Raw genomic sequence first — 72089 nt, forward strand, 5'->3', positions numbered from 1 at the left:
GTTAATCAAAGCGTTATCTTGCTGAAAGATAAACCCAAGCCTGACACCTTCTGTATCAGTAACAAAAGGGTTTTGGGGTTTTAAATCCTTAGCAAAGTGTTTCTTCTGGTATGTGAACCAACTTCCACTTTTGAGCAGTAGCTTCCCACATCATTAATGCTTCTGAGGTGTTGACCCTGTAGCTTTCTTCACTTCTCATCAGCCTGCTGTTGAGTAATGTGGCCAATTCTGAGAAGTCGCTACCACTTTTCATCCCAGGTATTGCTTACCCAACATATTTGGTCAGTCTTTTTGTCGCAAATTGAGCAGGGGTTGTCGTCAGGGAGTACTTAATCAGGAACTAGGAGGGTGGGAGGGGATCCTATGAAAAAAAGGTATGAGGGAAAGAGGCAGATAGGTTGACTCAGCCAAAGAGATGGGATGGTGTAACAGCAAAAGGGAAGATTAATGCTTCTCTTCTTTTTCTGTTAGAAATCAGACAGGATGCAATAAGATGATGGTGAGAACAGAGTAGAATTTAGAAGCTGGGGTGAACGTCTGCCCAAAATATTTGTGGAAAGACTAGAAATCTAGCTTTCTAGCCATATAATGAGGAATATCTCTGGTGTCCGTGCTCTGTAAACTCTATGATGGCACCAGTGGCATTTTACCAAAGGATATCATCAGAGCAGGACCATTACATATATTGAGCACAATTTGATGTTATTTCATTGTTATTTGTTGTTGAGACATGGTCTCTGCTAGCTGAATTTAGTTATAGTGGCTGGCTTCTCTTTGTAATGTGATACTTCATTTTTTGTCCTATCTCAAATGGGACCAATATTAACAGTAGACCCACATGAGTGGAATAGAACCAAAGTGAAAGATTTCAAAAATATAAATCTGCACTGTGCTCTTGAGCACATAGATAGAGGAGAATGGACCCAAGTATTCTGAATCTCATATGAATTTGGGAACCCTCCTTAAGAAAAATAATTACAAGTGTAAAGTTTTCCCATGGGGCCCTAAAGTTTAATCTTCATTAAACAACTTCTCATCCACTTTTAACACTGGATCACAAATAGGCCCTATTTATGTTACCTAAGGGGAAAGTATAAAAAAAACAAACAAACCCCAATGCCTGCATTCTATGTGATGGAGTATCTCCAACTATGCACAAATCTATTTTTAGAATGGAGAAAGCTTTATCATAAAGATGTATAAACTTTACAGTTGCTACATAAAATATGTTGAGACAAGCAGCAGCAGTTAAAGACTGAGAAACTTCTGGAATTAGTTCTGTGACATTAGCAAGAAGTTAATGGTAACATCTGAACTTGACCCCGTGCTAGAGAGACACGGTTGACTTTGTGGAATAAAAATTGCTATTTTGGTCCACAGCTACATCTGATTTTCTGAATTTCAAATGAAAAATGGTGAATATAAAACCATAATATCTCCTGTCTCAGTATCCCTCAGCCAGCATTTCAAACTATGGAAGAGAAGGTGGAGCCTCAGTAAACCTCCAAAAATGTATGGGTGGGAAAACCTGTCATTTGCAAATCAGGAGCTTCTGTTTCCAGGCTTCAACCTAGGAAAGGAATTGATCATATCTGAGTTTTGGCAATAATCCACCAGAAGCTGCCGAAGAGCACAGAGAGGAATGTGCCATAGCATGCTCAGATTTAAGTTCATGCTTACAGGAGTATTTGGTTTTGAAAAGAATTTTTTTCTAAGTTTTAAAAAATGACTTTTGAATTTAAAATACATTTTGTACACTCATCTCCATATGTCACACAGCTGCTTCTTCAGCTATCAATCGCATCAACTTGGTTGAGTACCTATTATATGCTAAGCAATTTGCTTCCAACATTTATTAGATAGATATGTAGAAGGTCCACCATGTGCCAGGGTCCACTGTGAATCCAAAGGCTCAGCCTGTAATGTCTCGATCCTGGGTCTCTGAAGGATGAAGTATCTCCCCCACAGACTGCACCTCATCATGCATTTTGTGTCCCCAGGCAGACTTCAAGGAGACAGGACACTCCTGTTCCTACCTCTGCTTCTTCTTAACCCTTCTGAAACTGAAAAAAAGATCCTTACACTCCACTGCATACTAGAACATCTGATTCTAGTGGCCATCTCCATCAGCTGGAGGAAGCTCAAATTACTTACATTTTATACTGCACAAAATAGACACTGCCGTTGCTGGTACAAGCCCTCCCAGGCTGCCAATGCAAAATGTTGTGAAAATTTCGAGACTGGAAATGTACTCTCTGAGGCTTCAGAGACTCATGGGCTGACTGAGTTTCTAAAATAAAAAGAGAAGGAAAAGCTTTGAACATTGACACCATTGTTGTTAGCAATACTTGGCAGTGTGATCCTTGCATAAGGATTTCCTAAAGCAGTTGCTGTAAGTGCAGTTGGGAGACCTGGAGCCCAGAAGTCAACATTTTGAATCTTGAATGTGAGGATTTTTATGCATGCTAAAGTTCCAGAACAACTGTGTCCCAGACTATAAAAACATGATATTCTCTGAGTCCATTCCCGAGTTCCAGATGGAGTAAGTAGCAGTGAAAAAATATTGTCCTCAGTCCCCCCCAAGATGGTGATGCAATATAATGACCAACATGAAAAGCCCACACCAAGGCCACTTGCCCCCCTTCCTAGGAGCCATTATATTACTGCTACACTGAGGGGAAATTTTGCCTGGGATCAGTTTTGGTCCTAAGACCTCAGCACAGCACTCGGTTTCTCCTTTCTCAGGTTCTTGCTCAACTGCTGGGTGTTGCCTCGTTGGTCCCCAACCTCTCCCAGCAGACCTGGCTTTATTCCTCTGCAGTCCCAGTCCTGGCTGCACTTGTCAGCTTGCATCCTGGCTCCAGGAACTCAAGCAAAATTGCTGAGATGAATCCATCCACGCTATCAAGGGAGACCACCCAAGACGCTGTCGTGTTTCTGAAAAGAATCTCGACACTAATTGTGGCAGGAGAGGGGATCATTGTGTACCGGCAAGGCTTGTGCTTTCTTCCTTTAATCACTGAGTGAGTGAGTGACCTAGTCTGATCTGCATTCAGTCCCCTGGAGGCAAGAGACGTTGACAAAATTTCATTCTAGAGTCTGAAGGAAACCAGAATACGTCACTCCAAAATAGGCCTCTTTGACAGAAAAAATACTGTGAGCTGAAGGCAATGAAGAAGCAACACATACAGGAAAACTCTCAATATCCTCCCCTTTGCCTGCCTGAAGGCAGGATTTAATTCTCCTTTTACTGGAGACAGACTTCTCAGCCCAGGACAGCACCAGAGGAGTCTGCACACAAACCTTCCTCCATCAGTTCCTCCCGTCAGGTCCTTGACCTTACTACCACAGTTTGCCACCCTTGGAGGCCTAAGTGGCCCGTCGGGTCCCTGTAAACATGTTGCTCTGTGTTGAAGCTGAATCCCAAGCACCATGTGAGTGACTCTTCGCTTGTGATGTGTGAGGCACGTGTGACGGAATGATTCTGTTTTCTCTTGTTAATCTGCCTTTTTGTTAATGAGTCCCAGCTGAAAGCCTAAGATGGGCAGGGGTGAAGAAGTTCTGCCTCCCAGCAAGTGTGGGGTTTCTGATCAGGGATAGGAAGTTGGGCAGAAGGAGAGGGCATCAGGAAACATATCCTCATCATTTCCCGACTTCATCTTCTACCCCATGCCCCCTGACTCCAGGGTGGCATCCCTTTCTCCTGCTCCGCCACGCCGGGTGTGCTCCCACCCGAGGGTCCCTGCACCGGTCCTAGCTCTCCCCTGGAATCCCACACGCTTCATTTCTTTACCACCTTCAAGCCTTTGCTCAAAAATCTTTGAGAAGCGAGAACATACTTCTGAGCTCACAATCTCAGTTCTGAACATTCAAGCTTTGTTTTATTCTATTGAAGGGAGCTGTTTGGTTTTTGTTTGCTTTTATTTTTATTTTTTGGAACTCCTTCAGTGCATCAAATGGTGGTGTGTACTTGGAAAGAGTCTACTGCCACCATTGATTTTGCTCACCAAAATCACTACCGGATCTGTCCTATGCAGTACAGAAAAATTCCAGAAGTCTCAGGACGTGATGAACACAATTTCCTGGAGCCTGTGCCACGCCAGAGATGGTCAGCTCAATGTCCTTTATCCTTGTGTCCCTGGATTTCTTCTCTCACTTTTGTAACACCACCACTGTTACCACCAATAAGGGCAGATCACCGGGTACCAGCCACTGAGGGCCTGTACCTGTGTTAACTCACTTAATCTGCCCTACTCTTCTATGAAAAAGGTACTATTGAAGTCTCCCTCTGACAGACAAAATTGGTGAAGCGGATTTTTGTACCAGGCACCTGACTCCAGAGCCTGCCTGTCACCCCTCCACTGCAGAAACCAAGAACAAAGCCTCTGGAGAGACGTGGAAAAAAAAGCAATGAGCGTCTGAGGATATTCTTTCTCCTCCTTTTCATCTCCGCCTCCTCTGGCTGGCACTCACTGATCACTGAGCATATGTGAACATGAAACATGTATCAGGCACTGTGTGGAAAGCTTTACACAGTATCCCATATTCATGACCACCAAATAAGGTAGGAATTTTTATTTTACACATGGGGAAGCTGAGCCTTCAGAACATTGTGGATCTTGCCCAAAGTTCCAGGCCTGTAGCAAGTAGAGCCAGAATCGTTTTGTTAGTGCTTGAATTCCTGCTATATTTTGCTAAACAAATCCTTTCTATTGCCAAGGACCAAAGGTATAGTCCACTCAAATCCACACCTTTCTTTCTTTCTTTCTTTCTTTCTTTCTTTCTTTCTTTCTTTCTTTCTTTCTTTCTTCTTCTTTCTTTCTTTCTTCTTTCTTTCTTTCTTTCTTTTCTTTTTTAAATTTTATTTATTTGTTCACGAGAGACACAGAGAAAGAAGCAGAGACATAGGCAGAGGGAGAAGCAGGCCCCTCGTGGGGAGCCCAATGCGAGATCAATACTAGGACCTTGGGATCATGACCTGAGTTGAAGGCAGATGCTCAACCACTGAGCCAACCTGGTGCTCCACAAATCCACTCATTTTTGAAAGATGAGGGCTTGAATTGTTTTCATGTTATCAGTCTCTGAGCAATTGTATAATCTTGGGAACATTTGTTAAGTCATGCTGACAGGTAGCTATCTTTCACTGGGGGAATGTAATGGCCTTGATCAGAGGTATCTTGGGGTGACAAGATATTCACTGCTCTTGAAAAGTTCTCTGTGAAGACCAACAGCAAATTCTCACATGAAGTTTATGGTCTCCATTCTGTGCCAGGCACTGCTCTAAGCACTGAGTACATATTAACTCGTAATCCTCACGGCGACTTACAATGCCCATTCTACAGACTAGGAAATTAAGGCACAGGGTAGGTAAAGTCAATTTCCCTAAGTTTCCTAGATAGTAAATGGCAGATCTGGGATCCAGGCTCAGGTAGTCAGGCGAGGAGCCTGCTCATAACTACTGTGCTGTAGTTTCCCTTGAAGTTTCCCGAGCGCCTCCTCTTTAGCAGCTCCTTGTGAAGTCCACGTGGAGTTATGCAGGCTGCACATGGAAACTGACCCCATGTCTGTTCTGATCATTTCACAACAGAAGAAAGCTGAAAATTTGACAAAGCCCAGAAAAGCACTGGTGCCATTTCCAACAGCCCCTTGAGCAGACTCAGATGACAAAATCATGAGCAATTAAAAAGAAGTGAAGCACTTACCTACTACAGCAGTCAGGAAGAGACTGAAGAGGAAGCCTAGAAAGCAGTGTTTAGGCATCATGGTTGGGGTGCGACTGTCAGGCAGCCAGTGGTCCCTCCACTGAGAGCACAGCTCTGGACAGAAGAGGAAACTGAAGAATCCTCATGCTGGACATCCCCTCGTGGGTTTAACCATGGTTCCCTGAAGCAACTATAATGTTTTTTATTTTAGGTTTATTATAAAAGTATAAAAAATCCCTTCAAAAATGTTTGCCATAAGTCACTTCAAGGTAGAAGCTTATTTTTGTTGGGACTGGGACTTTGTTAGCCTTGAAAGGGCAAAACACGGGGATCCCTGGGTGGCTCAGCGGTTTAGCGCCTGCCTTCGGCCGGGGCATGATCCTGGAGTCCCAGGATCGAGTCCCACGTCGGGCTCCCTGCGTGGAGCCTGCTTCTCCTTCTGCCTGTGTCTTTGCCTCTCTCTCTCTCTCTGTGTGTGTCTCTCGTGAATAAATAAAATCTTAAAAAAAAAAAAAAGGGCAAAACACTGAGGATTGGCAGATCAGAGGGCAGGGTAGGGCAGGAATTGTGCAAGGCATGAAAAGGTGAGGGAACAAAACAGCTAGTAAGGCCCTCAGGGAATCTAGCCCAGGGAGGCGGAGACACTGCCAGCCACCAACACTTAGCTGGCAGAGCGATTCTGAGAAATTTGCTTGCCAGTGGCAGCTATCTGGACTCCTGGCAGTGGTTCAAGCTGGTAGGATTTCTGGTTGATTCTTCCTTTTCCTCCCTTCTTGGAAGCTCTCTCTGACTAACTTCCTTGGTGTTTACCTCATGGCCTCCACACCCCCCTGGCTCTCCACTGGCCTCCCTGCCCTACTCGTCCATCTGTCTTGCTAATCCTTGGTGGCCCAGGGCCGCAGTCACTAATGCTCTTCCTTTTCCATTTCCACCCTCCATTCCAGCCATCTGAAAGATTTTGAGCTGTCAAACTGAGTCCTTAAAAGGTTGAATGTGGAGAACAATCATTTTGAGCCATATCGTATCTTTTTCATATCTTCTTTGAAATCTGATCGAACTAGGTCATCTGTGCTTCACCTGTGATTCATTATATTCATTTTTTCTTACCAATTTTTAAACCACATGTTTGTAGAGGCACTATAATTGTACATGAAAGCACAAGAAGAAAGTAATATTTTTTTTTCGAATGAGGATTTTTAGGTCAAAAGAGGAAATGCCTCTGTAGTCTCTCTTAAGTTCTTGGTAGACCAGCCTGTGTAGTAAGTACTAGGGAGGGCTGCTAAGCAGTTCTCATTCTCGCCTTCGCTCAACAACATTGAACAAACATTTGCGGCTGATTATTCTCACAGAAAGGGTGCAGCAGCAGTTAAGGTAGACATTGTCTCTACCTTCCAAAGCCTACTTCAAAAGGGAGGTAGACATAACTGCCAGAGCACTATGGACAGGTTTGTGAAGATAACGCCAGGCTTTCCAGCACCTCCATGCTGTGTCCGACTTCTTAACCAGACCCCTCATCTCCTCCAGGTGGGATTTCCATTGCTCAGAGTGAACCAACGCTTTCAAAGAAGAAACATGCAACAGATCTTAGGCTCTCTTTGCACCCTCTTGGTGCTTCCTGTCTTCTAGGCTTTTCAGCAGCATCTACTTACTGATGTTACCCAGTGAACTCTAGACTTTGCATTAACCTTGGCTATTGTGTGGAGCTTGAACTCACAACCCTGAGATCAAGACCTGAGCTGAGATCAGGAGTTGGATACCCAAACAGTGGAGCCACCCCAGTGCCCCACATTAATGTTGGCTTTTAAGTGGGGGGGGGTGATAACCTATGTTTGAACACCTTTGACACCAAAGCTCTTGTTTTGAAGCAACTCCATTGCTCCAAATTCCAATTAAGAAAAAAAAAAAGAAAACTATTTTCATTCAAAGTTTAATAAGCAGTGCAGCAGGCAATAAAATTAGGGTTTGCACTGGGTTAATGACTTTGTAAAACAAATAAGGGACAATTAGAGGAGAAAGAAGAAGAGCACAGAATATACTAAGAATCGAATTCTTGCAAAGATGCATGTGAACTTTTGCACTATGTTAAATTGCAGAAACCAAACCAGTCCTATAACCACTCCATGAGCTCTTTAGTTGTGTAATATCATAATCTGCCTAAAAGCCAGTTCGGCTACAATGCCTCAGGTAGATGAGAAGGTAAATTCTAATTAAATTCTAAAATCCCACCAATTTGGAAGCAGAAGAATTTGTACAGAATTATTTCCAATGAAAACACATTTGCTTTGGAAGTAAGAAAATTACAAATAGCAGATGTCTGGTCTACTCTGCTTTAAGCATGAAATGCTGACTTTCAACTCATTCTCCATCTTCCCCCTCTACTTTCACCCCCTCTAACTCATCAGTAGGAAAAGTCTACCTGGATAGTGACAGGGTGCCTTCATCATGCCAGGTCTGGAAGAGAATTTGCCTAAGCCCCTGCCTTGGATAGACCCGATTCCCTTCTTTTTCACTGTGGCTTCCCACAGACCAACAATTCACCTAATTAAGGACTCATTATTAATTATTTTTAAGTGTGATATGGGATGTATCATTATTATTATTGTTGGAAATACATATTGAAGTATTATTGATAACATGACATGATGCCTGGGATTTGCTTCAAAATAATCCAAGCACTCACAAAGAGTGTGACTGGCCAGCCATAAGCTGATAATTATTGAAACTGGGTATTGGGTACAAGGAGATTCATTATAATTTCTACTTTTATATATTTATATATATTTGAACTGTTTCATAATAAAAGGAAAAATATTTTAAGTTTATCTACAACATACTATCTTCATAAAACTTCTTTTGGTAATTTAAATGCCATTTAATGTTGATGACTGGAACTAGTAACTATGTGGGAGTGTGTTAAATTCTTTCCATGCATTATTTTAGTTAATCTTCACAACAAGCCCTGGCGGTCAGTATTATTATCTTGATATTATAGATGAAGAAAACGAGACACAAGCTCAAGGAACCTAGCCAGCTCTATAGCATGTAGTGACAAAGCAAGGGGTTAAGTCAGGTCTGGCTGACCTAAGGGGTCCATTATAAAATCACTATGTGTTATTCTTCACTTACAATATGTATTCCAAAAAGGGATAGAATGATGCCAATGAAAATTTGGCCATTCATTTCTCTAGTTGTTGATTCACTCAAGTGAATGTTTACTGAGCATATGCTGTATCCCACGCACTGTGTTAGGCATGCAGTGATGAACAAGAGGGCAGAGCCAGTCCTAATGGGGCCTGCATCATTTCTTAGCCAGGTTCTTTCCCTCATTCTATGATTTGGTAAGCAGCAGGTCCTCTTTCTAAAGTTAATAATGAATGTTGATTTGAAATCCACTCTTCTCCTCAGACCTAGAGAGAACTACATATTTGTAGTACCAATAACTGGGAAACTATTTGTTCTTTCTTATCCGCTGGGACCTCAATAACTCTGAATAATACTCATGACCTTTAAGCAGTTCTGCATTCTAGAAATAATTGGCATGCATTTCACAATAGTTTATGGATGTGAATTCAGAAAAAAAAAAGGAACTTCATTGTTCAAATACATGCAATAAACACAATGACCAATCTGATCCAGTTTAATTTTGATTAATTTTTGGGCCATGAACACTAATACATTATTTTAAATCTCCATTCATAAGACTTAGGGCTTCCTTAGGGTAACTTTCTGCTCTTCACTCCTATTGCTCTGGATAAAAGATGATACTGATTTTGTTTCAACTGTTCTTGACCAAGGTCTTTTGCTGACCCTGAAAGCCCTACTGGATATAACCAATCATTATGCCCATCCACTAGCATGTGCTTGAACGTTGTTTCAACTCTGGAAAGATTTTCATGGCAAAACGAGAATCCACCCAGTTGCCACCCCTTCCACTGCAACCACTTGGGTCCTGACCACTACCATGTCTTTCCTGGGTTGTGGCTGGAGCCTCCTGTCCATTCTCCCCACTTCTCCCACTGTCCTCTGCATCAGCAGGAGTGTTTCTTTAAAATGTTAGCCTTTGCACAGAACCTTCTAATGGTCTCAAGTCTCTTTCAAAATAAAAGTCAAAATGTTTATACTCACCCACAAGGCTGTAGGTACTCTGGCCCCATTACCTCTAAATTCACCTCTTACATTTCCCCTAATCCACAGTGCTCTGGCCCTATTGGCCTTTCTTCGCTGTTTTTCAGGCATGCCAGGCTCATCCCCATGCTAAAGTCTTTTACTCACTTGCTTGAATGCTCTTTCTGAGATATCCAGAATCACCCTCACCTCCTTTATCTGTCTACTCGATATTACCTTACCAGTGAATTCTCCCATGACCACCCAACATGGCTGCACTTTGCCCTTCACCATCTGTCTGCATCTTTTTGTCTGCTTAATTCGTCTCCATAACATTTATCATTTGGTAAACTATTTTATTCTTGTTGTCTATCTCCCCCACTAGAATATAAACTCTACGAGTCCCCTCCTGACATTGTATGTGTTGTTCACGGTTACACTATGGAGAGTGCTAGGCACCTGGTAAGCCCTTAATGCATAGCTAGTGAATCGGTGAAAAGGAAGGTGTATGGGCAGCTGGCAGAAGTTTATAAGATTTAAGCTAAAAGGACATGAAGAAGCTTCTCTGCTCTTATGGTCTAGGGTAGGAGTCCTGATGCGACGGGGCTGCGCATCTATGCGGGACGGAGACTGTGGGATCTATGAGGTTACTGTGGTTCATTCAGACACACACAGACAACTCGAGCTTTACAACACCATGTGGTACCACTGCCAACTCTCCAGTTGGACCGGGTAATCTGTGTGACCTGTGATTGTGGCTGTTCCTTGAGGGTTGGAGAGATTTTCCTGATCAATCATCTGAGTACTTCTCTGGGTGGGGAACAGGGCACATGGTGCGGGGGTGGGGTGCATTCCTTTGGCAATTTTCTAATTAGAATTCTCTTAGTCTGTTCAGATATTCTATTTTAGGTTTAGTTTCTACAAACTGTATTTTCTTTAGAAGAATATCCATTTCATTCATGCTTTTAAGTTTATTTGCATATAGTTACACAAATTATTCCCTAATGATATACATATTTTATTTCTTTTGTTTCTGTGATTTTAAAAAATAATTTCCTATTTTGAGTAATGACAGTTTCTCCCTTTTCTAAAATTTTATTAGTTAAGTCAGTTATTTATCTTTAAAATTTTTTTAAGGATCAGATTTTGTAGTGGGTTGTACCTCCTACTTTTTTTAAAAAAAATTCATGTTTCATTTATATCTTCTTTTGCCTTTTAAAATTCCTTCCTACTATCTTCTGTTTAATTTGTTGTTTATTTTTATAAGAATTCCAGGAGTCAGATGTTTATTTCATTTGTTTTAGTCTTTTTTTTTTTTGAAAGAACCAGAAACTTCAGTAACAAAAATCCTAATATTTGAATAAGGTTATAAGGTGTCCGTGGACATTTACGCACATAAAAGTTTTTCCTGCTTAAAAAAAATTATTATTGAAGTACAGTTTTGTTTCATTCTTTGTTTTATACCAGTACAAGTATTTACACTAGGAAATTACTCTGAAATGCATCCCAGAGGCTCCATCTTTTTGCTCTGAAGTGGGATATTTTCCTTATTTTTTTCTTTAAGAATTTTGCAATTTCGAATGTTTTTTTCTGATCCATGGATAAAGCTTTTTAATTTTAATTCTCATTGTTTTTTCATGATTCTCAGAGAAGATGCTGACTTAGGCAATCATGTGCAGTTTGGAAATCCCCTCTTATTGCTTTGCTTTCTAGGAGTTGAAGGGCAGAAAGGAATTAGTATTTATTTATTATCATGAACAAGATAAAATATGGTCGCACAACTGCTTAGGTGTAATATCCATTCAACGAGGGGTACACTGAGTTTCTACGTAAAATTGAAAAATCCTCATGAACCTCAGAGTAAGGAAACTACCGTTTACATTTTAAAGTAATGACTTTTTGGTCTTATCTTACTGTGGCATCACAAGTAACCACCCTAAGTAACTTGTTTGTATGAGAGTGTATCTCCAGCTTCACTGAAGTCTATTTCTGGAGGAAGCTGCCTGGTTATCAAAGTTAAAGCATCATGTATATTCGAAGACAAATGGGAAGAGCCTGCACTTTATTTTATTTTTTAAAAGATTTTTATTTATTCATTCATGAAAGACACAGAGAAGCAGGCTCCGTGCAGGGAGCCCGATGTGGGACTCGATTCCAGGACGCTGGGATCATGCCCTGAGCCAAAGGCAGATGCTCAACCGCTGAGCCACCCAGGTGCCCCAAGCCTGCACTTTAGATAAAGCTTGAGGTCAAATCCCTCAAAGTAGATCTCTCTCCGCTTTATCTACTTGTGATGGGTTTCCCATCTGGGTACTCAAAGGCCCAAAGGATGTCATTTTTTTTCCCCTCCAAATACTTAGGCAAACCTAGAGCACAGGCTAAGTTCATTTGATTTCTGGGATCTCTGGATTCTTACCTGAACCCATTTAAACATCCCATATACAAAATGTACAAACTTCAAGTTATAAGAGAAGTAAGTCCGAGGGATGTAATGGTACAGCACGGTGAGTAGAGTTAATGAGACTGTTCTGTGTAAGTGAACGCTGCTGAGAGAACAGGTCTTAAAAGTTCTCATCACAAGAAAAAAAAAATGTAACTATGTGTGGCGGTGAACATTAACTAGACTTATTGTGGTGTTTATTACATAATATATACAAACAGCAAACTATTCTATTGCATACCTGAGACTAATAGAGTGTTATGTCAATTACATTTCTATTTTCTAAAATCCCATATTCCCTCCCCAGTGTAGGGACTCCACCTTAATCCTGCAGAGGGTGCTTAACTTCTCCCCACCTGTGTCCTTCTGCCAGCCAAATGCGACTCCAGCAGAGGCCCTAGGTTCCCATGTCCCAGCGCTTGGCTGACTCCTTAGCCTATGACGTGCACCTTTTTCCAGGCTCTGGGGCAACCCCATCCACCACCACCACCAACAGCCCTTGCTCCAGAAGGTCCAGCCCTGCTATCCTCCAGCCATGATTTTTTTACATTATTTGAGTTTTGAGAGTGAGAGCACCGGGGGAGGGGCAGAGGGCACAGGGAAGAGAATCCTCAGGCAGGCTCCCTGCTGAGCACCTGCTGAGCACAAAGCCCTACACTTCATCCCAGGACCCTGAGATCGTGACCAGAGCCAAAACCAAGAGCTGGATGCTTAGCCGACTGAGCCACCCAGGCGTTCCTCGTTTTCCATGTTTTAGGTACATTCTGAGTTCCTACTATGTTGCATTCCCAAGATAAAGCCCTGGTTTCTAGTTTACCAAAAAACAACTGCTTTCCTGTGCCCTTGGCTCCTCACTTGGAAAAGATGTATAATAGCTGCCTCACCAGAGAGCAAGGAGGTCCAGTAAGAGACATTTGCCAAACACCTGCCTGTAACAGAGCCATGATAAATGTTAGTCCTCTTTCCAGGTTTGGTGAGTTGGGCAGTGGCCACAATATTTCCCGAACATTCTGGCAGGAGTCAAGCAAGAATCCTGCTGTATAGAAAGAGAGGATTGCTTCAGGCCCTGAGAGGGAGGGAGTCAGACCTTTTTCCATGCTAGTCCTGCATGAGCTCTGTGGAAATGATGGGAACAAACAGTTCTATAGATGACATAACTCGGGTGGAATCATTGAGGTGAAACCAGTTCACTGAATTTGGCAAGCTGTGACAGGACAGGGAGGCTAATATCCTGCCAACATAAAAGAGCTGGGTTTGGGGTTTTTTGGCAGCTTGTCTAATTTTATTATCTGATTATAATCCCACACCTTTATTCCATCTATTCCATGCATTTGGTTGATTCCATCAGTTCTGGTTTGCAAGAATTTCTGCAATTCTGTACACGTTTTCAAATTTTCTGGACTATCAGAAGCAGATATATTCTCTCTTCCTCTATACACATACTTCCCCCCCCCTCCACACACAGTGCTGTAAAAAGAATAATATTGACATGGGCATAATGATAAACCAAATAGGAGTGGTTGCATAGACAATTTATCAAGTCAGCAAGTATTATTGAAAACTTGCTCTGTGTCAGGCACTGTCCTAAATTCTAGAAATATACGGTGGGACGGTGGGTTAGACAAGTTCTGGTTCACAGAGCTGACATTCTAGCACGTGTGGGAGGCAGGCAGTGAATAGATACAATCAATGGTGGAGAGACAGAGCAGGGTGCAGGGTGCAAGAAGGCCCCGCAGATGCCTTTGCAGGTGACAGGGGAGGGAAGGCCTGGATGAGCAGGTGCTGTGTGAACAGACACCTGAGCTCCCGAGGCAGGGAGTCATGCAGACACGGTGGAAGGAATGAGAGGAACAATAAGAGGGAGAACAGCGAAGTCCAGATGAAAGAGTAAGAGGCCCTGGGGTCGGAGGGGAAGGAGGAAGGGGCAGAGCACTGGCAAGGAGGGCAGGAGCGCACAGCAAGCCGGCCAAAGGCCTCGAGAGCCATGGCAAGGATTCTGGATGCTTTCTGAGAGAAGGTGAAGCCACTGGAAGGTTAAGCACAGAACATTTGAAATGAGAGTGATAATGAAATGTCAGCATTGACGTAGGGATAGGAACATAAGATGGGAGAGCTCTGACCCTCTGTCTGGTTGTTCCTTGTCTGGGTCAGTGTGACACGAAGCCATTTATCTTTTGCCCCTAAGTGGCAACACTTCCTGGGGAGAGTCCTGATTCCGCTTGATGGCACCGCTCAGCTGTGAGGATGAGAGGACATGTTGAAATGGGAAAGAAGCCAAATGAAAATAATATTCTTATGTATGTTAAAATATGAAATAATAATAAAATTTGCTGCTCTGGATCCTACATTTATTGTTCCTTAGGTTTAGAAATTTCTTCCCAAATGCTCTCTCTGCACCCAATTTATTCACCACCCAATTTATGCTTAAATGTCACTGAAGAGGCTGACTTCCAATCTCAGTTAAGTCCCCTTGTTATGCAGCAGCTGCACCCTATGCTTTTTCTCCATTATACTTGTCAGTTTGTTTATAATTAAGAATTTGGTGATTTAATTGTTGTTTCCTTCCCACACTTTGGGAGCTGATCTTCATGAAGTGCTGGCATATAGCCCTTGCAAGTACTGCAAGTGTGTGCTCAATACTATCGCTTCACAGTAAACCAAGGTAGAGAAAGCAAGTGACTTGCTCCAAGCCACTTGGGTGAGTAGCAGAGCTGGAGTCCTGACTCAAGGGTCTGACGTCAGAGCCCCTGCTCTTAATCCACCATTAGCCTCATATATTTGAGACTAGGGGCCATGGGTGCGTGCTTGGCTCTAATTAGGTGAAAGAAGACATTTTTTAGACATCATCATTCAAAACTGATCCATCCTTGAGATTTGAATATAGAGCACTCTTCTCCAGCCATAATTTCTAACCCAGGACGGGTAGGTGTTGCGGACGGACACCTTTTGCTTGGGCCCCCACACACTTCACTCCACCCACTGTGTATAACATGCCTTCCTTGGCCTCTTCCTAGCTACTCAATGGTGCTCTATAGATTCCTTCCCCTTCCCGGAGCTTCTAGTCTGGCAAACTCATACTCACTCTCATTCTGAAAAAATGGCTTTGCATGGGGTAGCTATGTGACAGAAGTAATTCTTCCTAAGTCTTAGTTTCTTCACTTATAAATATGGGTTATATGGGATTTTAGCCATGAGGCTGCACAAGTGAAGCACTCAGCAGTACCTGGCACAGTGAGGAAACTTAGTGCAAGCCAGCCAGCCTTTTACCATCTCTTCGTTGGTACACATAATTCATCAGATTTGTTTCTGGGTTTCCTTTCTCCTAGCTACTTAATTGCTTCTCACCTCCACCCTTTTAGTTTTTAAGGAATGTTTTTATTGTCTCTTAACACAGCTTAAGCATCCCAGAAAATATTTCCTACTCTAATATCTACCACCAAGCATGCAAACCACCACTAGCAAGGAGCTGAGATTTTCCGGGAAAAGCATGGGAAGCAGAATCTTTATCCCACCAGGCACCAGGGGAGGGGCGGGTTGGGGGTTGTCACTAACTGTGCTGTCATGCTTTCTCATCTTAAGTGGGGAACAGCAGTTCCTCCTCTCCACAAGGTGCTGGAAAATGAAATGAGGTGGAGTATTTTTGAGAACAGTTCAGTAATTATACATTTGTTCTTTTGTTCATTCCTTCCCTCCTTTTATTTTCCATTAGTAGCTCTAGTAGAAAGTGGCCAAGAGTCCAGAATACAGAGTCAGAGGAGAAAATTCAGATCAAGTATCTCACCTCATAAATGAAGCTAACTAATCACCCTACAAAACTGGAATTTATGATCTAAGTCATCCTTTCATATTCTTCTCGGGTATAAAAAGTATCTTAATGTGACACAATAATCTTAGACAATTTAAATTGGCATGAAATGATGCAATGAGAATTGGGTAACCAGTAATAATTTAGGAGAAAAATTAATTTAAGAATGGTGTCAGGATGAGGATCTCCTTATTGGTTGACGTAAGTGGAAATTACTCTTGGAGCCAAAGGTGGAGAGAATTTAATTCAACTCCCATAAGGCTAAATGATTTACTCACAGTCACCAGCTTTTCCTCTAAGATTTAGTAGGTATTGCTCTAGGGAAATAGACCATGCCAATTCATCAAAGTTTGAAGACAAGGGAATAAAATATGAAGTATAATATTAGCAACAAGCATCTATTATTTATAGATGATATAGTTGTATATTGGCACAACCAATATACCAGTTGAGTATTCAACTGAAAACTCAAAGAATAAAAGTATAGATGACTGTACCAAAAATAATCTGTAACAAAAAGTTCTTGTTTTTTTACAGTCATTTAGAAACTATAACATGAAATATTGAGGAGTAAACTTAGTAAGAGATGTCCTACACCCTGAAGTATAACACTTCCATAAGGGATGTAAGACTCGAGAGAGTCTTAAGAATGGGAGAAATATTCCCCATTCTTGCAGAAGAACTTTCAACTTCGTAAAATGTAAGGTATTCCTAAACATTGTACAAAGTAAATGCAACACCAACACAACTCCCAGAAGACTGCAAAATTTGGGGGGAAAACTTGGCAAACATTCTAGTTCACCTCAAAGAACAATTGTTGAGAAGAAACATGAGCAGTAAGCATTGACGTCAAGTATTAAGGAGGGCCTCGAAGGCTCAAATATGCCAGTATAAAGCTCTAACCATTAAAACAGTAGGATGCAGGGCTACTAGGCTGGCACCATCAGTAAAGCATGTAACTGCTGATCTCAGGATTTTAAGTTCAAGCCCCACGCTGGGTGTAGAGATTACTTTAAAATATCAAATCTTTAAATAAGAAAGGAATAAAGAAAGGTAGATAGATAATAGGATATAAATACAAAATGAAACAGTCCCAGAAGTCTTAATTTGGCACAGGACATAAATGTGACATTTGAAATCAGCAAAGAAGTTAGATTACTTACAAGTACCACGACAGCTGATTTGTCAAGGAAAATATGAGTTGAATTGTGTCCGCCGAGAAGATATAAAGCCCTAACCCCTGGTACCTATGAATGTGATCTTATTTGGAAATGACCATTGTCTTTAGAGACAAAGATTTGGACACAGAGACACACAGGACAGAATGCCACGTGACAAGAGGCCGCAGCTGGAATGCTATAGCGAAAACTCAAGGAAAACTGAGGGTTGCCAATTACCACCAGTGGCTAGGAATAGGCAAAGAAGGATCCCCCTAAAGCTTTCCAGTATAATCTGGACCTACCTCTGAACAGTGAGGGTTTATATTTCCATTGATTGCTTCAAGCCACTCAAGTTCATGGTAATTTACTATGGCAGCTTACTCCTTATACAAAAAAAAAAAAAAAAAAAACTAGAGGGGGAAAAGAAGAATTAAACATAGATGAAATAAACAATGACCCTCAAATAATATAGAAAATGTGGGCATAAGTTCATATCTTCTAGGGAGTTTCTTAAAGATGGAAGTTAAAGATGAATAAATTTGACTTTATAAATGTTTTAAACATGTGCAGGATAAGAGATAAACTATAAAATAAATATATAATTCATGGCAAAGGATACAGTCAACAGAAAAATAAACAGTACCCAAAGGAATGCACAAAGGATAAGATTAGGCAATTGCTTAAATTTAAATATAAAACCATGTACCCTATTCACCTGTGGCAGTGGTGTCTATGATTAGCACAGGCCTTTTAGAGAGCAGTTAACTTGCCTATTTCAATCATTTCTTATTTTTGCTTTTCCCCTTTCTAATGTATGCTTTTAAGGATTTATTTTTTATAATTTTCATAGAATAGATTGAGTTCTGAAAAGGATATGTATTTTTATGAAATATATGTACTTATATATTAGTTAAAATAGCAGTTAAGACATTGTTCCCAAATAAGTGAGTATACTAGTTTCACCAAAATCTCACTAGTATTTACATTTTCCCCCACTAATAGAAAAAAATAGCACCTCATTTTAATCTGTACTTTTTAAGTGAAGGGAAATATTTCTCCCTGGTTAACTTACTCATAGAAGTTGTATTTAAAACATATTTTTGGTCAATTAATTTATTTGAATCTTAAAATTTACTACCTTCTTAGTAATTCCCAAGAACTCCTTGTGTAATATAGAAATTAACTCTTGGTTTGTCTCTCACTGGGGACTCTCTCTTCACACCACATGCTTCTCAGGGCTCCCACCCATTCCAATGGTTTTGACCACCATCTTTATGTTAAAGACCCCTCAATCCTCATGCTCAACAGAAAATCCTTTTTTTCCCCTCCCCAAACAGCTTGGAATAGTGTTAGGTACCCTGGGTGGTATAACTGAAATAGAGACCATAAAAGGACCATTTTTAAAGATTACATTATTTTTAGCACCATTTTAAAGATTAGATATGAATTAGAAAATAATTCCATAGTCTTAGTGCATAGAAACAACAAATGGATAAAAAATACTACATTAACTGCCTGAGTGCTTGAATAAATGAGTACCAAAATCAATTTTAAACATATTTTATTTACAAATCTCTAAATGCAATGTTCCATAAAAAAATATATACATGTTTCTATTTACATATTCTTAACTAAGTCTATTGATTTGAATTACAATTTAAATTCAATTTTGGAAAGCTTTCAGGATTTCTTCTGAAAGTAAACATTTAAAAATACTATATACATAGGGGCATCTGGGTGGCTCAGTCGGTAAGTACCGACTTGATTTCAGCTCAGGTCCTAGCCTTAGGGTTGTGAGATCAAGTCCTGCATCAGATTACACGCTGAACATGGAGCCTGCTTAAGATTTTTTCTCCTTCTTCTTCTGCCTCTCATCCTCACACTCATGCTCTCACATTCTCTCTAAAAAAATAACAACTATATACAGACTTCCAAAAACAAATACCATGCTGAGGCACAAAAAAAAAGAAAAAGAATCTATTACAGGTCTTGAAGTGATTAGAAAGGGCCCTGCGGCATCTTACCTACTATCATAGGAAGCAGGGTTCTTAAGAGCTTTCACAGTTACTCAACCCATCTAGATGGAAAATTTCAAATGTGACAGTGGTTTGTTCTTTCAAAGCCTCTGCAGTTTTCAGACCAAATGTGACAATGCCAGAGAGGCTCTTTGCACTTTATGTACACCCAGATACTCTTATTTGGTTGATATTGACAAAGAATAATTTCTGAAATCATGATCCTATCATGAAAGCAAGAAAACTGTTCAGGAAAAGCCAATCCTTCAAAGTTGCTGCAACTTTGTTGATCTTAGGAAAACTCTCCAGAATCTGCCGTAAGTCTATAACCAATCAAGGACTCCTTAGTACCCTCGTCCACAAGCAGATCCACTAACACATGTGGCTTGTCATAACCAAAGGAGGTGGTGGTGTTTCTCAGCATTACAGTCTCCTGTTCTCCGGTCTTTATTTCAGTTCTATTATTTGGGGGAAGTTCTGAGTCAGATAAGAAGCTGTCCGATTCCACAACGCCACTGTCAGAACCATTTCTGGAGTGATAGGAGTTGAAAGCGACAACACAGGGTTCAGACTGGTTACTATTTGAATGGACAGAATTCTCTGTCATTCCTGGGGTCAGAGGGCGCCTAGAAGCCATGTCAGAAGTGTTCTGTTCAGTGGTCACCACTTCTGTTTCACTGAAAAGGTCTTCTCGGGGTTCCATTTTTCCGGCATTATCTTCAGTAGGCATACCTACAATTGTTGCTGGCGACAACTGCTCTTCCCAGACCATCTTCTCATTTTCTGGGACAATTGGCTGGTAGGTGACGGGTGATACACATTTTGATTCAGATTTTGTCTCCGAAGAGGCATTTTTTACCACAGACAGCTAAGGGAAGAGAAGTCAATGATTAAAAATAATAAAGTAGTAAGCTTAAGTGCATATCCTTTAAAAGTCATCGTCTAAGGGTAACGGACAATGAAATATACCACTAAAGGGCATACTTATGGGAACAATGTAGCAGTATCAGGTGGTTGCCTTTTCTTGCTTTTAAATGAAAATACACTATATTAAAAATAAGTTTTAGAATTTTTAAAAAGTCATCCACCATCTAACCAGTATGTGCTGTTTTTTTCTATATTGTCTCCACATGTATGCACATTAAATTTGTAATGGGAGTACACCTATTTATATAATATTTTCACCATTCATCTTCATAATTATAATTTTTATTAGAATTTTCACTGCCTCATATAATTTCTTTATACTGATGATTAATTTCTCTAAGAGCAAATATTGAAGAGTTTCCAATTTTTATTATTTATAGAACATGCTGAAGTGAATATTTTTACACATCTTTTTATTTATGGAGTTTTTTAGTTTTTTAAAGAATAAATCCTTAAAAGTAGAATCACTAAGTCAAAGGCTGTGGCATTGTTTATGGCACTACTACACTCCATATCCATTATACGCTTACCTTTCTACCAGAGTTGTATTACTTTTACCAGTATATATCAGTTTTACCACTACTGATACTACTGGATAGTCAGGTTTATTTTTCTTCTCTAATGGGTATAAAGTTACATACTACAAAGTCACTTTGTGCTTACTTATTTATCCTAAATCAGTAAGAATAAATACTATAATTCATACATGAATTGCCTACCACTGATCATTCTTATTCACTTTACATAAAGTGCTTTCAAAACAAATTGAAATGGGTCCTTTGCGTGTTATAGAGGTATTATTCCTGTCCTATTTCATTCAAACAGTTACCATTCTGTTACCTGTAAGCGTTTTCATTATACAAAAGGCTTTTATTTTCTTTAAATTTTTTTAAATTTTTAAAAAATTTATTTATTAATGAGAGATACAGAGAGAGAGGGAGGCAGAGACACAGGCAGAGGGAGAAGCAGGCTCCATGCAGGCAGCCCGACATGGGACTGGATCCCCAGTCTCCAGGATCACGCCCTGGACTGAAGGCGGGGCTAAACCGCTGAGCCACCGGGGCTCCCTACAAAGGGCTTTTAAATGTTAGACATTAAAACATCAAGCTTTCAAACTCCTGGGTTGCCTGGGTGGCTCAGTCAGTTAAGCATCCAACTCTACTTCAGCTCAAGTCATGATCTTGGGTCCTGAGATTGAGCCCAGCATCAGGCTCCGTGCTCAGTGGGGAGTCTGCTTAAGGATTTCTCTCCCTCTCCCTCTGCCCCTCCCCCTGTTCATGTGCGTGCATGGGCGCGCTCTCTTGTGGCCATCTTTCCTTCTATACTCCAACCATAATGATGTTTCTGTATTTTTGGAGTTTCAGAAGCCATGCTTTCTTGATGCTAGGCTTTAGCACATACTATCTCTTAGTACTTGGATAAACTCCTATCTGTCCCTCAAGACTGCTTAAGCATCACTGCCTCCAGAAAGGCCACAACTAAGCCCCACCCTCCAAAGATGGACAGTCCTCATTGGCATGCACATAAACTTCTACATTTGAACACCATACTCCCACTGAATACTTATTTTCTTCTCCCACTAAACTTTAAGCTCTTAACAGACTTATCCAATTATGCTCTTGTTCTGTACATTAAAAAGTACCTGATGTGTAGTAAAAATTATGTGGTTTTGGATGTGTGGCAGATTGAGTGATTTATGATAGACTGACATGCTGCTGAACATCATTCTAACTTACAAAGAAATTAAGAAAACTATCAAAAAGGTACGAATAAACACTTTACGGTATATAATTAAAGAAAAATATTTAAATATGTTACCAAGGACTTGGGTAACATGATGCTTTCTCTCTTAAATGGATTCATCTTCTTAATGTAACAATACACAAATACCAGGATAAGTACTAGAAAAAGTAGGAGAGCAGCAACAATTGGAATCCAAACAGAATCTAAAAAAAGGGAAAAATCACAAATTAGAATTAGGATAGAATACTGCTATATCTATGAAATAGTTTTAAAGTCTTAATGCTGTTCTTTAATAGATTTGCCAACTGGGAAATTAATATGGTCAGAATTGCAAAGAACCCTTGCCACAGAAGTTGGGCAAGATTAAAAAAAAAAAAACACTCAGGTACATATCCTAAATATGAAGAGGGCTCTTCTCAACTTGCAATTCTCTACTTTCTGTAACTCCAACTCCATGACACAAAGTGGCGAGAACAGATTTTCATAAGAAGTTCTTAAAGCCCCCCAATATAGGGTATTTCCAGAGTTACATTTTTCTCCCCGTTAATAAGGCAAAAGACAAAATTTTAAAAAATCTATCCCTTCAGAAGTAAATTCTGACAATGTAATAATTTAATCTTGCTCTTCAGAATTTTTGTCACATTTTATAATTATTTCGAGGCTGTAAATACCTTTAAAGAGATAGACATACACATAACATACACAGACAGGAAAGTTACACAAGAATTAGATGCCCTTAAATGCAAACCAGAAATAATAACTTAAACTAGGAAAGATCTGTTTCAAAGCACATACATCTATAATCACTATTGTGTATTTTGTTCTAATGCTGCTTTTTATTTTCAACGAACAATCTTCAGTATTTTTTTTTTAAGATTTTATTTATTTATTCATGAGAGACACAGAGAGAGGCAGGGACACAGGCAGAGGGAGAAGCAGGCTCCATGCAGGGAGCCTGACATGGGACTCGATCCTGGGTCTCCAGGATCAGGCCCTGGGCTGAAGGCGGCGCTAAACCGCTGAGCCATCGGGCTGCCCCACAATCTTCAGTATTCTGGGCTGCCCCACAATCTTCAGTATTCTATTTTCACTGTCCTCTCTTCCAAATTAACAGCGCTCTACAAATCCTGGTGGCATTTGTCTTCCTTACTAGCATTTTATTACCTTTAATTTCTATTCCAAAGTTACTTTTTTGGAATTGTCACTCTAGAAATTACTACTAAATGAACGAGTGTATAAGATATATTATTAACAGGATGTGGAAAAAATTATTACAACAGTAAAGATAAAATAACTTCATAACTAATGCCAGCACTGTGTGTAGAAGCACGGCACAAGCAGGCAGGCAGGGAATACGGCTTCTGAGACACCGTGCTGCCACCATGTGGCCACAGTAGTAACTCAGTTTATAATTCAGTTTAAAAAAAATAAATCTGAGGCATTTGCATTATTTCACACTTTGTAGATTAATTAGGATTTTATTTTTTCAAAATAGCAATGCAATTTGGCATAAAATGCACTGCATTAAGTCAAAAACTACTTGGAAAAAAAAACTATTTGAAACCTTTGTTACAATAGCCTAAAAGTTACTAATATTAAATTCTAGGCATTTGGTCCAATTTTTGGCCTAGATCCCACTCCTCGAGAAGCTATTTGTATCATAAAATTTTGGTTGGGGGAGGCACCTGGATGGTGCAATCAATTAAGCATCTGACTCCTGATTTTAGCTCAGCTCGTGATCTCACAGTTGTGAGATCAAGCCCCACTTCAAGGCTCCATGCTCAGCATGGAGTCTGCCTGAGATTCTCCCTCCCTCTTCCTCTGCCACTCCCACTCATGCTCTCTCTCTAAAATAAATACATAAATCTTTAAAATAAATAAAAATAAAATAAAGCCATATTTAAAAACAGCCTGATAACTGGTAAATATATATATATATATATATATATATATATATTCACACAGAGTTATCAAAACATGCTATCATAGAGAAAATTGTAAATAATCTAGAAGTCTCAAATTGAGGAACATTAAAATGAATACAAATTCTTCATGATAAAACAGTCTACATACATTAAAAAATAATACTAATAGAGAATATGAATTAAAATGGAAAAATATAATATATACTTAAGGCAGTGTATAAAATTGTATATACTATACACTAACAATCATAGCTATGTAGAAAAAGGGAAATGGGATGAGGAAAAAAAAAAAAAAACACCAAACTGTTAACTAAATATTTGGATGAAAGAACTACAAATAATTTTGTTTTCTTCCAGCATTTTATATTTTAGAAATTATCTATAATGGAACATTTAAATTTCATAAGTGCAAAGAACAGCCCAAATTTTTGTTAAGGTACCTGCCACTTGAGAATATCAGTTCTAAAGTTCTATCATATATATTCTCCACACACACACACAAAGAAAATATAATAAAATAAAATTATTAAGTGTTATAAAAATGACCCATAACCTAACCTATCAATATTTATTTTTGGATACTAATTTCCAGTGTTTGTCAAATCTGCATCACACATGCCAATGAATATTTTTGCTATTCAGTTTTTAAACTTACCACCCCCATTAAGAACATTCTAATGGAAACATAACTTCTTGCTATGTGTAAATAGTAAGTTGCCTTATATCACTACAGTGTAATCCTGAAATGTTGACATTTATGCTTGGAGGTTTAGGTGTGCTTTCTTTACCGCTGGGTCAAAAGGTCATCACATAGCTTTCCAAATTGGTTGTTTTAGATCTCTCAGTGCCTGAAAAATGAGCTTATTTTTACTTTTGGACTTCTCTAAGAAATGGAATTGCTAAGTATTTTTAAAAAGGACAGAGATTTATTGAAACTGCCTCTTTTCAGTTATCCCTCCCTGTATTTAGGAACAACCAGCAGAAACTTGCCTTCTATGTGGTCACCATCGAAAGTGGTAATACAAAGCTCTCTGGACTTCTCAGTTACAACAGACCATTCTTTTGAGACTCCTTCTGCTGAAATACAGTAGTTCAAACTGAGGGAGGACACTGGGATCGTAAGGCGGCACTGAGTCTCATTGCAATCATCTTCGTCCTCTATACCCGTTGTGTATGTTGTCTGTATGGGGGAAACAACAACAGAGAAAATGCATGGCTTCTTTCATTCTGCAGAAAACAAAACAAAAACCAAAAAAAGCACCGTATTTATCCTGATCAAACACCTGAAGGAAATTTATGTGGTGTAAGTTGAATAGGTCTGTAAATAGTGTTGATGTCAAACAATAAGTCAATTTGTTATTTCAACACAGTGCTATGCTATGTATCCATGAACATGTTCTTTGTAGTGACAACAAATTTAAAAGCTCAAATAGCAGGAATGTTCAGTTAGTTTTTTTGGTTTTGCTTTTTTTTTTTTTTTTTTTAATAATTTATTTAACAGAGACATAGGCAGAGGAAGAAGCAGGTTCCCTGCAGGAGCCTGCTGCAGGCCTCGATCCCAAGACCCCGGGATCACACCCTGAGCCAAAGGCAGATGTTCAACCACTGAGTCACCCAGGTGTCCCTCACTGTTAGTTGTTAAAGCGACAAATGGTCATTAGTCCTTTGAGAATAGTGCTAAATACCTAGCTGATGAGAGAGAAAAGCATCTGTAGGTAGAATACAAAAGTTATTCTACAATGACTTCGGCTTCTCTTAGCGGTAGTACACAGAAGGCACTGAGCCAGCCTCTGCCAGTTTATCCTTCATTCGAACAGCCAAAGGACAAGCATCACCTGTGCCAGGGAGCGCCTGCACGCACGAAGGCAGAACAGGGGTGCCGGACTGCAAACAACTGCCACCAGAGCAGAAAGACATGTGAGCCACGAGGCCTGCAAAGGAGCTAGGAATCATCGAACCACACAGAAGCAGTCTGTCATGTCAGAAGAGAATTCAAAGGGGAGATGAAATGCTCGCTGAATACTGAAGAGTGAGTAGAAACTTGCCAAAGCTGAGAAGGTGGAGAGGGCCTTCTGGGAAAGAGCATGGCACCCACAGGGAAGGAAGAGCCAAAAGCCACTCACCAAAGCACAAATAAAACATAGGCTGGAAAGAATGGGGAGACAGGAAGCTGGAAAGGACACAGAGGCCAAATCATAAAGGCCTTGTAGGCCGTACCATGAAAGGGAATTTAGATATGATTTTGTAGCTCACGGGGATTTGTGAAGGGATTTTAAGCAGTGAAGGAAGGTTAGGTGTGCACTTCAGCAGGACAACTCCATTAAGCATCCAGAGTGATGTTTTAAAATCTATGTCAAATGTCACTCTTGCTGCTCAAATATTTCCAGAGATGTAACGTCTTTGTCAGAATAACATCAAATCTCTCCAGTGCCCCAAGAGATGTGGCCCCCGGTGACCTCTGACCTCATCTGCTCCATCTTGCTGCTCTTCACACCCAGTGTGCTTCTGCCAGAATCTATGTCTCCCAACAGTTTCCCCATATATACCCATTAAGGCCACCTCCTAACCTCCTCCAGACCTGGCTCCAGTCTCGCCTTTCCCTGTTCTGACCACCCTACGGAAAAGCACTATTGCCCCCAACCCTGCTGCCCATCCCCTGTCCCTGCTCTGTTTTCCTCCATTACATGGAGCACTGGAGCACTGTCTGTACTATTTGCTGCTATCTGCTGGTGCCAGGAACGCACAGAGCACATGCCTGACAAATACTACTAAATAAAGCAACAGCAGCGCTGTGGAGAATGGATGGACTAGAATCATTCCAATCCAAGTGTGGCCTGCACACCACTGTAGTAAGTATATTTCCACAGCAGTACCGCTAACCTTTACTTTCAAAAACAAGGATTCCAATTATAGCTTCGTATTATTTTACATCACTAGCCATGAAGAAGAAAAGATTAAAATTATGTTCATGTTACCAGTGGAGAAATAGAAGTAAACAGGTTTAAAATCCTAGAATAGAGCCATACTGTTAAATGAGGCAAGACAAAATTTAAATGTATCCACCTGCCCAGCATTAGTGATTTACTCCAATACTGACTCCCCTCAACATTTATTTATGTGGTTTTTCTTACCAACACCTATGATCCATAAGTCCTGCCTGAGTGTTCATAAGCATTCTACTTTCGTTACATTACAGAGACAACTTATGCTAGCAACAGAAAAACAGATCAACAGAAACACATACCTCACTTCCATTTATTTTCATATACACAGTATACATGAATGTGTGACAATTATTTTCATCATATATGGGTACTGCCTGTCTTCCACTTATAGCAGTTAAAGGATGAAATAAATCAATAATGATTTGGTTTTCCATTTTTCTGATACCCAGTGCAGGTGGTCCAATTTTCCCTGTCGTGGTGGGGAGGACACACAAAAGCAGAATTAGTAATCCCTGGAACTTCACAGCGCATTACAAAAAATTGCCAAAATCAATCAACCTACTCTTTCTGTTGCTCTAAAGCAGGACCATGTTTAAACCATTCCACAAAGACCTAGAAGATATTCTAAATGTCCTTAAAAAAGAAATGTTAATCTCAAGCAGGAAGTATTCTTATCAATTCTAAACTCTTTAATAGTTTAAAGTCACTTCTAGTCCAAAAGGTAAATATTGTTTTACAAGGTTAAAAAAACCTTGACATAACAGTAAGCTCTATCAGGATATTTTTCCCTTTTTTGTGGTTCTGCAGATAAAAAGGAAAATCTTTCTCTCAAAAAATGTTTCAGAAAAGGCATTTTAGTTACCTTTGCACACTCACTGAAACTCTTTGTATTACCAATATCTATGGACGTCTGGCATGAAGGCTCTTATAAAAGCTTGCTAAATATGTTGAACTTTTATTGTGAAAATTAAAACTAGATATTCATTCATTCATTCAGCAAATGCTTATGATTATGTGTCACCAATGCTTAACACTTTGTTGGTGAATCATTTACCTATTCTTCATGTGTTTATTGCCCACTTACTATGTGCCATGCAGGTCTGTTCCTCAGGGCCTGGCATACTTTCTAGCACAGTGTGCCCTTGATAAATCTGATGGTGTAGCTATCAGATGACAAAGGCATGGACTCTGGGATATAACATTTTTTCAAGGGCAAGTAAAGGAAGGGCCTCTAATAAGTAAGCACAATCTAAAGAGCAGGAGCAGAACCAAGGCTATGGTGGAAGAAGCAAAGAAGGAAGTAAAGATGGATAGCAAGGCACAAGGCCTAGAGTACTGGAGAGGACAAAGTGATCGTTTCTTTACTCATGAGTGAGGGTATGAGAGCTACACAGTAGGATTTTGATCAGAGCAAAGGAATGGGCCATGAAGATTTTGGAGCCTGAGGCAATAACTAAGATCAGGTATATCACGGGAATGCGTGGCTGGCAGAAGTCAGGGCTGAAAATCACTGGGGTTGAGGAGATGATAGAAATCTAACATTTGTTAATGTATTAAGTTGGTAGATAAAATTCCTCAAGGTCTTGGGGACTAGGCACAGTGTGGAAGAGGGAGACGTCAGTGAGTATAACTCAGCAAGGAGTGATAGGGAAGGGGGTGAGGGGGAAGGCTCCTAGAGAGTCCCTGAGGGCAGCACTGACCCATGCTTTCAGGGAGTGGAAATGTAATTGTTTAGAAGGGGTACAGTGATGGGCACCTCTCAGCCCAATTTTGTGGGGGCTTGGGCAAACAGGAAGACACAGACTCCCTAAATTCCTCCAACGATTTCTTGTGATTATTTTCAGCAAGTGCTAATAAAAGCAAATCTATATAGAAGATATGCGTAAATATTTTCAAATTTCAAAGATCTACTCACCTTGTCGACATAAAATGAATTCTTTTGATTCTACATAGGCTGATTCTTTTTGCCCAAGCCTAGCTTTAACTCTGGCCCAGAGAGAAAGTGATGGATCATTAATTACAGGAAAAATATTACAGTACTGATCTGAGGTGTTGCAGGCATCAATCCATACTGCTTCCCTAAAATTAGGAATAAAGAAACACAACAGTAACATTTACTGTCAATATACAAACTTGAATAATCTCTGTCTGTGCTTTGCTTTTCACGTACAGCATGGAGCTGGTAGAAAGAACTGATCAAGGATAGGATGGAGAAGCCAGACAAAGTAGGAAGTCTTACTCTGGTCAGAAGTACTAGAAATCCCTTTACAATAAAGAGGCTCAATTCAAAATACAACACCTGAACAAAGCACATTCCACATACACTTTTTAAAAATCTGATCTTTAAACCACTCTAGATTCTGTGAACATAATCATTACTTGATTGCAGAATCTAACGTATTACAGAGACTCCTGACACTTGTTGAAAATTTTTTTGAAATTTTTATCTTTCTACTCAATAATACATTTACTATGGAAAGTAAGAGGACATCTTTTTTAAAAAAATATATTTTATGTATTTAGTTATAAGAGAGACAGAATGAGAGTACGGGTAGGAGCAGAGAAGAAGGACAAGCAAACTCCACGCTGAGTGCAGAGCCCGATGTGGGGCTGGATCCCACGACCCTGAGATCTAGCCTGAGCCCTGTGTCAAGCCCGAGCCCTGAGCCAGAGCCCGGAGTTGGCCTATCTGCTCAGTGGAGAGTCTACTAGAGGATTCTCTCTCTCTCCTCTCCTCCCAGTGCCCCTCTCCCCATCAGCACACATACATGTGCACTCTCTCTCTCTCTCAAATATGTAAGTCTTTAAAAAAAAATCTCAGAAGTCAGGACTCCTCTACTTCAATTTTGATAGAAAGAAGAATTAAGAGGCAGGAATACTCTGAAAATAACTAATCTGCATCCTTAGCACTTCTGGAAGTACAAGCAGTTTAAGAAGTTCTTCCACATGGGAAAGAAAGATGATGAGAAAAAACAAAGTTATGGGTAGTATAAAGAGCTAGACAAAAACAGAATTAAAAAGATAAAAGAGTAACACTTACCCATAGTTCTTTACCTGTACAGTAAAAACAGGAGTCTGTGGCATGGGTGGGTAGTTCCAAAATAGGACAGTATTAAAGTTATAGGCCTCAATTGTAATATTGGTTGGTACTGGCACTGTAAGAGATTCAAAAAGTAAAATGGACAACTGTAAGAAACTAACATTAACATTAGAAAACCTTGTAAGGAGCCATGTTAGCCAAATATGTATTTTGAAGAAAAGCAGAATTCACCAGAACAAATACAATTATTTAAATTGAGACTTACAAAAACTAATTTTATTGGAAAATGTATAGAGTTCTGGTTCATTCTAAATTCCTAAAACACTGTAATATGAGGTAAATACAAATATAGTAGAGGCAATAAATCTCTATAATGTCTTTAGGAGTTTTTATAAATAAATGCACTGTCTGTTGTAATAATAATCTTTGATTCATTTACTCACTAGAATTTCCCATATTTGAAACCACAGATTGCCTTCATTGTCTAGAGGAGAACTGGTTATGCCAGGGAGGGGTATTTTCATTCTAAAATACCACGTAGGCGCTCAGCCCTCACCTGGTATTATCACACACCTTGGCACCTTTCCTAATAGCACAGGAATCGAGGCCTCACTTGGCTCCAGGAGCCATTCACCTTGTCAGTTCCATTAACTCTTTGCTCTCTGAGGTGTGAAGGGCTCGTTACAAAACACACCTAATATTTCTTCTTGCCTTTGCTCTTGTAAACCATTTCAGAAAATGTCTGCTGAGAAGATGGGAGTCATGAGAGAACAGGCAGGAGTCACTTTGATATCCTGTAACTAATTATCAAAACCAGCCACTTACTCCTCTGTGCAGTGTGAAAGGCTGCTGACCACCACCCCTTGGGAAACAATCACACATACATCTCCTCCCTTCCTCCTTTTCTCTCTCTCCCTCCTTCTTTCTCTCCCTTCCTACCCTTCTTTGTGAGTCAACAGGAAGATACAGAGTTGGCAATATGACCCCAATTTTAAGAGTATTCAATCCTACCTACCTGAACACCATGAAACGTAATTTACAATTACAATTAAAATAAATGAAAGGATGGCACTGTGGTCAGGTACAGTGGCTTCCAAACATAACTTATTATCAGCCTCAAAAATTCTGAGAGAGCCAAAAATTTATTAAAAAAAAAAAAGAAAAGAAAAAATTCCCCAGCACAGCGCACCTGGGTGGCTCAGTTGGTTAGGCATCTGGCTCTTAATTTCGGCTCAAGTCAGGATCCTATGGTCCTGGGATTGAGCCCTGCATCGGGCTCTGCACTCAGTGGGGAGGTGACTTGTGATTCTCTTTCTCCCTTAGCCCTCCCCCTCCCACACACTCTCTCTAAAATAAATAAATGAATATTTTTTAAAAAATAAAAATAAAAATTCCCTAGCTGACAATGATGATTACTTGGAGTTATATAAAGTGGACTGTTCTAATAAAAAATATTCCCTGGATTGGACATTAAGAAATGTGGGTTCTTTCCTAGTCATTTCAGACTTCCTAATCTGATACCTGAGGTGTTAATTTCACATACATAAAGTATTTGCTTACTTTTGAAGGAAATGTCTACAGTATTTTTTCCCCAAAGCAAAATTCCAATATTCAAACCCAAACTGGTACATTGCTTTAATTTACAATTATTTAAACTTGTATAATTGTTTTAAAACAGAACACAGGGATGCCTGGGTGGCTCAGCGGTTAAGCCTCTGCCCTTGGCTCAGGGTGTGATCCTGGGGTCCCAGGATTGAGTCCCACATCAGGCTCCCTGAGTGGAGCCTGCTTCTCCCTCTGCCTGTATCTGCCTTTCTCTTTCTGTGTCTCTCATGAATAAATAAAATCTTAAAAAAAATAAATAAAACAGAACACAGATCCAGAATTATTTCAGTAAAAAATAGAGTTATGAACAATTAAATTCTACACCTTTTTCCTTCCTTTTATGATTATTTTCCTTTGTAACAGTGGTTTTCAACAGGAGGTGATTTTTGTCTCCCAGGGGACATTTGGCACTGTCTGGAGACATTTTTGGTTCTCACAACTGAGTGGTAGTGGTAAGGTGCTACTGACATCTTGAGAATAGGGGCCAAGAATGTGAAGTATTCTATAAAGGCACAGGACCGCTCTCCATGGTTTGGCAGTCCAAAATGCCAACAGCACTAAAGTTGAGGGATCATGCTTCATATGTTCACAACTTTAGGAATTTTTAATTATTGCTTAAGAGGAAAAACTAAATTAAAAATAGAATCCTTTTGATAAACCAATATATTACATGGCTTCCTCACAATGAATACCTTTGGTTTTCATTTTTGTCTAACTTCTACAACTACTTATCAAAGCACTGTGACAATTTGTGCCAAAAGGTTGAGATTATGAAGCTGGAGGAGGTCTCACAGATTCAAACACTGCATGCTTATAGTATGCTGCTTCTTTTCCTTTTTTAAGATTTTATTTATCTATTCATGAGAGACACAGGGAGAGACAAGCAGACACAGGCAGAGGGAGAGAAGTAGGCTCCCTCTGGGGAGCCTGATGTGGGACTGGATCCCAGGACTCTGGGATCACGACCTGAGTCGAAGGCAGACTCTCCTGCTGAGCCACCCAGGTGCTCCTAATATGCTCCTTCTGTAGCCAGTGATCAGACACCTACAAGTTTTCTATTTACTCTTCCTGAAATACTGCTGACAGCTATTGGTTCCTAGCATCTCTGGTTCTCTAAGCAATTTTCTTGCAGGTGAGCCAGACAACACTGGGCTTGGCAGATTTAGCCCTGATTCTTCTCTTTTGGTTTCGGTAGAGCTCCATGGCATACTTAGCAGGGCCTACTGAGGCTTCTTTATTTGGTTACTTTAAGCAGATTTTTGGATGTTTGCACCTCAACTTCATGAAACAACCTAGTCTCAGAGAGCCTACAATCTGTGGGGAGGAAATAAATACAAGGCACCCCCCCACACACACACACTCCTCAGGGTCAAATCAACATTAATATCAAATAATATAAACAGGGGTGCCTGGGTGGCTCAGTTAAGCATCTGCCTTTGGCTCAGGTCAGGATACTGGGGAAATGGGATTGAGCCCCATGTGGAGCTTCCGGCTCAGCAGAGAGTCCACTCCTCCCTTTCTCTCTGTTCCTCCCCTGGCTTATGCATGTACTATGTCTTTCTCAAATAAATAAATAAAATCTACAAAAAAAAATAATATTGTGGCACTAGTGGAGCATCTGCCTTCTGCTCAGATCGTGATCCTGGTGTCCTGGGATCAAGTCCTACATTGGGCTCCCTGCAGGGAGCCTGCTTCTCCCTCTATGTCTTGCCTCTCTCTGTGTCTCTCATGAATGAATAAATAAAATCTTTAATAATAATCATCATCACACATATAAACATTATTTTTAACCAGGTAAAAGAGGAGGAACCTGATGCTATGAAAACTCACACTGAATGTGAACTTCTCTCAAAAGCCATTTCTTAACTTCAGCATCTCTTGCCTCTTCAGAGACTGAGAATTTTCAAACCTTCAGGCCCTGGTTCTTTTTTAACAGCCCTTCTTTTGGTTACTCTTTCTATTCTTGCGTTTTACCACCAGGAGCAAGAAGAAACCATGTGGCACTTTCAGCACTGCTTGGCAACCTCCTGGCTAGGTCTTGAACTCAACAAGCACATTTCCTACTCTTCCTGCTATTTATTAAAGGCAACGGTGTCCCTAAGCTTTCTGCCTCTGGTAACAAGGGCGTGCTTTCCTCCAGTTTCCAAAAATGAAGAGTTCTTCACTGCCTTTTAAGTCTCTTTTAAAAAAAATCATTCCCAATAGGAATGACTTAACTGTACAGACTCACACTGAGATTCCTATATTCAGGGAACAGGCATATAGAATATTAAATAAAGCACATTTACATTTAAGAAGAAGTTACTGAATCATAGTTATGAAACCACAAACAGGGGCACCTGGGTGACTCAGTCCTTAAATGTCTGCCTTTGGCTCAGGTCAAGATCCCAGGGTCCGAGGATAGAGTCCAGCATCAGGCTCCCTGTTCAATGGGGAGTCTGCTTCACTCTCTCCCTCCACCTCTGCCTGCCACTCCCCCTGCTCTTGCTTTGTCTCTGTCAAATAAATGAATAAATAAAAAAATAAAATAAACAAAAACACACAAACTAAAAACCCCACAAAGTAGCCTGGCACACTAGGTTGGTTAGGTGTGCCAACCAATCCCATGATTTGAGTTAAAGCTTGACTTGGTTGACTAGAAAAAGGGCTTACATCACAGCTTTCAAAGCAAAACGAGACAGGTGGTGGGAAGAGGAGGTTTCAATGGATACTAACAGACCTTACCATTCTACTAAAGGGGAAACTTTGAATATATACACTAAAGGATGTAACTTGTGGTTTTATGCTACCAGCAGAGAAACCATGTGGTTATTACACATCTGCCTTTGTCATTATTTGCCAAACTCTCATGATAAGTAGACATGAGTAGTTTTCTATTGTTTCAGAAGTTTGTGACCTAAAGTTTAAATTGTTTTATTTTATTTTTTTAAAAGATCTTATGTATTTGTTCATGAGAGACACAGAGAGAGGGGCAGAGATGTAGCAGAGGGAGAAGCAGGCTTCATGCAGGGAGCCCGATATGGGACTCAATCCTAGGACTGCGGGATCACACCCTGAGCCAAAGTCAGGTGCTCAACTGCTGAGCCACCCAGGCGTCCCTTAAATCATTTTATATTCAAATTAAAATAATTAAGGCTTACAGCAAACTTCTATTCAAAATAAATTTTTATTTTATGTCAATAAAAATATATGTAGAAATAGCAAGAAAGGATTATCTGTGGTGTTTAAGGAAAAGTATCTCATCACATAAAATAATCTTACAGATTTCTCTTGAAAATGATACAGATAGTTTTCTGTAACTCATGTTGTTTTGGAAATGAGTTCCGTTATTTGGTGCATGCTACCTAGAATAAACTTTTGCTGTTTTAAAATCTGCTTCTCAGAATGCCTCTGAACAGCTGAGGATTTAACAAAACCAAACACAGTAAAGAACAATCCGTTTTTTGTACCACTCTACAATGCGGGGTGGGGGGGAGCTCTGGTTACAACCAACTGTTTCCTCTTGATAAACTGGGAGAGACAGGATATGAAAAGAAGAGCAAGGAAGAGGACAGAAAAACTGATCAGTACGTGAGGAAGCAGCGCACAAGACAACGGGCAAGGGGAAATCACAAAAGACCAAAAAACCTCAGCTTGAAAGAACAGCTCTGTAATAATTGCTGGGGAAACAGGGACCTACAGACATCTCCAGATTTCCTGTGTGGATGATGGCCAGAATACAGGCTGCTATGTGTCCTCCATCCCATAACCACCAAAAGCATCTGTACCTCTACTGAAAAAGGGATAGTCACAGAAGTTCTTGCCGGATTTTAACAAAGACTTTAAAAGTGCGTACATCTATGGCTGAGCAGAGCTCTGGAGTCTGTAGACACCGTCTGACAATCTGCTTAACCAACCTCGCTCTGGGAAGGAGGAGCTGAGAAGCATAAAGGAGATAAAGGGGCCAGTAATTAAATTGTTTGGGGGGATTCTAAGCCTCCGACACTACAGCTCAAAAACAAGTGCTCCAAATTAAAGCATCAGACCCTTTTGTGAATGAACAACTTTCAGAGAAAAGCTCTCTAGCACCTTTCCCCTAGTGAAAGATAGAGTCATGGGTGTTTTTACAAAGGTTTCTTCTCTCATTACAAACTGAGAAATAGCATTGAGAAATCCAGGGAGACAAATCGAACTTCAATTAAAAAAAGAGAAAAGAAAAGAGAAGAAAAGAAATCCAAGGAGGAAAAGGGAGAAATATCAAACCAAGACTTCTACAATTTTTTTTCAGAATATATTTATGAGCACAATGTACCTCCTGGTTTTATGGTCCTGATAAAATAGCTATTTTCTTAGTGCCTTCCAAAATTTTTTCTTAGTAAGCAGGAGTGTCTTCTAGATTTAAGATGAATAAAGACATTTTGATAACTCTTGCACATTTCAAATGTTCATAAAAGTTTTTTAATTGAAAAAAAATAAAAAAAAAGTTTTTTAATTGAAACATTTCAGTATTTTTCAGCTTTGAATCATCCATCACTTTGAGATGAATATACAAAAAGTCTATTTTCCACTTTTATTACTTCCTTACCTTTAGAAAAAGAGATTCAGAGCTAAGGGTTCAAATAATAAAATTATTATTATAAATAATAAAATAATAAAGCTGTCACTCGATAAAATAGTTCCCTAGCTGGGTCAATATTCTTTTTTTTTTTAAGATTTTATTTATTTATATATGAGAGAGAGAGAGAGAGGCAGAGACACAGGCAGAGGGAGAAGCAGGCTCCACGAAGGAAGCCTGATGCGGGACTCGGTCCTGGAACTCTGGGATCATGCCCTGAGCCAAAGGCAGATGCTCAACCACTGAGCCCCCAGGGAGTCCCCCAAATAATGTTTCCAGGGTAATCTGGGCATAATGGTGACCTAAACCAAGGGCATGTACTGGATATACAGAAGAAGTGGCTGTGTTTTGTGAGAGGAAACTTTTCACTTCCCAAAGTGGAAAGAGCGTTTGGGTTCTGTTACTTACTTGCTGTGTATAACCTTAGGCAAGTTACTTGACTTCTCTGAACCCCAGTCCTCATCTGTAAGCCAGAGACAATAATCACAGGCCCTTACTCAACAGGATTCTCATTAGGCTTAATTAAAGGTGTGTTGTGATGCCTGGGCTGCCCTGGGTCAATACTCTTAATAGGTCTGCAGTCTTCTCTTCTATTTGTCTTCAGGCTCTATTCTGATTTTATCACTCATTCTCTCTCTTAATTTGTAGAGCCCAGAATACAACAGATATGAATGAAATCCTTTCCTTTTTTTTTTTAGAGATGGACATAATCAAATAGTAGCTTAGACTGAATTTACAATTAACTAAAATCCCCCCAGATCTTTTACCCAAACCACCATTGGATAAGTTAGAGCTTCTCCAATAAACATCTGCTTAGCCACTTTCTGATCTAAAATGCAGGATTTTTATATGTGCTCCTATTTATTCAATTTTATCTAGTTGGGTTTGCTTGGCATGCCAACAAATTCTACTTGGACCCGATCCACCTATACCCTGAGAGAGGTCATTTCTCAAGACTAGTTCCCATTTGGACTAATTCACTCCAAGTTGAGAAATAGTTGAGAAATAGGAGCTGAAAAACTTTTTTCAGTTTCTGAAAAACAGGAGAAAGAGAGAAGAACAAGTTAGTTGCTGAACCTATTTTAAAGGTCTCATACTGATTTGGAATGATTTTTTTTTTTTTTTTTTGTTTAAAGCCAACACAATTTCTCATATACAACTACAACAATTTAATATTTTAAAATATATTTGTTAAAATAAATAACAATGAACATTACTGAATGGTAATCACTAATGTGTGCATTAAACATTTACCACAAGACAAGCAATGTGCTCCACGTTGTTATGCACTGTCTCCGTTAACCAACACAAACCATTCTATTAGAGAGGTGATACTGGTATACATATTTTTATCAATGAAAAAACAAAGGGGTAGAGAAGCTATTGAAAAACTTGACAGTCTATAAAGTTTTGTTGATTTTGGTTAAGAAAAGCAACTTAGGCATCATTTTGGTAATAGTTTAAAATAAGAAAATGATCTCCATATATTAATACAAAGTGGAGATGATTATTTTCTGGTCACTTCACAAGCATCTAATTCAAGTAGTTTTGCATGATTTATTATACTATCACAATTATATGATGACCACTGCAGAATATGAACAATGTGTTAAAGGAAATCATTTCTTTGGAATGGACATGACTGAAATGGATATTGGTATTCTGATTTCTATGCACTGGGGTAATCTAAACCAAAGAGACTCCCTTAGTAAGAAAATTACAGGTAAATGGATTCCTTCCTGTCAGAAATTAATTTAATTCTGGTTCAATTCTCATTCTGTTTCTATCCAGTTAAAATGGAACCATTAATTATTCATCTAGTTTATACAACAACGGCACTATTGCTGTTTGCTGCCAAATTTTATGAGATAGCTCCTTTATAAGGGTTATTTTTCTCTCTCTCTTTTTTTTTTTTTTTTAGGTTTTCCTCTGTATGGAACTAAAATGAGAACCTTTCAAAGTCCATAGGAATCATGAATTTAAAAAAAAGGAATCATGAATAAGAATAAAATGAAAAAGAAATTATTAATACCCTATTCAATAAATGTAATTAAAATGCATGGTCTTAAGTATTTTGAATCTCTGAAATAAAAATAGGAGGCAAAGAAAATAATGAAAAATTTAAGCAACCCAGAACATTATCCTTTAGTCAGAAAAGAGACTTTCTCCACTTTTTTAGTGGAGACAGTTAAGGTAAGAGCCCCACTTCTATTTGAGAAAGTACAGTATGCTCTTGAATATTACTAAAACCCACAGTGGAAGAGCAAACTGCAAGAAGACAGATACTGCTTCACTTAAAAATATATATACACTACTGGGGCGCCTGGGTAGCTTAGATGGTTAACCGTCTTGCCTTTGGCTCAGGTCATGATGCCAGGGTCCTGAGTTCAAGCCCTTTGGGCTCCCTGCTCAGTGGAGAGTCTCCCTCTGCCCTTCCCCTTGCTCTTGCTTGCTCTCTTTCTGAATAAACAAATAAATAAAATCTTTAAGATATGTATAGATTATCTACATATAATATATATATATATATATACACATACACTACTTTTATAGGTAAAACTGTATGAAAAGTGAAATACCATTGATTATTAGATAGCATGCATGGGTTTCTTTTCCTTATTCATTCACTAAGAAATATTAACAAAAGCTCGTCACTGGAGCACAATACATTACCAACCACTTGGATTTTGCAGATTGACTATATCCTCTTGCCTGCTTCCTTGTTCCTCCTAGGTTCCCTCATCTAAAATGAACTATCAAAAATAGAGTAAAAGCCAACACTGTAACAAGAGTTAATACCCTGAGTGTGTGTATTAAATATCAGGCACTGGTGAGATAAGGAAGCTTGCCAAGAACCAGAAGTAGGTTGTCCTTATTATGGATTTTCCTCTTACTCTCTGGAGACATTACATTTTAAACTAACTTTAAAAGCATAGGAGACACAAGACAAACTAGAGAAATACATGGAAAATCTAGACAAATGTATTGAAAATGCAATGAAAAAAAGGAGGGTGGGCATCGAAGATGATACTTTGGGAGCAAACAGGCAACACTCCCAGAGCTGGCTTCCAGGATGTGCAAATTGTGTAACCACAAGGGGTCCCCCACACTTTCAGGTGTTAGAAATAGAAAAATGGAAGGTACCAGTCCTGCTTTCAAGGACTGTAATTGTATATAGCTAACAGTTATTAAGCGCTAGGCGCTGCTGTTAACTTACCACATCTCATTTTCACAACAACCATATAAAGTAGGTGCTATCAGTATCTCCATTTATGGATGAGAAATCAAGGCACAACAAGGTCTGCCTTGGAGAGAGGTCACTTCTACTCAGGGAACCTGGCAGGTAGACTCCAGAGTCCAAGTTCTTAACCACTCTGGAAACTGCCATTACCTAAGGCAGGTGAGTCATCTACAAAGGCAGTTGCAGCACATTGTGATAAGGGCCTGGACTCTTGCACAGAGGCTACTGGAAAGTAAGATTGGGGTACCTGGCTTAGGAGGGCCTAGTCTGTACTCAGAAGGGCATGGCACGTGATTTAATAATGCTACCTGAGCCATTCTCTTCCCACATCCACGAATGACTCCTGCTGTCTTTTAAACTTTCTACAAACTGCCCTCTCTTCTCCATTTAAACTGCCATTTTCATTGAGTCGTCTCAATTTAAGCAGGAGCCTAACTGGCCTCCTTCCTTAAGAGTCTACCCTCAAACTACTCTGTAAGATGAATGGTTTTTCTGAATGGCCCAACTGATCCTGCATAAAATCATTTCTCTTCTTAAAATAGGAGAGTGACCTATTTTAGGTCACTAATTAGGTGGGCTAATCCAGCGACTGCCCACTCAACTATAGTGAGCATATTTACTTTGTTGCCCTAGCATCTGTACTTCCTTCAGGAACATTATTTCTCTTCTGGAAACTCCCTTACTGCCACCGCAGGCAAGCAGGTGCCTGACCCAAGCTGAGCAAATCAGAGCCTTTGGGCTCTAACAAATCCCTTGAGATTTTGTTAGGATGGCGGAAGCTGCAAGATGCAAAACCCCAATGCTGTCAACATCCATGATTCCTGCCAAGTAGGAGCAGCTGTCCACCTTCAGAGTTGGTAATAAGATAGAGCCTTGGCTCTTTTGAGTGACTGGCTCAGCTTTCGGAGGCCCAAGTGGCATCTCTACCTTTCTATCTCTTGCTTGGATTCTCTAAGCCAATAAATTCCCCAATCTGCCAGAGTTAGCCAATGCTATGTTGCTAATCCTTTGCTTACACATGACAAGGCACTTCATTTCCCAGTCCCTACGGCTCTACCTGTCTTATCTCCCCTTGTATCCTCACACACACATTCTACAATGAAACCCTTAGTATTCCACTAATTGAACAAGCTGTTTCACACCCTCTCCCTCGCACACCAGTCTCTCTGTACCCCCAGCTCCAACTCTGGAGTTATCTGTCTCCATAAAGTCCTTCCTGATTCCCCTGGTCAGAGCCAGATACCCCAACCTTGTTTTTCTAGTAGTCTGTGCAAGAGTCCAGGCCCTTATCAGAATGTGCTGCAACTGCCCTGGTAGATGACTCACCTGCCCTAGGTAATGGCAGTTTCCACCAGAGTGGTTAAAACTTGGGACTCTAGAGTCCACCTGCCAGGCTCCCCACTGAGTAGCAGTGACCTCTCTCCCCAAGTTGGGCAGACCTCTTTGTGCCTTGATTTCTCATCCATAAATGGAGATACTGGTAGCACCTACTGTATTTGGTTGTTGTGAGAATGAGATGGGATAAGTTAACAGCAGCGCCTAGCGCTTAATAACTGTTAGCCAAATAATCATCCTTGAAAGCAGAAACTGAGTAACTCCCATCTTTGTATCCCCAACATCTGGCACAGTGCCTATCCCAGAGGATGTCTAATTATTTGTTTGCTTGCCTCTTAAAGAACAAGCCAGAGGACAGGAGGACATGAATGCAACACACCTAAACGAAGCCCACAGCCCAAGTCATAATGCAGAGGTTTGGACCCAGAATTTGCCAAGGGCGCAGAAGACCAGGCCTCCCTGACCCCTTCGAGGCAGCTGCTAACTGTGGATACTGAGAAGATACTCAAAACTGATGCGGATCCTGATACTTTAGGCTTAAGGCTCTTGCAGAAAATATTCACCGATTTCACTGGAGCTCCTAATCAACATCACGCCGAACTTTGAACAACGTATTCCCTGCATTTATTTCCGGGGAAATCTCAGAAATAAAACGCTCGAGAACTAGGCTAAGACACGTACAGCCTAACCAATCTGCTACCGAGCGCACGCACTACAGGGCTTCCAGATTACACATCAGAGGGCCAGTCACTGCCACTTAATGATTCTCATAATGAGGGGCGCACAACTTTTTTCGTGACGATTCTGGGCTCCCCCTCCGAGTACTTAAGTCCTGAGCGCTGGTCACGGGGTACACACGCCGACCGAGCAACTCACTTCTTTGAAAATGAGTTACCAGAACTGGAAGGCCGACAGCCGCGTTAACGGAAGAGGCGAGAGGAAGGGAACTAAAGTCCCCCGACCGCGGAGACCGCGGCGGCCTTCCCGGGGCCCGCCCGCGCACGTCTGGGGGCGTCCGGGAACCCCGCGCGACGTCCCGGGCGGACGAGGGCGCGCCCCGCGGGGCCGTGCTTCTAGCCCCGGGCGGCTCCCAACCGCCGCCCGCCGCCCCCCGCCCCCCGCCCCCCGGCCGCAGCCCGGCCGCGAGCGACGTACCCGAAGGCAGCTCCGGATCCGCGGGGCTCATCTCAGCCCAGCACCCGGCCTGCAAGACGAGGACGAGCAGAAGGAGCAGGGCCATGCTGCCCGGAGCCGCCTCGGGGTGCGGCCCTCAGAGAATGCGGCGTCCAGCCTGCAGCCGGGGCCTCGCGTCACTTCCGGACCAGCGGACCAGCGCTCCGAGGAGAGGTCCGGCGCGCTCGCAGCGCGGAGCCCGAGTGGGGATTGGGGGTGGCGGGGGGAGGCGGGCGGGGGCGGGGGCGGGGGCGGGGGCCGGACGGGGAGGCGGGGCCACGGCGGAGGAGGCGGGGCCACGGCGGAGGAGGCGGGGCCACGGCGGAGGAGGCGGGGCCACGGCGGGGACGCCGGGCGCTGACCCGGCAGCGGGACAGGGCGGGGGCGGAGTCAAGGTCAGGAGGTGGAGTCACGGCGAGGAGGCGGGGCCAGAGCCGTGAGGCGGAACCCGAGCGCGAGCCCGAGGCAGGAGGCGGGGAACCCGGACGTGAGAGGGACTTCAGGGCAGCGAGTCCCCAGCCGGGCGTTGGCTGGGAGGGCAGACTAGGGCGAGGAGGCCAAGATGGGCCGGCTCCAAGGACTCACAGCGTTAAGGGCGTCAGAGTCTGTGGTCGTGACGAGGGCTCGCAGGTTCTGAGGAACTTGGATCCAAAGGCTCCGTTCTTTCCATCTGGCACCACCTTCCGAGATCCTTCTTCCCGTTTCTGCAGTGTCCTGGGGTTGCAGGACTTTTCCTGAGGCCACAGCCCAGCCACAGTCCGTACTTGAACGCTGCTGGACTTCGCCATCAAGGCGTCTGGAAGTCTGAGAGTTCAGAACAGAGCCCTAAATGCCTCTCTAACCCCTGCATTTGTATTTGAGGAAACTAAAGCTTCAGTGGTGAAACGGTGTGTGCAGACCTCTACGGCCTGCATCCAACTGGCTTGGCCAAGAACTGCTTCATCCTTGGACGAAAAGCCACTTGTGTTATTTTTTTCAGCACTTAAACATCACGTAGCGATTTATTAAGCAGCCTGTCATCCCTGGATCCGCCCTCCTTCCTCCCTGCCCATATTACCCTGCATTTCTCACATCCCTCTTCCGCCAGATGGCCTCTGCCTTCCCAGTACCTTCCAGGCTCGTGCTCAGATATGCACGTGGCTAACTACCTCACTGCTTCAGATACCTTGTTACCATGGCTCTTCGCAGAAATTTGAAACCACAACCCGCCTTCTCATCTTACCTTACCCTGTCCTCACTTTTTTTCATGGCTCTTACCACCTTCCCCCACACCCTCTGATACACGTATCAATGCTTATTTCCTCCGCCTTTTGAAATGTAAGCTCCATTACCCTGAAATCTTTGGCATCTCGTTGGTATTTGTTGAATAAAAGAATGCATGATTGCGCTGGCATTAGGCACAATGTTAGAAAAACTTTTGAGATGCTGTACAAAATAGGAATTATTAACAGGATCATTTCATTCATATTAGTAAATCTCTAAGCTCCATACCTCTGAAACTTCAGTGAACATATGAACTACTTGAGGATCTTGTGCAGATTCTAGTTCAATTCGTCTGATTCAGTTGGGCCTTGAGATTCTGCATATATATATATATATATATATATATAATATAGAGAGAATGCCAGTCCCACTGGCTCTAATAGGAATGCTTTACCTCTATTAGAGGGGAATACTTTGGTATTATGATACCCACTGTGTTAGTCTGTTCAGGCTGCTTTAACAAAATACCACCAACTCATAAGTAACAAAATTTCATTTCTCACAGTGTGGAGGCTTGAAGTCAAAGATCAAAGTGCCAGCATTATCACATGACAGCTGTCTTCTGGGTTGGAGACTTCTGGTTGTACTCTCACTTGATGGGAAAGGGAGAGAGCTCTCTGGAGCCTCTTTTATAAGGGCGCTGATCCCATTCATGAGGTTTCCGTCATTACTTAAACATCCCCCAAAGTGCACATTTCCTAATACCATTCCCTTTGGGAGTTAAAATTCCAGCATATGAATTTAGGGGGGTCACAAACATTCAAACAATAGCACTCACTATATGAAAGGCACCTAGTCATTGCAAGAATGTAAGGATGAACAAGAACTGGTCTTTGCAGGAGTAGGACAAAACATAATACTCAATTTGATTCAGTAAGAATTTTTTAGTAACCATCACAGGTTGAATCACCCATGAAGTAGACTCTGCAGGGAAGCTTAGTATGCAAGACATGCTGTTGTGTACTCTTGGGATCAACCTCTGTGAAAAGGAGGTGGAGGAAACAGGAGTGAGCAGAGGGAGAAGTTGATCTGTGACATCATCCTAACAAAGTCCTAACAAAGTCTTCAGCTGACCCCTTGGAGCTGGGATAGCCTTTTAGAGTTATCATGAGTGGATATGAGTGGCTGACCCTTCCACTCCCAACACTGATTGGTCTTTTGGATACAAACAGCCCCTGGAAGGGGCTTGTCCATTTTTTTAACTGAGGCATTATCCAAAGAATGGTGATAGTTAAGGGTTTTTATCAGCAGTACTCCCAACAGCAAGGGGGAGATGGGTCTAAATCTTCTGTTCTTAAAGGGGGTATGGGCAGAACTTCCCAATCAGCATCCATGACATTTCTTTCTGAGGCACCTTGCAAGTCACTTGGAGACTAAGGATATTTATTAATTCACTATTATTGAGTTCCGCTATGTATATATAACCCTGTTACACACTGAGTAACATTCAGACCTGAATGAGAGAGATATCGCCCCTGCCTTCATGGTGCTTATAGTCTATGAGGGATTAAACAAGCGTCAAACTATTACATAAATAAATACTGGACTTGTGGTAAATCATTATCAAGGAGAACAATCGATTTATAGAGGAATAAACAAATTTCATTTAGTCTAAGTGTTTTTTTTTTAAGGATTTTATTTATTCATGAGAGACACATAGAGAAAGGCAGAGACATTGGCAGAAGGAGAAGCAGGCTCCCCAAGGGACCCCAGGATCACACCCTGAGCGGAAGGCAGACATTCAACCACTGAGCCACCCAGGTGTCCCAGTTTAATCTAAGTTTTAAGGAAATTCTTTCTTGGAGCAGTTACAGTTGTGATATTACCTGAAAGATAAGAGGAGATTAGTCTAGACAAAACTGAGGGATTGGGGCTCACAAGATAGTAAGAGAGGTAGGAGAATGATCAATAAAATATATTTTAAACTTCAATATATATATCTTAGCCACACAGAAGGCAAATGAGCAGTGGCTGTTGACTTGGTAAAAATCTTGTGCCTAAGGGCTGGAGAATATCCAAGTGTATGTTGGTCCCCCTATATCCTTTGGTGAGTTTTTAAAACCAAAAAACCAATGTAGAGCAAGGGGTGGGTAATTCCGAAGCCACATATAAACTGAAGTGTCACTTGGGAGCTAAGGCTTCATTCTGTAGGCCATATTCAACACAAGAAATTAATAAGCCAAGCAAAATAATTTAAAATATTCGACAATGTTCTAATGAGAACAGAGACTGTGTAGTACAAACTATGCACTTTTGGCTCTTGGCACCCTGTATTTCCTTCCTTTTTTCTCTAGAACAGAAATGTCCATTTTCCTTTAAAAGCAACAGATTGAAAAGTCTGCAGCTAAAGCATTTAGTTCTGAATCCTAATTATTCTATAAATTATAACTAACACTCCCCTACCCTCTCACACTTTACTCATGTCTCTACACTGCCTCTTATGTTTTCACCATAGCACTTATTACCATCTCTATGTAGATACATATATATGATATGCATATACATATATATATCCACAAATATATAACTAAAATGTATATCTAAAGTTGTGATAATCGTTACCAAAGAGAACAATGAAGCTATTGGAGCATAAATTCTATTTCTCTCCTTATTTTCTTCACTGCCATATCTCCCCTGTACCTAGACAAGCACCTGTCATTGCACTAATATCTTTTGAATAAATAAATGAATGAACAAAGCAAGCTTGTGAATAGATGTGCGAGTGTGGCAGATACAGTTAAATTTATGGTTGATTAAGCTATAATTGGGTCACTGATGAGAATTTAGACGTTTGTTTTTCATACTGGTACTAAAGTACTTTTAGTTCTTACTCTGCACACAGCCCCCTTCCAAGGAAAGCTGTTGTGCTGACATCTGCTCATATTGGATCAAACTGTGACTCAAAGATAGTTATCTGTAGACTGCAAAGTCTTTTGGTAGATGGCTTGTCTTACAGCATTGCCTAAGATAGATGCCACACACAAGATGTTAACTGTGGCAGACATTGTTCACTAAGCTGGCTGCTAATAACTTTTCTCAGTATCCTTCTGTCTTGCTGCCTTCCCACCATCGAGGCTATCAAAGCTCAATACTCACTTTCTGAACCTTCACAGCAGCTATGTGTTGTCATCTGACATAGTTCTGGTCAATAAGACATAAGCAGAAGTCTGTGTATGTGAGAGCATGTGATAGATCCAACAGGAGAACTTGCTAGACTTGACCCTCCCCCAATCTTTCTGCCTTGAATGTAGACACACTATACAGCAGTCACCTTGCAACCATGAGGCAACATGATGGAGGATAAGAAGCCAACGACTAAAAATGGAAGACTAGAATGATAGAAAGCTGAGAAGTCGATGGAAGCATTGAGCAGTTGAATGCTTGCAATGTTTGCAATCACCTACATCTGACTCTTGTTATAGGAGAAAAAATAAAACCTTATTGATTTAAGCTACTGCCAGTTTGGTTTTCTGCTCATTGACCTGAAATTCTTTCTCCGTCCCTCTCAGACCAACCTAAATCTCTTTCAGAGAGCTGGAATCTGCACCACAATGTGAGGGAGAATGTTTGGGGTTGAGCAGGAAAGTAAAAAAAAAAAAAAAAAAAAAAAAAAAAAGCAACAAACTCAAAGACAGAAAGTGGAACTTGAGAAAACTAAGCAAAGAAGATCCTTCAGTGAGGGGATACCAAGAGGCCCCAGTCTGAGGGCAGCAGCAGCAGCAGCAGCAGCCAGACGCTCACTAGCACAGCTGTGTGCCCTGAACGCTGCTCTCTCACTATGGCCCCTGAAAACTGGCTCATGGGTAACTGTTTCCTTCTCTGACTTTCCTGCACATCTTCACTCAAATCCCTTGTCACTAAAGGTAATCTGAGTGTCTCTGTCCAATCCCAGGAGCCTGGGATCCTGACCTGAGCCGAAGGCAGATGCTTCACGACTGAGCCACACAAGCACCCCAGCCATATTCTGTTTAGAAAACATTTCTCTATATCATACAAAACACTGAGCTGCATAACTGCTGCTGGGGAAAAATTTAAAAAAAAATTAAAAACCGAAGCTATGTAAAGAAGCATGCAGTTTGTCCCCAGGGCCTCCTCCCACTTCCTCTTTCATTGCTTCTTCCTCTCCAAGTGCTTTCCCTCACCACACCAGTGCCCAGGGTCTGCCTTCTTGCTGCCATACCAAGAAACCTCCCAAGCTGAGAATTACCTAGAACTGCCTTGGTTCTTAAGGCTTCAGCTCAAGGCTTCTCTCTATCTTGATCTTTGACCAACATTTAGTAAAATGATAATCTGCAGGCAGATGCCCTTAGCTGGCTTTGGGTAAAAATGGATAAACAGCTTAATTTATAGATACCAGCATTTGATAAGTATTTTTAGGGTTAGCACCCTTGAGTTTTTTGTATAATGACAGTTCCTAACTAGCAAAACAATGGATTTGCAACACTGACATTGGAAGTCTTGAGTGACAAGTATGCAGAGAGCAAAATATTTGCTTTGGGACAAGGGAACATTTGAGTACCTTTTAAATGATGATACAACAGCATATTTTCCTACAACCTTCAAAAATAAAACAGCCAGTTATTTTATTAGCAGGATGGGTTTATTTGGGAAACGCAAAGGAATTGCAATTGCAAGTTCTGGTGAACCATAGGCAAAGTCCAAAGAGACAAAGGGAAGGGCAGCTTTTTTTTAGGATTTAGAAGGAAATTGCAAGGGTTTTGAACAAAAGTTCACCGGAGAAGAACAAGAGTTCAGATTTGTCACAGTTTCTCATGGGCTGCAAGCGGTGGTCAGTGTATTGTTGCTAAGCAGGGAGGGATCTTCCTTCTTTTTCTTAAAAGCAGGACATAAAATAGCTATGTGAAAAATGTCTTTCTTTATCAAAATAATTCTTTTTTTTTAAGATTTTATTTATTCATGAGAGATACAGAGAGAGAGAGAGGCAGAGACACAGGCAGAGGGAGAAGCAGGCTCCATGCAGGAAGCCCAATGTGGGACTCAATCCTGGGACTCCGGGATCACACCCCGAGCCAAAGGCAGGTGCTCAACCATTGAGCCACCCAGGCGTCCCATCAAAATAATTCTTACCTTTTTCTTTCCTACTGGTTATTCAGGTTGCTAAGAGCTCTTCCTTCAGGGCTTTGTGACTCCATGTTAAATGAGGTTCCCTTTATTTATTTTCATAGTCCCAAACACAGGGCACAGCTGATACTAGTTACTGCAAACCAGCAGTGCGTGGATTGAATTCATCCTGAAAACCTGTTTCGTTTGGTCAACAGAGAATTTTATCTGTATTGGTTCTAGGCAGAGCATACATTCCTTTTTAAGTTTTTAATATCTGTATTTATTAGTATTATCCTGTATGCCAATACAGGGTTTCTACAGCAGAGCAGATTATTATTTATATACAGCAAATAGTCATCCCATCTCTCCTTTGTCTTAATTCTTCCCCTCCTGGAGCAATGTGATGAGAACCAGATGTCCTTAACTGTGACTACTGCTGGGAAGGAAGTTTTCCCTACAGAATGAATCTGCACATCACTGCCCTTCTGAGGTATAAAGAAGGGGAATCTTTATTCATTTGACAGAGAGGGAGAGAGCAGCAGTGCATGAGCAGGGATGGGGAGAAGTAGAAGATTTTTCAAGGAAAAGAAGAGAATCTCTAACAGACTCCCTGCTGAGCACAGAGCCTGCCACTGGCCTTAGACTGGATCTCCAGACCCCGTGATCAGGACCCTGAGATAATGACCTGAGCTGAAATTAAGTCAGATGCTTAACTTACTGAGCCATCCAAGTGACCCAAAGAGAAATCTTCTGCTTCCCATTTTGTCCCAGTCTCTCTTAGAACACAAATGAAAAGGATCTTGGGTTCTCACCCTTTGGGATATAAATAAATTCCTCCATGGGAAAGATAAAAGTGGAGTCTCCAGCTTTACTTCCCAGGAGATATCTCCGTGGTCCTGGAAGGGTTTGTTGCTCTTTAACATGAAAGAAAGAAAGGAAAGAAAGAAAAGAAAGGAAGGAAGGAAGGAAGGAAGGAAGGAAGAAAGAAAGAAAGAAAGAAAGAAAGAAAGAAAGAAAGAAAGAAAGAAAGAAAGAAAGAAAGAAAGAAAGAAAGAAAGAAAGAGAAAGAAGAAAAAATAAAAGAAAGGAAAAAAAAGAAAGAAACAATAAAGCTCTGGGGAGGTAAATCTCTCTGGAATACTCATTAAGTAAGCATTCATAAATTCACTTCCAGACTTGTTTTAGCTCAGACCCCAAAGGTCAATAAAATTTGCTTAGAAAATTAAGTACAGAAACATATACATTTTCTCTACAGCCCTCTGTTCCCCAGTTGAACCGCAGGCCCACTGTTTTAATTACCTCACATTCGACTCAGTAAATTTGAAGATCTAATTGGCTCTACTAAGTGATTCATGAATTGGGCAGCATCACATCTAGCAAGCAGCAAGGAGCGCCAAGGAATTGTACAAAATGGAAGGTTTTTATAGGAAGGAGGGTGGACAGGAAGTTATTAGCAAAATAAGAAAAACAGTTGTTTTAGGCAAGGTCAAATTCCCCTAATGGAAAGGCAGGGGGTCTTATTAGATGGATTATCTCTTTCTCCTTGGTGGATTGTGGGTGTTGGAGGGGGGCTGTGACAGATTATCTCATTGGTACTGACCAGAAATTTCTTGACTCATTGGTAAAATTACATTTCTGGGAGAGCTTAAAACTGCAATTAGGTTAGGTATAAAGCCCCAGTTTGGTGACTTGGCCTAACATAAGCAATTCCATCTTGGCACCTCTGCCTTATATCATCTTTTAATTTAATAAACCTTAATGATACCTTGCCAAGCTATCATAATCAATAGTTTGATCAAAGAAAGTGCTATCATCCAGACCTCTAAAAAGAGAATTGAGAGTTTGTATAAATGAAAAACTTATAATATGATTTTTTTGGACTAGAAATCAAACCAATGGAAGGATAATTTCTTATTACTTGCTATAACCTGAATGACTGCATCGCCCTGTGATATTGCAATTTATAAAAAGTATATATTTGACAGTTAAAACCACAGCCCCAAAATGGAATCAATTAGTTGAATTGTCATGCACTGCTTTTGACAGAGAATTGCTTGGTATTAGGAAGCATCCCTCTACACAAGGAAACCTGATTGAGAGCCCTGATAAGATCCAAGAATATAATTTAACCTACCCCATACACACACTCATCTGTTAAATCCTAATCTATTTTGATGGTATTTGGAGGTAGAGCCTTTGCGAGGTGATTAGCTCATAAGGGTGGGGCCCTCTTGAATAGAATTAGTGTACCCAAAGGGAGACCCCAAAGAGCTCCCTTGCCTCTTCTACCACGTGAGGACACAGCAAGACAATGACTATCTATGGACCAGCAAGATGGCTTTCGCCAGCAAATCTGCTGGTGCCTTGAACTTGCATTTCCCAGCCTCCCAAACTGTGAAAAATAAATTTCTTTTGTTTTCAAGCCCCTCAGTCTATGGTATTCTGTTCTAGCAGCCAGAACAGACTAAGACACTTCAAATTGTGTAGAGAACAACTTTATCTACATGGAAATTTATCATGTAGAAAATCATTAATCTTGTTACAGAATCCTAGTTGCTCCTTAGGAATGAGCAAGACTTGTCTTTTCTTGAGTCAGTCCATCATTAGATATTTTGAAGAGAAACTGCATAGTGCAATGATCAAACATGAAGCCTCTGAAGATGGGCTAACTGGTTCAATGCATCCATCACCATTAATTAGCCATGGGACCATGGGCACGTTACTTAACATCTCTGTGCCTTAGCTTTATTACCTGAAGTGAAGGTAGAATAATGTTTTCCAAATGGAATCATTGTGAAGGTTAAATAAGATAATTGTGAACAGCGCTTAGCCCCATGCCTGACAAATTAAGTAGATAAAAATTAGCTGTGTATTATTATATTCTAGATACTCCCTGCCACAGTGATTTAAAGAATAAGCTGTAATTAATTCTCAGACAGAACTTATTCTATGAGACAGAGGATTATAAACAAGAAGTGCCATTACATGGGATACCTGGGTGGCTCAGTCAGTTAAAGCATTTGCTTCTTGGTTATAGCTCAGGTCATGATCTCAGAGTCCTGAGATCAAGCCTGGCATCTGGCTCTGTGCACTGAGCATGGAGTCTGCTTAAGATTCACTTCCTCTCTGGCAGCCCGGGTGGCTCAGTGGTTTAGCACTGCCTTCAGCCCAGGGTATGACCCTGGAGACCGGGATCAAGTCCCATGTCGGTCTCCCTGCATGGAGCCTGCTTCTCCCTCTGCCTGTGTCTCTGCCTCTCTTCTCTCTGTGTCTCTCATGAATAAATAAAATCTTAAAAAAAAAAAAAGATTCACTTCCTCTCCCTCTGTCCTTCTCCCCTCCCCCTCTCTAAATAAACAAAAATAAAATCTTAAAAAAGGAAAAACAGCTTCATCTTGTAATAGAAGCTTGTGTTGTAAGAATGGATGTTAATTCTGTTTAATGAGGTAGAGAATAACTGGGAGATTATTTACAAGTGGAGGGGACCTTTGAACTAAATCTTGAAACCAGTTTCTACTACCATCTTGGGATCCAGCAACCACCAACTAGTGGTGGAGAAAATAAAATAGAAAATTTTAATAGTATGTGGGAGCCAAGGGCAAGATGCCCCAAAATGTGCCACTTTGGCACGAAGACCATTTTGAGTTAAAAAACAATCAAAACTCGGCAGAATCAGAAAAATCTCTTTACCTCCACACAACTGCCTACAAGAATTGAGACAGAAGTTCTGCTCTAGGAAGGGAGCTATCTCCATAGATAATTATGTCATAACATGGACTAGGTGTGGCAAATAGGGAGGAACCTTGAAAGGCCTGTTTGATTAAAATCCTCCATATCCAATTGCTTCTGAAAGGTCCAGGAAACATTTATTTACCATTTATCCCGTTTTCATTTTCCTGTGAATTGACTTCCTTCCCTTAGAAGTTCCAGATCTTTACCCTCTTTTCCTTACTTCAGAATGACATACATACCTCATTTTGCCTGATGGTCTTTGGATTTTTTTTTTTTTTGAGAGAGAGTGCACCTGTGTGCATGTGAGTGTGCGTGAAGGGAGGCAGTGAAGAGGGAGGAGAAAGAGAATCTAAGCAGACTCCATGCTCCATGAGGAGCACAACGGGGCAGGCAGGCGGGGGGTGCTCAATCTCACAACCCTGAGATCACAAACTGAGCCGAAATTGAGTCGGAGGCTTAACCCACTGAGAGTCCCAGGTCTTTAGAATTTCCATGTCCGTGTAGATCCCTCATATGTATGAAATTAAATTTGATTTTCTCCTGTTAACTTGTCTCATGTCAATTTGATTCTTAGTTTGGCAGAAGAACCTTAAAGAGGACAATAAATTCATCCCTCCCAACAAGTGTTATTTTCTTATAGACTAATGGAAAATGACTATATCTTTGACAAAAAGTGCTTTGATTTCAGCGATTCCAAATACTAAATCTGTAAGCATCATCAGCTTGCGTTTCTCCTGTCTTTGTTTTTATAGCTCCAGTGTGTGCAGACCCACAAACTCTGCACCTCCACCACACCCCATTCCTTACTCATGGCAGGTTTAAGTACATTACCAGGTTGGTAGAAGATCATAACAAGTGTTTGCTTTTTTTTTTTATTGCAATGTAAGTGATACACATTTATTAGTTTCAGGTATATAACAATGATTCCATATTTGTATATATTGTGAAATAATCACCACAATAAATCTAGTGATGATCTGTCACCATTCCTAGTTACATTTCTTTCTTATAAGAACTTTTAAGAGTTATTCTTTCAGCAACTTCCATATACAATATTAACTATTGTCACCATGCTGTATGTTACATCCCTATGACATTTATAGTTGGAAGTTTGTACTTTTTGAATCCCTTCACCCATTTAACTCCCTCTGCCTCCCCCACACCCCCTGCAACTACTAATCTGTTTTCTGCATCTACGAAGGGGCTTGCTTATTAAAATTAAGATATATCCCTTAAGCCAAAAGACGGAGGAACAATTTAATCATAACCTAATTGGAGACACCAGCATATTTTTTTTTAAAAATCACATCAAAAGAAGAAGAATTGTTATGATGGAAACACAGGAAAATCATGGAGTTCTAGGAGGCAAAATCGTTCAGTGTGTCCCTGGTAGAGTTCCAGAAAAAGAGGGCATCCTTTTCTGATCATGCTCATATTCAGTCTCTTGGGGGGAGAATACAGGGGTAGGAAACCAGACCGCCTGGGTACAAATCCCAGTCCCATCTAATAGCTCTAGGACCTTGGGTAAGTTACTATACCTCTGTGTGCCTCACTTCTCTCATTGGTGAAATGTGGATAATAGTCATACCTCAACAGGGCAATTATGGGAATCCAGTGAATGTGTGTGACAAGGTAGCACGGCACTTGGCCCAGAGACAGTGTATGAGACATTACGGCCCACCTTTCTCTTTTCCCAACATCAACAATTTCCCTCCTCTTTTTCCTGGCCCCCAGTTCCAGTACACTCTGTGCACTAGCCCACTCCATCCCGACATTCCTGATGTTAGCTTTGGCTTTGTAATGGGGCAGAAGCTGAGACACTGACTGGTAGTGGTAGATGAAGCCACATGCTACAGTTCCTCAGGGTGTATGAAACAGACAAGCTGAGGATGGTCACGCCATATAGGGGACTTGCTGGCTGTCATGAAATGTTGAGGAACCTTAAATGGGTGCTGAGCTCCATCTCTGATTTACATAGGACTAAGAACCTTTTGATGATCTTGAGCCCTGCCTGAAATTGGGACTAGGAAACACAGACACTGATGTGAGGTGCTCCAGGAGAAAATCGCCCTGAAAGGGAAGTATGGCAGGGGAGGGACCCATGATAAGCAGCAGGGTGGGGCCATTAGTAAGAGCCTCATTCAATTAGTGGCAAGTCGTCATAGAACAATGTCCCCTGCAAGAAGGAATTCTGCTAGCAGATGGCCTTTGGACTTACTGCAACATCAGTTCTTCTTCAGGACTCCAGGTCGCCAGTCCACCCTGCAGAGTTTAGACTTGCCAGCCTCTATAGTCATGTGAGCCAATTTCTTAAAATAAATCTCCCTTTCCCCCATATATACATAATATGTATATGAATATAATATATATTAGATATAGATATATTATGTATACACACATGCACATAAGCACACACATGTCTTACTGGTTTTGTTTTACTGGAGAATCCTGATTTATACAATCATATTCAGTGTTTCCCAAGCTTAGTTTGCAATTCATAGAGTATACTGCTAGCCTTTCTGACCAAGCTTAGGAAAGTATGAGTGAATCTTATGATTGTCTCTTGCAACATCCATAGTGGACCTCCTCTGCTGCATAGCATTCATGAGCTTTGGGTAGAGTAGAGTGTACTCCTCATTCTAGGCCCACCTACATTACACAGGGTAATATTCATTACTCAAATTCACCAGTTTAAATGGAAATCTTATCCCAAAACACTCTCCCAGAAACATCCAGAATAATGTTTAACCAATTATCTGACCACTGTGGCCCAAACAACTTAATACATCAAATTAACAATTTCAACTACTCTATTTGTTCTGCAAAAGGGAAAAAATGCCCATTTTTGACAAGATAGATACTGAGATAAGATAGACCTAACACTCTCTCAGGATAATGCCATCCACTGGGACATAGGTTTTCCCCACCCATTCAGTTGTCGGCTTAATATGGGCAGAACTGGGTCGTGTGTCCTATTGGCATTTGAGGGTACTTGTCTCTGAGTGGGCTAAAGAAAGAAGTAGGGTCTGGCACAAAACCATATTCCCAGAAGCAGGCTTGGGAGAGTAAGAAGAGCCCTAACTATGTAGTCAGGTAGTTAAACTTGGCTCCAACTACCTCTGGGAAGCAATACATCCAGGAAAAGGCAAATTAGCAAAATCCACTCAGGAAGAAGGCAGTTAATATCTGGCACAGTTTTTGCACACATTCTAGGCACAGGAAAACTGGAACTCAGATGTGACATTCAGGAAATGAATGGGCTCCATTTCTGACTGAGTGAGGATGAAGACAAAGTGCCCAGTCCTTAGGCCCTTGGTGGTGGTACTCAAACTCATGGGAAGCAGATTTCGAATGTATCTCTTACCAGTGCCTCAAAATTTCAGCAACTCAGTGGTTTCATTATAAAATGGATATTGTAATGATGATAGTATTAAATTTATTTTCATATTTCTTTCAGGAAAAGGAATGAGAATACATAAATAACAATCTTTTGATGGTAAAAATGGTTCTCATTTTCTCTGTGGAAAAAATTGGGGAGGTTTTAAATCAGAGCATGGAAGTTTAAACAGCTAGTAGCCATGAGTTTCCTTTTTAGAAGGTGTTAAATTCTAATCATTACTTGATCATCACTTGAAAGGATTTGTTTTCTCAACTCTGTGGTTTAAAATGTGTGTGTTAATTAGTCAGCAGTGATGAGGAGCTGGGGAGTTTGCTTAACCATAATAGTAGTTTTTAGCTACAATACTCGATAGAAAACTCACATTGCTTTAGTCCAGATTACTGTCAACAGACTATTCTAGGTGGAAGAGTCTGGAAAAAAAAATGGACTGGATATATGATCTATTTTTAAAAGATGAAGATTTGGATTTAAAAAAAATCTGTAAACCCAGTCCAGTTTTGAAGCAATGAAACGAAATAAAGATTAAAACCTCAAAAGATGTCTTAGGAGTCTAGACTTGCCAATAGCTGCATGTGGCTACCAAGCACTTTTAATGTGGCTCATCCAAACAGAGAGGTGCTGGAGGAGGAAATCCACTCTGGATGTGGAAGACTCAGTACAAAAGAAAAAAAATAAAACATATCATTAATACTTTTAAAGTATTGATTACATGTTGAAGATCATATTTTGAATGTATTGAGTTACATAAAATGTTATCAAAATTAATTACACCTGTTTATACCTTTTCATACTTAATGTTGGAAAGCTTAAAATCACATACGTGGCTCCCATTAATATCTACAGGACTAAACAGTGATGTCATTCAATCCTGGCATCTTCTCCGCATAGGTGGGGTCACCATGTTGGTCTCAGAGCCTTCTGCTGGGATCCTGCAACAGGCTGCCACCCGCTGCCCAGTCCCTTGTCGCTCACCCTGTCAGCTGTCTTCCCGCTCAGATCCTCCTGGATCAGCGTATCGCTGCGCTGCCTGCTTGGGTTCCTCTGCAACACCATGAAGCTTTGACATCATCCATTGTTTTAGTCCAAAAATAGAGTTTGGTGAGAAGGATACCAGGGCATCTCAGGGGGTCCAAAGACTGGGCCTTGGGAAAGGAGGCAGGGACGAGGACAGCCCCCTGGGCTACTCGGGACGGTTATTTCATTGTTTTAACATTTCCACGCACATGGGGAAAGAAGCCACTGGATGGCTTCTCATTTTTACCCATGAGGCATTTCAGAGACACATTGTGATTCTAAGGGGGAGAGATCCCTGAGTGGCTGGGCGGTTGAGGGTCTGCCTTTGGCTCAGGGTGTGATCCGGGTCCCCAGATCCCCAGAGGGAGCCTGCCTCTCTCTCTGTGTCTCTCATGAATAAATAAATAAAATCTTAAAAACAAAAAACAAACACAAGTCCTAAAGAGGGGAGGTCTAGCTTGGGGCCCTGGTCTAGTACTGTATCTAAGAATCCTTTTAATTTTTCACGTTGCAGTTGGCCTGAGCATGGGGTCATCTCACAAAACTGACTGACAACAATAGTAACAGGAACTTGTTTATCTTAAAGTTTAGGAAGTACTTTTAAACAGCCATTTTAGGGGATCCCCAGGTGGCTCAGCGGTTTGGCACCTGCCTTTGACCCAGGGCGTGGTCCTGGAGTCCCGGGATCAAGTCTCAGGTCTTGCTCCCTGTAGGGAGCCTGCTTCTCCCTCTACCTGTGTCTCTGCCTCTCTCTCTCTCTCTCTGTCTCTCATGAATAAATAAAAATCTTTAAAAATAAACAGCCATTTTATTACTGAATTCTCCCAACTACCAGCTGTAGGTAGTACCAATACTGTTTGTTCTCATTCTATAGACATGGAAACAGAAGTGCAGACCAACTGGCTTTCCATAAGTCCCAAGCCAGGTGATCTGGTTGACTCACCCTGAAGGCTGGGCTCTTGATCATGTGTCTAGGACGCTTTGCACTCTTGCATGTTTCTGACTAGTCTCTCTTCCCAGGAAAACCCCTTTAGCTCTAATCTTGCAGAAAGCATGTCTTTAAAAGTTGTCAAATAATCTTGTCTGCTTTTCATCAAAGGGGCTTTGGACACAGGAGGAGGAAAGTGGTGAGTCATACTAAAGAGATGAGTCATTGTTTCAAGATTGAGGAAGCAAAGATTTGTATCTTGGGGACTTTTCAGGAGAATGATGAGTGTCTTGATATTAAAAACAAATAAGTGAAGGAAGGGAGGAAACGAATTTTTATTCTAAAACTAAACAGTTCAAGTTTTTATTTTCCCTTCTTCCTTCTGATGCACATTCTTCTTACTACATTTCCCACTTGCCACATTTCTTACCAATTTTAACTATTTCTTATTAAAAATGCCCGAAGTTGTAGTTTACTTTCCATACCACCCCCTCCACTAACTAGCTCTCGAGAGGTGCTTGCACATGGGCTTTACAAGGCAGTTTTTTGAGTCTTTTCCAACTAACCTTCAGGTCTGGTCTTAACTAAATAAACCTCACTGAGGTTTATCATTTTTGTCTTCCTTTTCTGTTTGGCTCTTCTTCAGTATTCTACCCACTTGCAAGAAAGAGTTCTAAAAGGCATCATTATCTACTGGCCAGGAAGGAAAGAATGATGAATTTTCTCACCAGTAGACACACATTGATGAGTCAAATTCATAGCCTACTCTTCTGTGTGTGTATGCCTCTTAAACATTTTCTTGACAGCCTTTCAATGTTTGGGGAGGGGGTGATATTTAGTACTATCTGTGAGAATCTAGAGAGCTAGTTAGTATTAAGGTCTTATTAGGTAAGAAGTGGATATTAGCAGTAGAAGGACCACGACAGGCAGAGTCCCACGTGCTCAGAGGGGAATGATGGAGACATGAGCTAGAGGCAAGGACCTAGATAAATGTGCTACACATTAAAAGCTCTGGAGCACAATGTCCTGAACTTTTGGCTTCCAAGACCTTGGACCTGGTAGATTAAGGAGTCACAGGTGCAGAATATGCATTCTCTTTATTCACCTCTTCCCCAGAGTAACCCTTAGACTCATTAAAATGCATTTGCATTGCAGTACAGCCCTCCCTTCCCTCATTGAGAAAGGCTGCCATAATGATTCCAGTACAAATATTGTAGAGTCAATACCAACTCCTTCCCAGTCTGTGGGACGAGTTTCCCAAATGTTTGGAAGCAGCCTCCAGTAGAGACTACTCCACTGTTCCTCCCAGCTCCTCCCAAATCAGAGACCCAATAACATCCAATCCCAAAACAACCAGAGGCTGGTTCTACCTCTGAACCTACCTGCTCTTCCACCTTAAGAGGGTAGGTTTGCTTTGATAAACTGCTTTGTGCTTGCTACTTTGCTTTTCTGGCTCTCTTTATTGGAGTGAAGATCCCAGCATAAATCTCCTGGGAAATCCAAGGATGGAGACCTCCAGACAGTCTGAATTGTTAATGTTTTACTTGGTTCCTTGCTGCAGTGGGATGAATTAAGATCTCTACTGAGAAAATAGATTAATTGGACAATATTATGTTTGGCCATAGTTTTATGAAGGTTTCTAGGATCTTTAAAATATCCAATTTGCCTCTTTCTGGAAGAAAGCTATAATACTTAAAAAAAAACTTTCAATGAATTATACACACACAAAAGCATACAGAAGAAAACATTATTCATTTCAAAAACTGAATATACTAAGTAACCAAGACCCAGAAGAAAAAGAACATTACAGTACCCTAGAATTCCCCTCATGCTCCCTGCCTGAAAGAGAAAGAAAACAAATGGTTTAGAAATTAGCTTAAATATGGTAGCTTCCAAAATGTAGGTTATATCACTATAGATTAAATCTTTGGTTTAAAATCGTATTCATTTCCTGGATTGACTTATCTTCCAGATATTTTAGGTATCTTGGAATTTCTAAATGGTCAATCTTACAATCTCTTGTTATTACCAGTCTTGGTTTTAAAATGTCAGCTATAGATGGGGTGCCTGGGTGGCTCAGTCAGTAAAGCATCTAACTTTGGCTCAGGTCATGATCTTGGGGTCTTGGTATGGAGCCCCACATTGGGCTCCCTGCTCAGTGAGGAGTCTGGTTGTCCACCCACTCATTCTTTCTCTCTCTTTCTCAAATAAATAAATATATATTTTTTAAATGTCTGCTATAGATTGTCACTATAAAGCCTAGCTACCTCTGTTCCCTAGCAGTTATTCATTGTCTCCTATGCCAAACTGCTCCCTGAAGTCTCTGGGTCTCAATCTTCTCTTTCTCTAGCCCAAGAAGAACCACTGTCCCGACATCTGACACCAGAGATGGGCTTTGTCTGTGTTTGTACTTTACATAAATGGAATTGAACTATATGTATTCTCTCGTGTCTAGCTTCTTTCAGTAACTATCAATCATTTTTAAAAATGTCTTTTGATGTTATTTCAATACATTCTTATATAGAAAGCCTAAAGTGTACAGAGAAGCATAAAGAAACAAAAATAATAAGCATAATCTTGCCTCCTGTAGAGAACCACTATGAAGACTTTTAACTATTCTTTCCAATTCTTTTTACATGAAATGTTTTAAAAATTTACATTTTAGCTATGAAATGCTAAAAAATTTATATAGCTAAGATGTACTGAGTACTCAACTTTGAATTCTACCTTATTTTGGCTTAATATTATTTTTAGCATTTTTTTCATCAATGATTCTTCATAAATATTGTTTTTAAAGACTAGATATTCTTATTCCATAAATGAACCATCATGTACACTCATTCTTCAGAGGAAATCTTTAGATTGTTTTTAACCAACAAATGTGGCAGTTGACATTTTAATACATAAGTCTTTTCCTGTACTTCTGACTATAGGTAGATACCTAGATGTAAAGTCACTTGCCAAACCCTCTGAATGCTCTAGATGTACTTGATAAATATTTCCAAAAATATTTTCAGGAATATTGAACAAATTTATACTCCTAGAAGCAACATATAAAAGTGTCTTTTCTGCGCATCCTTATTAGCATCACTCCTAATATCACTAAGAAAGATTTCTGGTTTAAGGGGAAAAAATTGAGTCCATTCAATCTTCGAGGAGGTGAATATTTTCTCACATGTTTACTTGCCACTTGTGCTTTTTTCTGGTACAAAATCAATTCATTTCCTTTGTTTCATTGTATGATTTGTTTACCATGATTAGTGTATTTGTATTATTTCTCACTATTTTATCTCAGAAAGGAAGGGGTCACTGTCTCCAGTCAGAGACTGAGGGAAAGGGTCTGGCATAGGAAACCATAAGCAACTTCCAGGGAAGGAGGTGGCTAGACTTGTGACAATCTGTTTTCAACAGTGAAAGCCTAAGGCTGGTAATAACAAGAGATTCTAAGACAGGGCATTCAGAAATTCTAAGATACTCAAGAGAAGTGAACACCATTTTTTTTTTTTATTCATGAGAGACACACATAGAAAGAGACAGAGACATAGGCAGAGGAAGAAGCAGGCTCCATACAGGGAGCCCCATGTGGGACTTGATCCTGGGACTCCAGGATCATGCCCTGGGCCAAAGGCAGGCATTAAACCACTGCGCCACCCAGGCGTCCTGTGAGCACCATTTTTAATCAGAGATTTAGTCTAGGGGATCCCTGGGTGGCGCAGTGGTTTAGCCCCTGCCTTTGGCCCAGGGTGTGGTCCTGGAGACCCTGGATCGAGTCCCACGTCGGGCTCCTGGCGTGGAGCCTGCTTCTCCCTCTGCCTGTCTCTCTGTCTCTCCCTCTGTGTCATGAATATAAATAAATAAAATCTTAAAAAAAAAAAGATTTAGTCTATAGCTATACAACCTTCCCCATTGTGGAAGGTATCATTTCTAAACTCATTTATTGCTATTTAGAGTAGTAAGCTGCTAGCCCTTTCAGTGTGTTCTTTCTCTTATGTCAGTTATGCTTGGGTGCTGTTATTCTTCAAGTTTGTACTAATTGAGGTGTCCTCCATATGCTATACCGTGGGAGCCACACACAGCCTGCTTTTGCACTTCAACATCATATACCAGAAGTTTCACACATAGCAAACTGATTGATTAAAGGAGGTTAAAGGAGATTGTCTCTCAGATTTTATTTTTTGCCACTGGATCTCACAAATATTTGCTTTGATAATTCTGTATGGAGAATTCTAACTTTAATGACTAGTTTGAACTCCTACCTTAAATAATCTGAATAGAAAATTCTATAGTTAGATGTGAAGGTAAATTTGTCCTATGTTCCTCTTGATGCCAAATCAATTTTTAAAATGTTTTATTGCAAATTTTCTTCTTTCTTTTTACAGCTGTGTTATCTCACCCAGAAATGTATGTAGGTTCTTAATTCTTACCTGTGTGTTTTGGAAATTGGAAAGAGGGCGATATGTGCTTCAGAATCAAGTCAAATATTTACCCTCTGCTTCAGGCTATAAAAGAAATTTAAATTCATATGTTTAATAAATTGGTGCACACTTATTATATGCCAGTTATTGTTCTGGCTACTAGGGATAAAGCAGTGCATAAAACTGGGTCACCTGCGTAGCTCAATCAGTTAAGCATCCTAATCTTGGTCATGATGTCATCTCAGGGTTGTTGGGTTGAGCCCCACATTGGGCTCTGGGCTCAGAGGGAAGTCTGCTTTAAGATTCTCTCCTTCCACCCCTCCCCCAGCTCCTTCGCGCATGCTCTCACTCAAATAAATAAATCTTAAAACAAAAACAAAGTACAAGCTCCCATGGAACTTTCTTTCTAAAATCAAGTTAATTGGGATCCCTGGGTGGCTCAGCAGTTTAGCGCCTGCATTCGGCCCAGGGTGTGATCCTGGAGACCCGGGATCGAGTCCCACATCAGGCTCCCGGCATGGAGACTGCTTCTCCCTCTGCCTGTGTCTCTGCCTCTCTCTCTCTCTCTCTGTGCATCTGTCATGAATAAATAAATAAAATCTTTAAAAAAATAAAAAAAAATCAAGTTGATTGAATTATCATTTACATCAAGTAAAATCTGCCACTTTCAGGTGTACAGCTCTATGATTTTGACAAACCTATACAATTATGTAACTACTACCACAATCAAGTTATAGTATATTTTCCGTCATTGAAATCAAAAGCCCCTTTATACTCACACCCTCTTCCCACCCCTAGCCCTTGGTAAACCCTGATCTGTTTTCGGCCTCTACAGTTTAGCTTCTTCCTAAATGCCGTATTAAAGCCAACATTCAGTGTGTAGCTTTTTGTTTGGCTTTTTTCACCTGCATAATGCCTTGAGATTCATCCATGTTGTTGCATGTATCAGGAATTTGTCCTTTCTACTCTCGAGCAGGATTCTAGTTCATGAATGTACAACAATACATTTATCTGTTTGCCATTTGATGGTCATTTATGTTGTCTCCAGTTTGGGGTTATTGCAAGTGAAGATGCTGGAAACATTCCCTGACAGGTTATTTTGTGTAGACATATGTTTTAGTTTCTTTTGGGGTAAGTACTTTAAGAATGGGAGTGCTGGGTAGCCTGGGTGGCTCGGCGATTTAGTGCCACCTTTGGCCTAGAGCATGATCCTGCAGATCCGGGATCCAGTCCCACGTCAGGCTCCCTGCATGGAGCCTGCTTCTCCCTCTGTCTCTGCCTCTCTCTGTGTCTCTCATGAATAGATAAATAAAATCTTAAAAAAAAAAAAAAAAGAATGGGACTGCTGATGATATGTGATGTATTTGTTTAACTTTGTAACAAACTGCTAAACTATTTTCTGAGTTGGCCAAACTATTTTGCATTCCCACCAGGGGTGAATGAGAGCTCCAGCTGTTCCTAATTCCTACCAGTGCCCTTGCCAGTATAAGTTTGTTTTTATTTTACTTTAACCAGTATAATAGATGTGCGAGCTTACATTTTACTGGAAAGCACCAGTCTTTTGCCAAGTTAATCACTGTTGGTATTATTCAATATCCCACACTTCCTCCTAGATTGAAAGAGATTCAATCAATCCCCTAGGTTATAACAAATAGAGGAGCCCAATTATCCTGACCAGTGGTTCTCATCGTGGGTTCTCTTCTGTGGCGTTCAGGTAGAACTTTGCTGTTCACTTACACTTAGGGGTATTATGCTGTGTTTTAGGAAGGCATACTCATGCACTGAGGAAGCTGGGGAAGTGGGTGGGAGAACCAAAGGACCTGGGGAATCCCTAAGGAAAGCATTGTTCCAAGATGACTAATTAGGATGGATTGCCAGCAAGGAGACCAGATATGGGAACCTACTTTCTGAAGGTACACGGTATCCAGTCCTGAGCTAACAGAGGTCTGAAGTAGGTTGTAGTGTTGGTTAAGACTGAATATGACCAAAACAAAGCAAAGTCCACCAAAAAAGGAATGGGTATGGATACAATAAAAGGATAATCTAAATTAGTAGCTGACTATTGGTGTGGGGGCAAATGAATGAGTTGATGTGCTTGATGTTTCCCATTTAAATGATAAAGAGAATGATCCCAATAGCAAAGTGAAACAGCATTTCATAAAGTTCCCGTCTTGCTAAATCCAGTGGTCAGGCAGTCCTTCAGATGCCTTTCACTGACTTATCAGAAAAACAGACCTAGGTCAATTGACATACCAGATGCTCCCTTTGTTCTTTTCTTTTTTTTTTTTTTTTCCTTTGTTCTTTTCTTAACCTTGAGATGCTACACCCTGGTGAGTCCTCCATAACACTGCCTGTTCCTTTGTTTCTTCTCTGCTGGTTCCTCCTCATGGACTCCACCTCGAAATATTTTACATCTTTAGCCAGAGCTTTTCCTTGGGCCTGACTTGCATATCTAACTACCTACTGAACACCTGTGTTCTGGTGTCTAACAGGCATCTCAAACGTAGCACATCCACAGCCAGATTCCTGGTCTTTACAATCCCCAACCTGTGTCTCCTGCACTTGATCTCTTTTATTCCAGATGCTCAGGCCCCAAATCATGAGATCAACTTTGACTTCTCTTCCTCTCAGATCTACATCACTCTCATCAGCACGTATTTTTGGCTTTCCCTTTAAAATGTGCCCAGAACCTGACCATTTCTATCTGCTTCTGCTGCTATCATCATAGTTTGAGTCATCTGCTCTCGAAATCTTATTTTCCTCACCCATAAAAAGGGGATAACAATTAATAATGATATTAATGTAAAGAAGTACAGCATCTTGTGCATAGTAAATAAAAGTTATTTATTACCTCTATAACTTACAGAAACCAGTATTCCTTATAAAAAATATATAAAGCTACATTTCAAAAAAATTGTCCCTTTTCCATAGTCACAAAGTCAAATCTATTATTTTTAGTTGCTCCTTTAAGGATATGATTGTTTATCCTGTCATTGTGGTTTGAGGGGAAGTTGCACAACCTACTTGATTTGTGCTGACCATTTAAGAAATTTCTGACTTGTTATGAGGAGTCAAACATTTCTGAAGAACCTAAAGCATGGCTTAAAAACAGGAATTTCAGAGCATTAAGAGTTAGCATGTTTTTATTTTTTTAATTTTTTGAATTTATTTATTTATTTATTTATTTATTTGAGTCAGGATGTTTTTAAATTGGTGTTGAGCTGTTCTTTTTCTTTAGAATAGAATGAGAAATACTTTGGGTTGGCAGCACATTCCTCTGATTTCAGAGAGTGGAACAGGCAATTTTTCCTATCTCCTTCGCGTCTAAGGGGAGGCCTCAAATGCTGACACTGGGTATTCCTTTATTAAAAACTAGAGAACAGTTTTGTTATCTATTATTGGATAGAAAGATCTATATTTGGAGAACTTTTTTTTTTAATTAGCCATAGTTGTCAAGAAAGAGAGTCTATAAATGCTTTTATTCAAACTTCCTGAAACTTTTCATTTCAGAAGATATGAAGTGCAGATTTTAGAAAGATATACAACATAAATTTTCTGCTAAAGAAGTCTTTTTTCTTTTTAAAGATTTTATTTATTCATTCATTAGAATACAGAGAGAGAGAGAGAGGCAGAGACATAGGCAGAGTGAGAAGCAGGCTCCCTGCAGGGAGCCCAATGTGGGACTTGATCTCAGGACTCCAGATCATACCTTGAGCTAAAGGCAGACGCTTAACCACTGAGCCACCCAGGTGCCCCAGAAGTCTTTTTTTTTTTTTTAATTTATTTATTTATTTATTTATTTATTTTTGAGAGAGAGAGAGAGAAAAAAGAGACAGGAAGAGGGAGAGAGAATTGCAGGAGGGGCAGAGGGAGAGGGAGAAAGTGAACCTGAAGCAGACTCCATCCTGAGTGTGGAGCCCCATTCTGCCAATCTGAGGACCCTCGGATCATGACCCGAACCAAAATCAAGAGTCAGATGCTTAACCAGCTGAGTCATCCAGGCACCCCAAGAAGTCTTTATTATTGACTCATTATTCCTAGGGTATGAGTTGTTTTTCTGGTCATGATTTAAAAAAAAAAAAAAGAAGAAGAAGAATGTTCACTAACCCAACCTTTTTCTCAGCAATCCTTGTGAAACTGACTGCCTTTAGAAGATTAGGGATCCCTGGGTGGCGCAGCGGTTTGGCGCCTGCCTTTGGCCCAGGGCACGATCCTGGAGACCGGGATCGAATCCCACGTCAGGCTCCCGGTGCATGGAGCCTGCTTCTCCCTCTGCCTATGTCTCTGCCTCTCTCTCTCTCTCTCTCTCTCTGTGTGACTATCATAAATAAATAAAAATTAAAAAAAAAAGAAGATTAGAATGTGGGACACAAACAAGCTACTTAAAGTGATGGTAACTGGCTATGAAAGAGCTCCACATCTAGCTGGAGATGACAGTGTAGGACTGTTTATTCTTACATTGCCTAGTATGCCCTGTCAAATATTTGAGGGAACAAACCATAGAACTATGTTGGTTTCTTAGAAGTTCTTTTTGTGTGTGGATTTTCTTGGCTGGCTATGATGATCGCTATTACTCTATGTTTGCTGGAATTTACCAGCTCAGTGTCAGGAATGTATATTGAAAGGAGGATATGCCAGAATCAATTGTGCCTTGGTTCAAGGTCCAAATGAACAGTCACCATACTAGAGCTATGATTCAGATAAGAGCTCTGCATTTTTCCTGTTATAGATTTCTAAGGAAATCATAGAACTTTAAGAATAAACACAGTTGGGATCCCTGGATGGCACAGTGGTTTGGCGCCTGCCTTTGGCCCAGGGTGCGATCCTGGAGACCCGGGATCGAATCCCACGTCGGGCTCCCAGTGCATGGAGCCTGCTTCTCCCTCTGCCTGTGTCTCTGCCTCTCTCTCTCTCTCTCTCTCTCTCTCTCTCTCTCTCTGTGACTATCATAAATAAATAAAAATTAAAAAAATAAAACTTAAAAAAGAAATAAACACAGTTATTATCATTATGATTAAAAAATATGAGAACAAGAATCAAAGAAATATAAATACTTCAATATAATTAACATTCTCTTCCTTGTTTCATAAGTACTGGTTTTCTATTCATTCTTCATTTCGTCATTGAACAAATACTTTAAAAATTCCTTTCTGAATCTCAATACTTCCCGTGCCCCAAACTCTCACATGTTATGCAATTCAGGCTTTGAGAATTCTACCCAATTCTTGGGGCAAAATACCTAACATTTTTCTTGTAACTTTCTGACTGCTGAATATTAAAATTCTTGCCTGTTTTTCCAGCCCTCCCTCAAGGCTTACTTCTAAGGTAATTTTCAGAGGTTCTCATTCTCTCTCATGGAAATTTCTGTTTTTCTTTGATCCCACGGGGAAGTAAAAGAGAGATTGTATCTGCCTATAAAGAGCTTTACAGTAGCCTGGATAAAACCTTATGGGTAATGTTTCCCTAATCAGGAAATATTTTCTTTCATCTCTCAACCTCAGCTCCTGCTTTATTATTTTCTTAATGTACATTGAATAGTCTTCCTAGCCATCTCTCTCAGAGGCGGGCTAGATAGAAAACACATAGTAATAACAAATCCTCATCTTAAAAAGCATTTTTAAGTACTACCAGAGGCTCCTGGGTGGCACAGTTGGTCGAGTGTCTGGTTCTTGACTTGGATTCAAGTCATCATCTCAGGATCATGGGATCAAGCCCCTGAGTTGGGCTCCAAGCTGAATGTGGTGTCTGCTTGAGAGTCTTTCTCCCTCTCTCTCTTCCTCCCTGCTCCTTCTCTTTCAAATAAGTAAATGAAATCTTGAAAAAAAAAAAGTATATTTAAGCCTACTTTTTTTAAACAGTAAGATTTGAAAACATTTGATTATGTAAAGGCAGATACAATCTCTCTTTTACTTCCCTATGGGGAAGTATATTGTATATTTCACTTATGTATTTATTACCTTTCTCCTCTCCAGTTTTGTCTGTTTTTGTTAGCTTCTGTATTCTCACCACCTAGAATAGTACCTGACACATAAAAGACATTAAAAGATTTGAGTGGGTAAATTAATGTCTTTTCCTTCCTTTGTACCTCCTAAAGATATTAATGGTCATACCATATTGTATTGTGTTTAAAAGATGGTTTTGAATGAGAAATAAGAGGTTCCAAATAAAAGACTCCTATATTTTAGCAATCACAAAAAGATATAATTATTTAGTAGATATATCTTTATGTTCTGAGAATTCTTCACAGAAAAACTTAATAAGATATACTTATTTTATATGTCATATGAATATAACATTTCATCACAAAAAAAGAAATTTGGGGGGCATCCTGGTGGCTCAAACATCTGACTCTTGGTTTCACCTCGGGTCACAATCTCATGATTGTGAGATTGAGCCCCACATCAGGCTCTGTGCTTAACTTGGAGTCTGCTTCAGATTCTCTTTCCCTCTCCCACTTGTGCTTTCTCTCTCTCTAAAATAAATAAATAAAATCTTAAAAAATGAAAAAGAAATTTATACAAGAGGTAGAAGTTCTGGATTTTAGGCCTAGCTCTTTCCTTAAATATGTCCAGGGCCACGAGCAAATTTACTTTTATTCTCTGGACTTGGTTCCATTAACAGTGTCCACAGACTGTATTAAATAGCTCCAGTGTCTTCACTTTGGCATGTTCTCATTGCACCCTCATCATATATCTGTCTATCCCCGCTATCACAGCATATTGAGCATATCTGCTTCAGTATTTTTTCCCACTAATTTTAAGAAACATGGAGTCTCCTTCATAAAAATAATAGCTATTTTTTTAGTGCTTTTAAATGTTCTATTCTACCTAATTCAATATTTTTAAGAAAAACCATTGAATAGATATATCTAACTCCCTTTTATAGAAGAGGAAATTTAAAACTTTGAAAACTTAATCAACATGCCCCAGATCTGGAATTCCAACATCTGAACACATCTGGAATTCCAACCTATACTCTGACCCCAAAGTCTCTGCTCTTATACTAGACTCCAAAGTCTCTGCTCTTATACTAGACTCTACTGCCTTTCTAAGAGATGATTATGTACTGAATTCCCATGAAATGCAAAATACCAATATATTAATTGTTATCCTGAGAACAACCTTGCAGAGTAGATATTATTATCCTCAGCCTTCATCCTATCAATCAGATAACTGATGCTCAGAGTTGAAAAATAGTCTCCTCAACCATGCAACTAGTACATTCTGAGTAGTCTAATACTTTTTTCTGCAAATTATCATAAGGTTAGTTGATATTTATACTTTTCTTCATCCTCTACCCACTCATGTTCCCTTTGCCTTTTGCCAGGACCTTGGGCTGGTTGGAATTCTTTGTATGGTTGAATGATTTTTTTATTTGAGTATTTTTTACCATTGTGCCTAAATGGTCTGAGTCCTGAGTCGTCTGATCTCTGTTGAGCTGTTCTAGGCTTGCATAAAATTTGTCACTGAATATGAAAATTCTGACAGTTGTTCCCTCCCCCCTCCCCAAGTGATTGGCAGGGTCTGAGTTGAGTTGATGTGTTTCAGGAAAGAGATTGCACTTGTAAGCATACCTTAACTTAGAGTCATTCCACATGTGATTATATTTAGGATAATCAAGCCATTCTCCAGGACCCACGTATCTCCTATACAAGCCAGGCAAGTGAATCAAGTAGGGGTGTCATAGGAGTCTCGATCCAACCCCTATGTTTTCCAAGTCTTTGATGGTGGGTGGCACTGATCTCTGTAATTTTGTTAGGGGTATGCTATTGTTTTCAGTTGTTATTTTGGAAGGAAGAGGCAGTCAGTGGGATTCCCACTTAGTTTAGTCGTTTCTATGGCAATATCCCTTACTTCATGGTTGGAGGATGTGAATAGAAGTCTTTCAACTAGGTACTCAGAAACTAGAGAAATCATCACAGTTCGAGTTTGCAGACTATTTGAGACCAATTCAGGCCAAGATTTCATTTTCATCTGCCTCTTTGACCTCTTTGACATCTTTGACGGATAGACAAGAGAGGGATTCTGGTTCAATAGTGATTGGGGTCAGCTCAGATCCCGTCTAATAATGGGTTCCAGTTTCCCAGTACTTAGTCATCCTGGTAAAGGACCACATACTTCTTTGTTGAAGATTTAGGAAGAACATATATAGGGCATAATTACAGTGATAAAAAAGTATTTCCTCAAGGAAACTCTATCACCTCTTCATTGAAGGGCCGCTGATTCTATAAGTGGCTCAGATCTGAGAGCTGGATGTGAGACCATGATTCTTACTTGTAGCAGCTCAAGTTAGGTTCACTAGTCCTAAAGGCTTATTTTATTTTTTTTAATGCAAAATATAAATGTATAGATACATGTATTCTGCAAAATATCTTGCAGATTGCCCACAGATCTGTTTTTTAAATTTATTTAAATAGTATTGTACTAGTGACCTTTTTCCATTACATTTAAAACTCAATATTCCACATTCCTTCTCACTGTAGCATGACATTCATAACAAAAACATACCAGATTTCAGTCATCTGTTCCCCTGGTATTGGACATCTTTAATGCTCTTAACTTTCTGCTCTGTAGAGGTGTCCCTGCATGTAGGCCCCTTGTCTGTGGGCCTGTGTGGAGGCTCCTGTAGGACTACCCCAGAAGTAGGACTGCCTGTTCATGGGACCGGCTGAGTGCTCTCCTGGATGGCTTTAACAGTACATTTCCAAATGTGATGCATAAACATTCCTGTTTCCCCGTTTTTACTAAAACTTGACATTTTCTGATTACCTGATTTTTGTCTATCTGATGTTTATTTATCTATCTAAATTTACTTAAGGCTTGAGTTCATTCAGCTTGCATGTCAACAACAAATCGTAGGATTTGGCTTCTATATACTTGTTAGTCTCCTGTATTTCCCCTTCTGTAAATTGCATCATATCCTTTGTCTTTTTATTTTGTTTCCTGTCATTGATTTGTTCAGATTCCTTCTCTGTTCTAGACATAAATTCCTTTTAGACTTTAGGTATATTTTCTCCCATTCTATCACCAATGAGTTTATCTCATATGTACTCTGTGGGAAAGAAATCCTTAATTTTAATGTAAGTTAATCTATCCATTTTTTAAATTACCTTATGACTTGTAATATGTGGATCTCATTTAAAATATTTCTTCTGACTTTAAGTCTGCAAAAATATTCTCCTATATTTTTTTCTGTTCCCTTTATAGTTTTCCTTTCATAGTTAGTTCTTTAAAACATCTGGAGCTAACCTTATGTTTGACATACAGTAGGAATCTACTTTTCTTCTTGTAAAAAGCCAATTTTACCATCATCATTTAGTAATGATCCATCATTTCTATACTGATTATATTTAAGTATATATGAAGGTCTGTTCCTGAGCTTTCTATTCTGCTGCTGTGCCTTTTTAAAAAGCTGTTACCAAGACTTTATAGTATGCTTATCATCTCTTAGGGAGAAGCCCCTCACTTTGCTCTATTTTTTTCAAAACTGTTTTAGATATGCACAATCTTTTATTCTTTCATATATATTTTTAAAAATCAGTTTGTTGGACTCTTCAAAAATAACCAGCTAGATCTTTGATTGGAATGGCATTAGATCGGTTTGAGGAAAAATGACATCTTAATAATGTTAAATTGACTTGTCTGTGATGTCCTTTAATAGAATTCTCCAGGGATGCCTGGGTGGCTCAGCAGTTGGGCACTTGTCTTTGGCTCAGGGCGTGATCCTGGAGTCTTGGGATCGAGTCCCGAATCAGGCTCACTGCATGGAGCCTGCTTTTGCCTCTACCTGTGCCTCTGCCTCTCTTTCTTTTTATCTCTCTCTCTGTGTCTCTCATGAAAAAAAAAATAAATAAAATCTTAAAAAAAAAAAAAGAACTCTCCATTTTTCTCCAGATAAAACTTCTTTGCTATCTTTATTGCTCTGTTATTTTCAACTTTATTTCTCTTTGGTAATTGCTCATGGAAAGGAATGTAAATTGACCTTGTTTCTGGCACCTTACTAAATCCTGTTATTTCCTACAGTCCATCTGTTGATTATGTAGGTTTTTAAATATGGTATCACTTGCAAGTAATTGCAGTTTCACTTCTTCTGTTCAATCCTTAAACCAGAGTTCCTTATCTTGGTACATTGGCTAAAGCCTTGGGTACTGAATCCAAAAGAAGCTATGATAGAGGGTGTTGCTCCTGATCTTAACATCTTAAAGCATCCAAAGTTTCTCCATTAAGTCAGATATATGTTAAAGGTTTCTGCTAGATGATCTTTTTTCACTTAAGGAAGTTCTCTATATTCTTAGTTTTCTGAGATTTTAAAAAATAATAGGTAGATGTTGAATGCTTAAGATGCATCTATTTTATAGCCTCTGCCACATAAGCTTACATCACATTCCTCTGGCATATTTTATCCATTCCTTCTACCAATAATGGATGCCTGTGCTGGCTTCATGACACCACAAATGGTTCTCTACAGCACATCCTTGAACAGGTCCCCTAGGTGCCTGCCTATGTGTGAGTTTTCCCCA

At 40.3% G+C, this 72089-nt stretch overlaps 2 protein-coding genes across 2 annotated transcripts in view; both read right to left on the reverse strand.

Annotated features, from left to right (window-relative positions):
* The window catches only part of IL22RA2 (interleukin 22 receptor subunit alpha 2), a 20036-nt gene extending 14167 nt beyond the window's left edge, over positions 1 to 5869 (reverse strand). Inside the window, exons 1-2 of the mRNA XM_055324710.1 lie at positions 5703 to 5869; positions 2155 to 2290 (exon numbers count right to left, since the gene is read on the reverse strand). Coding sequence (XP_055180685.1) covers positions 2155 to 2290; positions 5703 to 5763 — 197 coding nt within the window. The 5' untranslated portion in view covers positions 5764 to 5869. The remainder of the gene's footprint in view (positions 1 to 2154; positions 2291 to 5702) is intronic.
* A 12886-nt stretch (positions 5870 to 18755) lies between these two features.
* On the reverse strand, positions 18756 to 41970 carry IFNGR1 (interferon gamma receptor 1). The gene is made up of 7 exons (XM_055324711.1): positions 41737 to 41970; positions 29807 to 29921; positions 28682 to 28845; positions 27066 to 27235; positions 24812 to 25001; positions 21972 to 22099; positions 18756 to 20094 (listed from the first exon to the last, which is right to left on the reverse strand). The coding sequence occupies exons 1-7, from the start codon at positions 41819 to 41821 to the stop codon at positions 19519 to 19521; spliced, it is 1428 nt and encodes a 475-aa protein (XP_055180686.1). The 5' UTR covers positions 41822 to 41970; the 3' UTR covers positions 18756 to 19518.
* Positions 41971 to 72089: the final 30119 nt, after the last annotated feature.

Source organism: Nyctereutes procyonoides, unplaced genomic scaffold (genome assembly GCF_905146905.1).
Source record: "Nyctereutes procyonoides isolate TBG_1078 unplaced genomic scaffold, NYPRO_anot_genome, whole genome shotgun sequence".
Taxonomy (NCBI): Eukaryota; Metazoa; Chordata; class Mammalia; order Carnivora; family Canidae; genus Nyctereutes; species Nyctereutes procyonoides.

Bases quoted from the DNA above. Each gene is read 5' to 3' on its own strand.
- IFNGR1 (XM_055324711.1), bottom strand. From the start codon at position 41,821: ATGGCCCTGCTCCTTCTGCTCGTCCTCGTCTTGCAGGCCGGGTGCTGG. The intron at 28,846-29,806 runs GTAAGTGTTACT...TCCTAATTTTAG, and splicing joins GTACAGGTAAAGAACTATGG to GGAAGCAGTATGGATTGATG. The intron at 20,095-21,971 runs GTAACATATTTA...CTCTTCCCTTAG, and splicing joins TCATGTTACCCAAGTCCTTG to CTGTCTGTGGTAAAAAATGC.